The sequence below is a fragment of the Pseudophryne corroboree genome, chromosome 2, assembly GCF_028390025.1.
Source record: "Pseudophryne corroboree isolate aPseCor3 chromosome 2, aPseCor3.hap2, whole genome shotgun sequence".
NCBI classification, from domain to species: Eukaryota; Metazoa; Chordata; class Amphibia; order Anura; family Myobatrachidae; genus Pseudophryne; species Pseudophryne corroboree.
Window position 1 is genome coordinate 504,908,223 of NC_086445.1, and position 70,154 is coordinate 504,978,376.

At 41.3% G+C, this 70,154-nt stretch overlaps 1 protein-coding gene and 1 long non-coding RNA gene across 3 annotated transcripts in view; one reads left to right on the forward strand and one right to left on the reverse strand.

Moving 5' to 3' along the window:
• Positions 1-37,583: 37,583 nt before the first annotated feature.
• LOC135031602 (uncharacterized) lies at positions 37,584-60,357 on the reverse strand. Of its 2 annotated transcripts, none has more exons than XR_010227280.1 (7): positions 60,175-60,357; positions 59,328-59,517; positions 57,787-57,851; positions 56,327-56,437; positions 51,500-51,557; positions 49,008-49,151; positions 37,584-38,272 (listed from the first exon to the last, which is right to left on the reverse strand). It is a non-coding gene; the product is annotated as an uncharacterized LOC135031602 (long non-coding RNA). The 2 variants fall into 2 exon arrangements; XR_010227278.1 differs by having other exon boundaries at positions 56,327-56,442.
• An 8,075-nt stretch (positions 60,358-68,432) lies between these two features.
• TBX2 (T-box transcription factor 2) overlaps positions 68,433-70,154 on the forward strand; it is a 16,811-nt gene continuing 15,089 nt past the window's right edge. Inside the window, exon 1 of the mRNA XM_063954022.1 lies at positions 68,433-68,594. The gene's annotated coding sequence lies outside the window, so the exon portion shown is untranslated. The remainder of the gene's footprint in view (positions 68,595-70,154) is intronic.

Genomic DNA, 70,154 nt, shown 5'->3' on the forward strand with positions numbered 1-70,154 from the left:
AGGCGGTCAATTGACTGCCTCCCAGAGCACATGATGTTTGTGCAATGCACCCATTTTTTTTCTTGGTAATATGTTTTCTTTCTGCCAGGGTGGCAGCATCCCATGATTTGCTTTTATATTTTTCCTGCTGTGGGTTTCTGTTAAATGATGATGCTCTTAAGTAACTCATAAACATGAGAGATTGTATTACCACCTACTCCGCCATCTGTCAGTAATAATAGCCATCAATTGAATATGACTTCTTTTTGTAGGGGTGTCCATATTACTGTATTTTATACCAAAGTCCTCACTACAACAGTGACAACTTCCATAAGTATTATTTGTGCTAGTGACATGATATCTATCTATCTATATATATATATATATATATATATATATATATACATACACTGCTCATATATATATATATATATATATATATATATATATATACATACACTGCTCAAAAAAATAAAGGGAACACTTAAACATCACAATGTAACTCCAAGTCAATCACACTTCTGTGAAATCAAACTGTCCACTTAGGAAGCAACACTGATTGGCAATCAATTTCACATGCTGTTGTGCAAATGGAATAGACAACAGGTGGAAATTATAGGCAATTAGCAAGACACCCCCAATAAGGAGTTGTTCTGCAGGTGGTGACCACAGACCACTTCTCAGCTCCTATGCTTTCTTGCTGATATTTTGGTCACTTTTGAAAGCTGGCGGTGCTTTCACACTAGTGGTAGCATGAGACGGAGTCTACAACCCACACAAGTGGCTCAGGTAGTGCAGCTCATCCAGGATGGCACATCAATGCGAGCTGTGGCAAGAAGGTTTGCTGTGTCTGTCAGCGTAGTGTCCAGAGCATGGAGGCGCTACCAGGAGACAGGCCAGTACATCAGGAGACGTGGAGGAGGCCGTAGGAGGGCAACAACCCAGCAGCAGGACCGCTACCTCCACCTTTGTGCAAGGAGGAACAGGAGGAGCACTGCCAGAGCCCTGCAAAATGACCTCCAGCAAGCCACAAATGTGCACATGTCTACTCAAATGATCAGAAACAGACTCCATGAGGGTGGTATGAGGGCCCGACATCCACAGGTGGGGGTTGTGCTTACAGCCCAACACCGTGCAGGACGTTTGCCATTTGCCAGAGAACACCAAGATTGGCAAATTCGCCACTGGCGCCCTGTGCTCTTCACAGATGAAAGCAGGTTCTCACTGAGCACATGACAGACGTGACACAGTCTGGAGACGCCAAGGAGAACATTCTGCTGCCTGCAACATCCTCCAGCATGACCGGTTTGGCAGTGGGTCAGTAATGGTGTGGGGTGGCATTTCTTTGGGGGGCCGCACAGCCCTCCATGTGCTCGCCAGAGGTAGCCTGACTGCCATTAGGTACCGAGATGAGATCCTCAGACCCCTTGTGAGACCATATGCTGGTGCGGTTGGCCCTGGGTTCCTCCTAATGCAAGACAATGCTAGACCTCATGTGGCTGGAGTGTGTCAGCAGTTCCTGCAAGACGAAGGCATTGATGCTATGGACTGGCCCGCCCGTTCCCCAGACCTGAATCCAATTGAACACATCTGGGACATCATGTCTCGCTCCATCCACCAACGCCACGTTGCACCACAGACTGTCCAGGAGTTGGCGGATGCTTTAGTCCAGGTCTGGGAGGAGATCCCTCAGGAGACCATCCGCCACCTCATCAGGAGCATGCCAGGCATTGTAGGGAGGTCATACAGGCACGTGGATCTCACACACACTACTGAGCCTCGTTTTGACTTGTTTTAAGGACATTACATCAAAGTTGGATCAGCCTGTAGTGTGTTTTTCCACTTTAATTTTGAGTGTGACTCCAAATCCAGACCTCCATGGGTTAATAAATTTGATTTCCATTGATAATTTTTGTGTGATTTTGTTGTCAGCACATTCAACTATGTAAAGAACAAAGTATTTAATAAGAATATTTCATTCATTCAGATCTAGGATGTGTTATTTTAGTGTTCCCTTTATTTTTTTGAGCAGTGTATATATATATATATATATATATATATATAGTCGCTCATCACTTACTGTTGTCAGAATGATTAATGGTTCCAGTGCAACACACTGAAATATGACATATTTTTCTGAGACTTACCAAGTTAGTTTGCCGATACAGCTTTATTGTTACTTTGTACAAGACTTTTTCTTCTTTTTGGCAAACTTAAATAGAATTAGTCAGCATGTTATCTTTTTCAACAGATGATGTGATAGGTAAAGTTATGCAGGTCTTAGTCTTGACAGTCCTGACCACATGGAAACCTACCCACTCATTGATAGTGATACAATACAGTCCGTGTGAACGAGAACAGCCAGATATGTTCAATCATTGTTTCTTATGATTGTTTGCAGCTGAGGTGAGGAGTCTGCTGTCATAGCACAGAATTACTTTTTGATAGGTTTTATTGAGAATCTTAAAAAATGGCATATAGCATTGGGTGACATCTGACGGCAGCTTTGTACACATCTATACGATGCTTATATCCAATAAATTCCTGATTTGGGGAGTTGCAGCCCTTTTGCAAGCACTGTTTGGAACTCATGCACACTTACAGGTTTGATTTAGAGCTAGGAGCCTGTCTGTCTTCTGGGTGGAAACTTTGCAGCAGGGAAAGTCGTTTTGTACTGCAGGGGAAGCAATGTCAAATGCAAAATCTGATTTAGAGACTAGTTGTGAATGGAGCATAGACTAGCTGATCTGTAAAACGCAGTGAGCAAACAGAACTGGCCAGCACATGTCTGCAAGAGCAGGCAGTGTTTGTCCGGAATGCAAGAATCATTTTATTTTAGATGGTTTGCTCTGCTCTCTTTCAGCCCCCACCTCCACATTGCTGTTCTCCATTGCGATTCTGAAAGTTCTAGCATCGGAGTGGGGCACACAAAACCCACCCCTCCAGCCATGTTTTCTGAGGATTTCCTCATAAGTAAAGTGTAACTCTAATGTATAGATGTCTGCTGTGGTCCCTCCTTTTTCGATTACAAAATCAGTCCCATAGGTTTATTTGGGGCCTGTGAAACCGTGATACAGTATGTACCAAGATCTAAAATGCCTAGCTTTAGAGCTTGGCCTCCAATCACCAACTTTAGATGGCGTTAGCCATTGTAAATCAAAGGCTACCAGAAGGATCATTTGTCCCTCTCTCTTATAGACTGTATATGCTCGGTCTGATGACTACACATATATATTGAGAAAGGGGGTCTGAACCAGTACTTAAAGTGAAAGTTATAGTTACAACTTTAAACCTAGATTTATCAAGCCTTGGAAAGTGATAAATAGCACGGTGATAAAGTACCAACCAACCAGCTCCTAGCTGTCATTTTTCAAGCACAGCCTGTGACATGTAAGTTAGAAGCTGATTGGTTTGTACTTTATCACCGTGCAATTTATCACTCTCCAAGGCTTGATAAATCTGGGCCTAAGTTTTCTCGTCGCATGCACTGTCTCTTGTTAGAACCCATGTTCCTACAATAGATGTACAATACATAGCCCTGATAGTAATATATTATTATGTTTATCGGGTGAAAATGTGGGCAATATTACATCAGCTCCTGATGATATAGACCCATGACTCTCATTACTTCAGCGTGACCCAAATTTTTTTTCAGTTGGGGCAATTTGGAGCAACAGCATGTTCCATTTCTATTCATCTTCCTACTGTCTTTTCCTACTGCAATAGTCTTCCTTTTTTTATTTATTCTTCTCTTCTCCCAGTCTGCATATTTAAAAACATAGTATATGAAGACAGGGGCATAACAAGAACTTTGTGGGCCCCATAGAAACATCTTGAAGGAGCCCCTGTCCCGATGCTTCTTGAGAGTCACCTCTCTGCTGCAGTTAGTGCCCTAGTTCATTTTCTGAACCAGCGTAGTGCACTAGTTTACATGATATTACACTGTAGGGCTGCCAGTACACATTATGCCACACAGCATCCCTAGTTCACATTATGATATTTATGTCCAGATTTATCAAGCATTGGAGAGTGACAAATAGCACAGTGATAAAGTACCAAACAATCAGCTCCTAACTGCCATGTTAGAGGCTGTGTTTGAAAAATGATAGGAGCTGATTGGTTGGTACTTTATCACCGTGCAATTTATCACTCTACTAGGCTTGATAAATCTGGCCATAGTGCCCAGTTCATATTGTGTCACATTACAGTGCATCCTGTTCATACTGTGACACAATATAGTGCCCTACAGGTCAAATTATGCCACTCTTGCCCACTATAGTGCCTCCATTTCATATTGTGCCGCATTAAAGTGTCCCAGTTGTGTAACATTATAGTGCCCTCCACATTACAATGAGCATATCAGATTATGACACATTACAGTGCCCTCCATTTCGTATTGTGCCACATTACAGTGGCTTCCAGTGCCCCCTTACCATTATAACATCCACTAACACACCTCACACTGAAAAATATAATGTCACACAATCCAGGCTGGGTAATAGATCAGACCCAATTGCTTAGCAGCAAACCTGGGAATTTGGTATGCAACTTTCTGTCCTTAGTCCAGGCCTCACGGGATCAGTACTAAATCCCGCTGGACGGGATCCCGGTGGTTGAAATACCAACGCCGGAATCCCGACCACACAATCCCGACAGGGGTGGCGAGCGGAACGCTTCGCTCGCCACATAATTTATTCTCCCTCTATGGATGTCGTGGACACCCACGGAGGGAGAATATGTTGGGATTGTACCGGTTGGGATTCCGGCGTCAGTATTTCGACCGCCGGGATTCCGTCCGGCGGGATCTTGACCGCATCCCGGCCTCACTACGCTTCTGGGGCCCATAGCAATAACACCCTTTGCACCCACTATAGTTACACCCATGTGTGAAGGGAAGGAAAGCAGCAAACGTGAGGACAGCAGCACAAAGGACTTCGCTCTGTCAACTAGAAACATAGAAACATAGAAACATAGAATTTGTCGGCAGATAAGAACCACTTGGCCCATCTAGTCTGCCCCTTTTTTTTTTTTTATATTATTTTTATCTCTAACCTTATTTGATCCTTATTTCTTTGTAAGGATATCCTTATGTCTATCCCATGCATGTTTAAATTGCTCTACTGTCTTAGCCTCTACCACCTCTGATGGGAGGCTATTCCACTTGTCCACTACCCTTTCTGTGAAAGAATTTTTCCGCAAATTTCCCCTGAACCTCCCCCCCTCCAGTCTCAGTGCATGTCCTCGTGTCCTATTGCTTCTCTTCATTTGGAGAATGTTTCCCTCCTGGACTTTGTTAAAACCCTTGATATATTTGAAAGTTTCTATCATGTCCCCCCTTTCCCTTCTCTGCTCCAAACTATACATATTGAGATTTCTTAGTCTTTCTGGGTATGTTTTGTGATGTAGGCCATGCACCATTTTAGTTGCCCTCCTTTGTACAGTTTATAATGTATTAATATCCTTTTGAAGATATGGCCTCCAGAACTGAATACAGTATTCTAGATGAGGCCGTACCAATGACCTATACAGTGGCATTATTACTTCTTTCTTTCTGCTGCTGATTCCTCTCCCAATGCAGCCAAGCATCTGACTAGCCTTCCTCATTGCCTTGTTACATTGCTTACCTGCCTTTAAGTCACCTGAAATAGTGACTCCTAGATCCCTTTCCTCCTCAGTAGTTTCCAGTATAGTGCCATTAATACTGTATTTATGCCATTAATACTGTAACTAGCTGGCCTGTGCCAACCCCCCTCCCCCTTCATCCCCATTAGCAGCACCAAATTCCAGATACATAATAACTAATAGTCATATATTACAATACATATTCTTATTATGGGTTTGATATATTACGTCGACATTCATAATGTCATTATGTCCCATAATGCTGGCATTCACCATGCTGACCTTACGCATGACGACACTGCTGAAATTTTACGATGTCAATATTCTGGTGCTCTGAGGTGCACTCAGTGTCTATTTCGGAGGCAGTGAAGTGATTTTTTTGCCACTGCGCATGTGCACGCTCAGCGATTTACTAGCGATAGCCCATGCACAGGATTTAGTTGTAGAGTGTCAAGTAGTCAACTTGTCGGGACCATTATGTGGCCTTTCCTTAGTCTGACACTGACATTTCATTAGCAGCTGGAGAGGCCCAGGTGTCTTAGGAGGGCCGGTCAGTCTGAGACAGGTGGCTCAGAAGTCCTATGGTCTGACAAATGTGCATCTGATGTTCCCGCTTACAGTATGTATGTGAGAGGCGGATGTGAGATGCTGGCAGTGAGCGTCTGTGTGCTGAAACATTACCATATTTTCAAAAGTCACAAGCGAGCAAAATCCCAGCTGTGCATGCAAATGGGTGACCTCTGAATCTGGCCTAAATTGCTGGAGATCACACCCCAATTTGCTAGTCACATATTTACCAGGGACCTCTCTTAGCACTCAGTTACTGCTGTTATATCGGCAATCATCGACTGGCCAGAGAATGGATGCAAAGGAATCAGAATCAGACCCCAAAACATGGGGGGTCATTCCGAGTTGTTCGCTCGCAAGCCGTTTTTAGCAGCTTTGCACACGCTAAGCCTACGCCTACTGGGAGTGAATCTTAGCATAGTAAAATTGCGAACGAAAGATTCGCAATATTGCGAAAAGACATCTCTGTGCAGTTTCTGAGTAGCTCCAGACTTACTCGGCATCTGTGATCAGTTCAGTGCTTGTCGTTCCTGGTTTGACGTCACAAACACACCCAGCGTTCGCCCAGACACTCCTCCGTTTCTCCAGCCACTCCCGCGTTTTTCCCAGAAACGGTAGCGTTTTTTCCCACACGCCCATAAAACGGCCAGTTTCCGCCTAGAAACACCCACTTCCTGTCAATCACATTACGATCGCCTGAACGAAGAAATAACCGTGAGTAAAATTCCTAACTGCATAGCAAATTTATTTGGCGCAGTCGCAGTGCGAACATTGCGCATGCGCACTAAGCGGAAAATCGCTGCGATGCGATGAAATTTACCGAGCGAACAACTCGGAATGACCCCCATGGACATCTGGTATTCTTACTCATTTATAAAAAGGTGTGAATGTATAAACATGCCATTTAACTAGACATTCTAACATTATGAGGCATATTTACTATACAGCGAAAGTGTGATTTTTCCTCAGCTGTAGGGCTTCTTTTTGTTTTGCCATATTGAAATGACAATATATACATATATATAAAGCTAATAATGAATTGGGTTCCTCAAAGAGGTTGCCACTGTGATAACATGGTTATGGAGAAGTCTATATAAGAAGCATGAGAAGACAGCATCTAAAATTAATCTTTTTTCAATGGCATTTTATTTTTAATAATAAATTAAATCTGTTTTTTTATTTTTTTTTATTTAAAACCATTCATCGTGGAATTGAAAGGCCAAATGTGCACTTTCAGTTCCATTGTACATGCACGCCGTCTTGTATGTTGCACTTAGCTGCAGAGGGTGGCCCATTCTGGGTCACTATGGGCAAGGCAGCTCAGTATTGTCCAGTTGCCTGATATTTTTTCCTATGATAACTGATGTTTCATCATCACAATAAGTGCTCTCAATTGCTATATAGACAATATAGGCAGGATGTAGTAGCATCCACGTTTATTGGAGGTGCGGGGTTCCGGAAGAACTCTGACTTTTTTTGTTTGTTTTTAACTGGCAGTCATTTACAAGGCAAAACCATGCTTTTTACATGACTGCTGCTTTAAGAAAACATCTGAGTTCAGTCAGCATCCTGCACCTCCAACAAACTTGGACGCTATTACATCCCGCCTCATATGTTTATTTAAAAGCAATGGTTTTTCTCAATATCAGAAATAACCTATACAATATTACATGCATATGTGGTATGGGTTATAGCAAATAACTTTTTTTTAACATTTTTATCATTATTTTCATCGTTTGTATAAGAGGTACAAATGACTGCAACCTGATGTGTTTATTTGATTATATAAGTTACAAGCAGACAAGACTAACAGTGTTCCATTACTTAAGTTATATAACTACTTTTCCTTTTTTGTTTTTCTTTTAAGTTTACACATCCTCATACTATGCTGTGCTATTTCAATTTAGGGCTCAGGAAACCAGACAAACTATCAACTCTACAAATCTGCTATAACATGGTCAGCCTTAGGCTACAGGACCAAGTTTGCTTCAACTGACTGCCTTGGATGTTTGATGGCTGATTGTACTTTTCTTGGAAATGAGTTGTAATAGCAAACTTTGTACAGAACAGCATACTTGAAGGAAAGTTACCGACTGCAAGAATGACCTTCCTTGCTGTCTTGCAGTTTCCTGCTGGTCACATAACTTGCCCCTCTAAACTTCCATACACTTTTAAAATGTGTAATAGCAATATTGTCAATTGCAAACATGGAATACAATGATTTGTTCTTTTTCTTTGATTTTTAAGAGTATGAGCCAGTGGCTGACATTGGTGGGTTTCTCATTGGCATCTGCCTCAGTATTGCCGAGGGCTGCGCAACTTGATGATATTTTAGACACATTATCTTTAGGTCCTTGTGAGTGAATCTGTATAGCTATGAAGAGGTTTGGTAATGCCTTAGTTCAAACTTGGTAGCAGTGTACAAGTACAAATTGAAATAATAGTGGGAACCAACCACCAGAGAATCTCTCCCTATGTGTATGACAGCTTTATATGCATCATCAATATTACTGTCTAGCACAGTTTGTGATTAAATGACATAACACACAGGCAGAAGAGCTTACAGTCTCACATGATGGGAGGCATTCTTTTACATCTGACCTTAAATGACTGCTGTCACTCCAGGTTCTCTTACTTACTGGGTTCTTATTCATTTGTTCTTATACATTCAGTCTCTAACACTAGTACGTATGATCAGACAGGTCAGGTCAACATTTGCCTACTTGCAGTATCTCCAGGGGCATAGAGAACCACGTCGCGCCCCTATAATAATTGGGTGTGTGGCCTAAAAAGGGGGCGTTAAAAATGACAAACTATGGCATAGTGCCAGAGTCTGTTTTTTCAATGTGCGGACGCCATCTTTCCGAAGATATCACTGGGAAGATATCGAAGGACTTAAGAATAGGTATACTCAGGAGGATGGGGGGGGGGGGGGTCAGTGGACCCGGGCCAGGGTAATAATTAGTACCCGCGCCCCCCTTCTCAGCACCACTGGGTATTATCTTGAGTCTCCATAGCTTCTCACACTAAATCGAAATCCCAGCTGAAGACACAACTACTTAGGGATAAATTTATTAAGAGCTTTTCTCAGCGGTTTTTATTAAGAGAGCAATATTATTTATTACTATATTAAAAAGGCAGAAATATTTAATTGTTAAATGGTGTTAAAAAAGTTTTTATTGTAGTTCAACATTTCTTATTTTATTAGTTACCAGAACGTCAATATGATGGAACAATATAACAGTAATTTCAGCACTGGCGACTGTACGAGCCCGAATGGAGCAACACTTGAATTTCTCCGTTGGGCACCATCTAGTGGCCACGGGCAGGCAAAACACTTAAATTCATCCCATAGAGGAGGCGAGCAGCATTAGTCTTTTATTATATAGGATGATATGGTCTCCATTTATATAGTCATAAAATAATGTTGCCCCATCACAAGAACACTAACAGTATCTAATATTGCCCCTTTAATACAATAAGAAACAATACTGCTCACTTAATAAAATGAAACAATAATTTTCCCCATAATACATTAATAAAACAAATGTGTCACTTATAACAGAATTAATAATGTATTTTTCTTCTTAATTGAATATAATTGCCCTCATATTATTCTTCACCTCCTGATTGGTCACATACTGTAGAAGCGGTATTTATATGGAATTTGTAACCTTCTGTTCATTGTTTGAGAATGACTGTCCAGACCAAATCACTGAATAGTAATGCAGTGGTTTGGAAGACAAAACCCCCAGGCCAAATCCCTATTTAGTTAAATTAGCCCTAAAGGGGGGTACACACGGAGAGATCCATTCTTAAATTCTAAGCAGTCTGACTAGATTGTTTAAAAATTAAGCACAGATCTCTCCTTGTGTATGCCCATAGTGATAGCGATGCGTGGCCCTGAGCGTCGCTATCATTACCTCAAGATTTGGCATGCATGCATGCCAAATCTAGTAGATTGCTCACTTCACTGCTGTGTGAAGTGAGCGCCCCCCCCCACCCCGAGGTGTGATGAGCGGTCAGTGCTAGATCGCTCATCACACATCTCCTTGTGTGTACGGGGCTTTCGTCTCAATAAGGCACTTATCCTGAATTATCTCAAAAGGGAACTTGAGCCTAAATTTTCCCCAAGCTCACACCTCTCTGAAGCTTGAGCCCTCTGGGTGAGTCATTCCTCGTTTCACTCTCGCACATCATAAGCCATTTCACTCTTTTTCATTAGCACTCATGTGGGCATTACAGTTATTTTGTATCAAAAGTACCAATAGCAATAATAACATATAGAATATATAGAAACTAATACAGCAATATGTAATAAGCATCTGAATGCTTGTCGATAGTATTTATACTATTATAAATGTTGTGCTAGCTGGAACTTTAGGTGAGGACTGGTACCTTTTGTCGGAGTACTGGGGATATTAGAATAATGTGTGTATTACAGTGTGCTTATCACACAAATCATACCAGGTCATATCAGATCAAAAGAATTATGTTTTATCACTTACAATTGTGTATGATGCCTCAGAGAAGTCACAAATTCAATTGCGGTACTCAAGGCACTTTAACAGTCCAGGTTTTATAGATATCCATGTTTAAGCACAGATTACTTAATTAGTACCACAGTCAGTTTGAATCTTCCCAGGAGTGGCCAACCTACCAAAGCAATTCACAAAGAACCCAAACATCTAAAAATCTGCAGGCCTCGCATGCCTCAATTAATGTCAGCATGTATGATTCCACCATAAGGAAAGACTAGGCAAAAATATATATTGCAAGGCGAAATCCACTGCTTTCCAAGTGGAACATAAAGGCTTGTCAAACATTTGCCATAAAAACACATCGACAGGCCCCAAGTCTTTTGGGCTAATGTTCTGTTGACTGATGAGTCAAAAATTTATCTTTTTAGAAGACGTGGGTCTTGTTAGGTGTGGAATAAAGCTAACACAGCATTCCACAATAGTCAAACATGGTGTTGGTAATGTGATGCTGTGGAGATGCTTTGTTGCTTCAGGACCTGGGCATCTTACCATAATTGATGAAACCATGAACTCTGTTCTTTACCAGAAATTTTGAGGGAGAATATGTGTTCATCGGTCCATGACCTGAAGCCAGTTGCAATTGGGTTATGCAGCAAGACAAATATCCTAAGCGAAAAGGGCAAGTCCATCTCTGATTGGCTCAGAAGCAACACAATTTAGGATGTAGAGATATCTAGTGAAAGTCCTGATTTGAGTCCAGTTTAGATGCTGTGGCAGAACCTTAAACAGGCAATTCATGCTCGCAAACCCTCCAATGTGGCTGAATTAAAGGCCTAATTCAGAGTTGATCTTAGCAGCAAATTTGTTAGCAGTTGAGCAAAACCATGAGCACTGCAGGGGGGGGGGGGGGCAGATATAACATGTGCAGAGAGAGTTAGATATGGGTGGGGTGTGTTCAAACTGAAATCTAAATTGCAGTGTAAAAAACAGCAGCCAGTATTTACCCTGCACAGAAACAAAATAACCCACCCAAATCTAACTCTCTCTGCACATGTTAAATCTGCACCACCCCCCCCCCCCCGCAGTGCACATGGTTTTGCCCAACTGCTAACAAATTTGCTACTGCGATCAACTCTGGATTACCCCCTAAAGCAATTTATGATTCCTGATAAGTTTGCGGTGTGTTCTGGTAAATAATGATGTTAATGCTTGCAGTAGCTAAAACAAGGTAACATTTATTCAGGCTGACACACAGAGTGTAGTATATTAGCTGAGGCAGACATAGGTGATTTGTAGTCAGATTATGTGGGAATTAGGATTGCAGTATAGCCCAAGAGCAGGAAGCAAGGACTGAAAAGAGCAGCACCGCTAGTTGATTAGTGGTAATGCAGGCAGTATGGATTGTGACATGCAAAGAAGAGTTGGCCAAGATTCCACCACAGTAATGTTAAAGACCTTATCGATCGTTTTGGGTTGCAGTTGTTGCTGCTTAAGGTGGCACAGCCAGTTATTAGGTTTAGGGGGAAAAAAAATCATTTTTCATATACTGTAGGTGTTAGATAACTTTTTCCATCAATAAATGAAATGATCCATTAAAACAGTATTTTGTGTTTACTCAGGTTGTCTTTGTCTTATGTCCAGTTTTGTTTAAAGATCTGAAACAAATAAGTGTGACAAATATGCAAAAATAGAAGATATGAGAAAGGAGACAAATATATAGAGACAAAGTATTAAGGATTCACTTTAGCTTGATGTTTAGTATAAAGAGTTATTTGTATATCCCTGGCACCCTTTTGAATATGTATTAGAAATAAACTTAAATATATATTAATTTACAAAAATAGTGCATACTATATGGGTAATAATTTATTTTATAAAGTATATAAATAAAACATGATATAATTGGAGCTACATATCCCATAATGATGACTGCACATGCATAGTAGGCTGCCCGAGGTCCCGCAGCATTAAGTGAAGTGATCGCTATTTTGATCACTTTACTATATATATGGTAAGGATGCAGGGACATTTTAATAGAGGAGGGGACCTGCGTCCAGCCTCCATCGTGTGCCCCCTCCTCTCCGGCAGCAGGTAGACATTAGCATAATGCATAATGCCAGAGTCTACTGCGCATGAGCAGGTCTCCGGTAATATGGCACCCACGAGTTGTTCCCAGGTACGCGGTGGGCATTTTCCAAGTGATTTATGCCTGCACTGGAGGGCCGCCACCGTGGGACTCCAGAGGGGTAAGTATAATATATGGGTGCAGTGTGTGCGGTGCACCCTTTATAGGAACCCATCCTTGCATAGGCATTTCTATCAGAGCTGATTCCAGAACGGGCTGATGTTTCATCCCAATCTGCCCCTGACACCTATTTTAACGTTTTTAAACAGTTTGCCATTTAAAACCCCCCACAATTAACTGGCCATCCAAACCAGCACTCCCCCGTGATTACTGGCCACTTGGTCCAGTCCTGTTGATCTGGTGTCACAACACTGACACCGCGCAGCACCAGTCCAGCCCTCCCTTGCTTGTCTCTTGCCGCTGTGTCATCCCGGATTTCTCGGCTCTGCTATGTGCTCCATACCTGCAGGATGGGGCAATAATGACGGAGATCACATCGAGGATGAAGGAATGTCAGGTAATAGATATATATATATATATATATATATACACACACACAACAAGAGGTCCGGCTCTCCCAGTAAAGGTACGATACTGCGCCGGGTGCCTGCATACAGAAGATAGATTAGCAAACAAACAAGAGCGGCACTCCAGGCGTCTAATGATACAGAGGCAGTCACGCGATGTGTATGGGACAACGTCTCAATGCCTTTTTATTATGGCATTTTCATCAGGTCTGATGAAAATGCCAGAATAAAAAGGCATTAAAACGTTGTCCCATACACGTCGCATGAATGCCTCTGTATCATTAGACGCCTGGAGTGCCGCTCTTGTTTGTTTGATATATATGTATATATATATATGTGTGTGTATATATATATATATATATATACATAAACATGTACAGTACATGGTGGGCCCACTGCTTGGGGATCAGGTTCCAGATTGTACACTTTAATTATACATTATGCATATGTTGCCTTAAAGTGCACAGGACTGTGATATAGTTTCTACAGTGCGTTACTGTTATTACTCTGGTTCATTATCAAGCATGCACTAGCAGTTCTTACTATAAATATTTTTCAAGGGGCCCAGACTATGCACTCAGTTACGATTAATCAAGCCTCTGTGGCAGCTGGCCACACCCCCTCTGCAGACTGGCCACATCCCTAAATATGGGCCCCTACCATTGCATTCCCCCATTGGCCCTACATGCCCCAGTCCAACAATAGCTAGCTGGCTATAATTAAAGGCCAGACATTCTTCATCAATAAAGATTACCATTTTAGGATGCAGTGTCCTCTACATCTACATGAGTTCTTTAGCCGGTGTCAATGCTTTCTCAGCAATAAAGGCAAATTTTTGGTCGGTTACCGATGCTTGGTAGTGGGTGTGCAATAGGGGCATGCTTAACCTATACATTTTGCCCAATCCAGGGTCATTTATATGAATACATTTAGATATATTTTTTATATACTTTATAAAATAAATTATCGCTCTTATATTATGCAACATTTTTTGGCACTTTAACATATATTTAATTTTATACTAATACACATTCAAAAGGGTGCCAGGGACGTATACTAAGCAGTTCAATGACTGAGATGTATACAAACGTTCACCAGGAAAGTAGGTTTAAAGCTGAAAAGTTTGACTGCTTAGGTTCATGAGGCCTCGTACTTACTAAAGCTGTGAGTGCCAACATTACCCCATTGTACGTTGTCATGGAGGGTAGGCGGATAATATCAAGGAGGGTAGCCGGATAATATCATGGAGGGTAGCCAGATCAAATTAATTACGTACAGGACAGAGGGCCGAGCCCCTTTACAATTGTGTATATATACTTTGCAATAAATCACATCTCAAGACAACCTTCTATCAATGGGATTAAGAATCTTTAAGCAAGAATTTTGTATTGTAATAAAACAGTATATGTTCAGCATGTCAACATTTCGAATGTCGACACAATTATGTTGATATGGCCTGAATGTTGACAATCACAATATTGATATTGGCAGAATCTCAACACTGTGAATGTCGACAATCAATGTTGAGGTTAGTAGATAAGTCAATGGAAAAACACATTGTCGACATCCCAACTGTTAACATCCTGGCAATGTTGAAACTGTGAATGGTGACATGTAGACATTCAGACCATGTTGACAATCTGGTATCTATTATTCTGAATTTCATCATTTTGTACCACACCTATACAAATAGTCCTGATGTTCCATCACTCCTGATTCATTTAATCCCATTTAAAATTGTAACTAAGCTTACTCAAGCAGTATTCAGGATACAAGTGGAAATGGAAACATTTTAATTATTGAAGAGGGTGGTCCAAAACAGGTGGTAGAGTGGGATTTCATCCACCATGCACAATTTATAGACTTACAAAGCCGCATATTGGTAACTATAAGATACTGTTCTTCTCTAACCTAATAGCACAAGTCGACAGACTTGTCTCATATACTAATCTGTGCTGCTGTGATTATTCTGATAATCTGTTGGGGTAAAGTTGTTCTTCAAAACAGAAAACATACGTACAAGCAGGTAATAAGGAGTGATAACAGGTAAGGTACTAAGACCTAGCCAAAGATCAAATCTCCCAAATGTCCTTTTGGTGAAAACGTGCCAAGTTTGTACGACTTTCCCATGGTCCTGTTGCATGGGGTTTGGGAGATGTATTGATGCAAGCAGTGAAGGCAGCATAAAAAATTTATTTTTCTGTAAAAAAGAAATGGTCATATCCCTCCATCCCTCTGCTGAGAACTCCAGTGTCCTCCATGCCAAACATCATCAATTTGCATGGCAAGACTGCTCAACAACAACCTATTTATTCACTTAGTGCAGGCATGTCCAAACTGCGGCCCTCCAGCTGTTGAGAAACTACACATCCCAGCATGCCATGACACAGCTTTAGCATTCTCTGACAGCAAAACTGTGTCAGGGCATGCTGGGATATGTAGTTTCACAACAGCTGGAGGGCCGCAGTTTGGACATGCCTGACTTAGTGGGTCTCTCATCTACATTTAAATATATTTTCTTCACTAAGGAAGTTTTACAGTTAATAACTAAGGCAGAAATGTAATAGCCTACTAGATGCAGGCATCAGCGTGATTCCAGCGAGTATGCCCTTTTTTTTTTTTAAAGTGCCAATAATTTAAAATGCAAAACCATGTTCCCCGTAAAACATCTTCACAGTCCTAAACATAACAAAAACATAGTAACAAACGACATCAAAATGTGCATATTGGGGGTAATTCCAAGTTGATCGCAGCAGGATTTTTGTTAGCAATTGGGCAAAACCATGTGCACTGCAGGGGAGGCAGATATAACATGTGCAGAGAGAGTTAGATTTGGGTGGGGTGTGTTCAATCTGCAATCTAATTTGCAGTGTAAAAATAAAGCAGCCAATATTTACCCTGCACAGAAATAAAATAACCCACCCAAATCTAACTCTTTCTGCACATATTATATCTGTCTCCCCTGCAGTGCACATGGTTTTGCCCAATTGCTATCCAAAATCCTGCTGCGATCAACTTGGAATTACCCCCTTGTTCTAGCAGAATAAATGGAAAAATTCAGTCCAGTGCGCGTGCTATTTTTTTCGAAGACATCACTGAAAAAATAGCAATGTGAGCAGCAGTTAAATGGAGGGGAGCTACAGTGGGGCAAAAAAGTATTTGGACAACCACTGATTGTGCAAGTTGACCCACTTAAAAAGATGAGAGAGGTCTGTAATTTCCATCATAGGTACACTTTAACTGTCAGAGACAGAATCTAAAAAAAACAGGAAATCACATTGTATTGTTTTTAAACAATTTACTTGTATATTCTTGTGGAAAATAAATATTTGGACACCTACCAAGCAGCAAGATTTCTGGCTCTCACAGACCTGTTACTACTTCTTTAAGAAGCTCTTCTATCCTCCACTTGTTACCTGTATTAATGGCACCTGCTTGAACTGTTATCTGTATAAAAGACACCTGTCCACACCCTCAAACAGTCAGACTGCTACCTCTCCACCATGGCCAAGACCAGAGAGCTGTCTAAGGACACCAGGGACAAAATTGTAGAGCTGCACAAGGCTGGGATGAGCTACTCGATAATAGGCAAGCAGCTTGGTGAGAAGAGATCAACTGATGGCGCAATTATTAAAAAATGGAAGAAATACAAGATCGCTGACAATCTCCCTTGACCTGGGGCTCCATGCAAGATCTCACCTCATGAGGTATCAATGATCTTGAGAACGGTGAGGAATCAGCCCAGAACTACACGGGGGGGCCTGGTCAATGGCCTCAAGAGAGCTGGGATCACAGTCACAAAGGCTACCATTAGCAACACACTAAGTTGTCATTGATTGAAATCCTGCAGCGCCCGAAAGGTCCCCCTGCTTAAGCCAGCACATGTCCAGGCCCATCTAAAGTTTGCCAGTGACCATCTGGATGATCCAGAGGAGGATTGGGAGAATGTAATGTGGTCAGATGAGAGCAAAATCAAACTTTTTGGTATAAACTCCACTCACCGTGTTTGGAGGGAGAAGAATGATGAATGGCATCCCAAGGACACCATACCCACTGTGAAGCATGGGGGTGGAAACATTATGCTTTGGGGCTGCTTTTCTGCAAAGGGGATAGGACGACTGATCCGTATTAAGGAGAGGATGAATGGGGCCATGTATCATGAGATTTTGGGCAAAAACCTCCTTCCCTCAGTAAGAGCATTGAAGATGGAACGTGGCTGGGTCTTCCAGCATGACAATAACCCCAAACACACCGCCCGGGCAACTAAGGAGTGGCTCCGTAAGAAGCATTTCAAGGTCCTGGAGCGGCCTAACCAGTCTCCAGACCTCAACCCAATAGAAAATCTGTGGAGGAAGTTGAAAGTCAGTGTTACCCGGCGACAGCCCCAAAACATGACAGATCTAGAGAAGATCTGCATGGAAGAGTGGGCCAAAATACCTGCTACAGTGTGTGCAAACCTGGTCAAGAACTACAGGAAACGTTTGACCTCTGTAATTGCCAATCGAGGTTATATTACAAAGTATTGAGTTAAGGCCTGTACACACTGGTCGATATATCGTCCGTTCTCTTGAACGGCCGATATATCGCGGGACCGTCGGCCAGTGTGTACGGCCGATACGTCTGTGAACTCCGTCGTTCACAGACGTATCACGTCGGCCGCGCAGCACAGCCGACGGCCAATATATCTACCGATATATTGGCGCGTCGCTGTGTGTGTACGGGGCGGTCGGACGACCGCCCGTACACATGCTGCGGCGGCCGGCGGTGATTGACAGCTGAACTGGGCGGGCGTGTGTACACGCCCGCCCAGTTCATGACGTCAGTCCCCGACGGATCGGGCAGTGTGTATGCTCAACACACTGCCCAATCTGTCCATAGATATATCTGCAGATCAATTGATCTGCAGATATATCTATTAGTGTGTACCCACCTTTAAACTTTTTGATTGTCCAAATATTTATTTTCCGCAAGAATATACAAATAAATTGTTTAAAAATCATACAATGTGATTTCCTGTTTTTTTTTTCCAGATTCTGTCTCTCACAGTTGAAGTGTACCTATGATGGAAATTACAGACCTCTCTCATCTTTTTAAGTGGGTCAACTTGCACAATCAGTGGCTGTCCAAATACTTTTTTGCCCCACTGTACATGAAATAATCTGTGTGTACTGGGTGCAGGATGTGCAGCCATTATCAATACACCACTGACCTAATTATATACACAAGCTTCTTTAAGGTAGTGTCCCTTAAGATAAGACCAACCTTGCTTAATCTTCATCAATATTGTTTATACTTTTAGATTTAGTATATATATATATATATATATAATCTAAAAGTATAATATATATATATATATATATATATATATATATATATATATACCAGTCATGCATAAGGCTGACTTAACGTTCTAGCTTTGTGTACAATATATTGTGCTTGTGTTCAGCACCATGACTGTAGTTAAGACCTCGATGGTCAATATATTGAAATTCCCCAGATGGAGGGGGGAAAAACCAACACATCCATTACAGAAGATTGGTGGTTTTATGCATCTTTTAGCGTTGTATGGAAATGAAATAACCAAAACCAGAAGTTAGAGAGTGCACAAAAAAAGTGGCCGCTGAACAAAGTTACATTTATTCAAAATTAGGGGAATATTAGCTTGTCTGACTTTCTCTCCTTGTTATTTTCTGAATATATCAGTCTGACATGTTGCTGCGCTTGAAATTGATAGAGTTCTACCTCTCAGGAGCCGTCCTGTTTTTAATAGTCGGGGCATTAAAGTTTATGTTTCATTATAAGAAGTTTGTCGTTCAACAAAATTTCATCATGCATCACTGGAATAGGTGTACTGTGCTCTGTTTCATTATGTTTTATTTAAATTAATACATACATAGGTGTCATTTCTTTAACTTTGATTTAAATTGTTTTTTTCTTTCATTAGTTCTCAATCTAAAGTAGTTCTGAATAATGTCATTTTGATACATTTTACATTATTTTACTACTGTTTATTTCTTGTGTTTAAAGTTTAAACATTAGTAAAACCTTTCCTCATTCATAGGTTTTTCTGCAGACTTTCTGTATTGTATTTGTTGTTGTTATTTCATGTAACAATTACTGGTGTTGCTACGTACAGAGCAGGAAGAAGACATGAGACAGAAGATTCTGTAGGTAAACATACAATAATATAAAATGTAATGTAAATGAAATTATTATATTTTTCTAATGGTGTTGGGACCAATTAGCCAAATGTACTTTTTCTTAAACATTTGTTTTTTTTCTGACACAGACCTCTTAAGCTTGCCAAACACACCTCATGCATTCATGCACCATAATCATGAAACTACCAGGTCTTTGTCCAATTTAGACACACATAGGAAATATAATATTGTGCAGCTATAATATGGTCATTTAGTTCTCAGATAAAACATCTGCTGGGTCAGTGATTGTAGATGTGGGCAGTGGTGTCGAGAGAGGGGGGGGGGGGGAGGGTACAAATTACCCGGGCCCAGGTCTGATGGAGGGGCCCAGTGGTTGCCTGGGCCCCCTTCCCCTTGCCTGGCAGCAGCAGCTGCAGCTCTCCTCCTCAGCCCAGCACACACTGCTGTGAGCTGGGCTGCAGTGTGGCAAAGGAGGCGCTTAAAATACAATTTTTTTCAGATTTTTTTTCCAAAGGGTGCAAGGCAACGCCTCCTGTGATTAGGCCACACCCCTTCAAAAGTACCTGGGCCCTGCCAGGCTCTCTACTGCCCTGGAGGTGGGCTGTGTGGTTGGCGGAAGTTTCCCCCACCAACCGCTTTGCCACGGAAGTACTCTTGATGGCCATGTTAGTTTGTGCGTACTCTCTGTAAATTCACATTTCTGCAAAGCTCCAGTGTTCTGTTGTGTCTTTCAACAGCAGACAACTCTTCATGGCATCAGAAGTCTGGTTATGATGGCTTTGGCTCTGGGTCTTCACTTCACAGAATCTCTGGTTTTTGACGATCACAGGGCTGACATTCACGAAATAATGGTGCGTTTATTACTGGTCTGGTCTGTCAGACAAGTCTAAAAAGGTACAGGCATACACTCTGTTAAATCTTGCTGGTGCTGAGGTGGTGGACAAAGCAGATACTTTTGGCTCTAAGGAGAGTAATGTGGATCCACTTACACTTCTAAAGAAGTTTGATGAAATATGTTTGCCAGTAAAAAATACATTATGGACGGACAGCAATGCTGCAGTGCAAAGCCCAACTGAAAGTAATGTATTCCAACAAATAACTAGCTATGAAGTATGTATATATACCGCACTCACAAACAAGTTAATCAGAATTTTCGGTGATATTAACACACAACACACTCTCCTTTACCCCACAAGAAAGAGTTCAAAATAGAAGCTGGTGTATAGATAATATGTATGCTAAATAAACAGTCTGATAAAAATGTCCAGGAGTGTAATTGGGAGGCAAATGACCAACATCAACCGCAGCATTTAGTGCTCCATGTGACCTGTAGAAGTGGTCATTCCTATAAGCTTCATAAAAGCCCTGCATTTAATTAATGCTGTAATGCTTATGACAAACCTAACCACTTTGCAAATATGGTGCAGGTCTAAGGACAAGAATGAAAACAGGAAGAAACATGCAGCACGGTCCATCAGGCCATTACACAGGGACAATACCATAGATTCCACACCAGATACCACATCTGTTGCAGGCTTCCAATGTGGGAGTATATATTTGGAAAGGGTGAAATATTCACACTGTCACAGACAGAGACTGAAATGCTTTCACAATAGGCATCGACAATTGGCAAATGTATTTTAATATCAAAGACCAAATCCAAACATTTGACCACAGATTGACTGCACTCATATTGGGGAATTTAATTATGATGATCAAGTAATCAGTGGCGTCAGAAAGGGGTTGCGGCTTGCACCCAGTTGTCACCCTCAGAGGGGGTGAAACCAAAATGCCGGCTTTTCCATACTTACAGGAGCCGGGTGCTGTAGTGTGACATTCTCTTGCAACACCTGGCTCCTGTCATAGAGGAGTAGCTGACAGTGCAGGCATTAGTCTCTGGAGGCTGCCCAGCATCTTTGGTGATACTGGGCTACCCCCGGAGTGATGTCACCACAAGGCCACCCATGAGGCAACGTCCTTTCCAACTTAGGCCACACCTCATTTCCATCTGCAAGTGTGCCTCCAGCGCACGACAGGGTACAGAGTGTGCACCAGACCTGATGACGCCTTTGCAGGTAATCATTGTTGAAAGTGGGGAGCGTAATGCACAAACTCCATGTTGCTACTTCTCCAGGGAATTCCCTGTACCAAGATAGCCACCAAAGCTACTACTGTGCATGTGCAGAACCATCTTGGAGACTGTGTGAGAAGTACCACAGTGGTAAGCAGTAGTCTTCCACTTAGCTCCAGTGAGCCTGAGAATTAGCTGCTAACATAACCACTGTTCCAGCATCCTGCACTGCTGCCCATTACCTACATACACTCACCGGCAGTGTATATAACAGTGAGTAGGGTTGTACCTGCTTTATCTTCAATAAAACCATTCCGCTGGTTAAGTAATTGGGTTCGTAGTTGTAAGGCATCCACTGGTGTGTACAGAAACTATGTTATATCATCTAGCCTGTAGACACATATTTCCAACAATCAAAACCATGGAAGTGGCCACCAGGGCCATCTTAACAGCAGTGTAGGCCCCTGGGCAAAGCAATGTACTGGGCCCCTAATTATTCCTTTACTGCACAGATGGTGGGAGATGGGGCAGGAGGGAGTAAACTATAGTGGGGGCATTGGGCAGAATAAAGGGGACCCGGTACACGACTTCCAGTGTGGTAGGGGGTATTTAATATGCAGGGGAGGGGTGGACAGTGGAGTGGGCTTTATATTAATCTTTTTCCGGTGGAAGGTCTGCTTGCTTGACTGCAGATATCTCCAGTTCCTGGAAATAGATTTCTTAGCTTTCAATGGGATAAAAACTAGAGAGTCCCAGCTTTCAGGAGGCACTGGGGACCTTGGGATCAGAGTCCAGGAGCTAGAACAATCCACCGCTGAAAAAATAAAACTGCATACCAGGCGTGTGCAGCTGGAGCAGGACCAGCTGCTGGAAGGCTGATATCTGGTTCTGGGCATAGTAGAGACAAGCTGCCAGAGTCCACCAAAAAGGGAGAGTCCCAGTTTTTGAAGTATACCCTCAGAAAAACTCTATGTTAGACAGAACCCAAGATATCTGGCTGGGAAGCGCAATTAACAGGCTCGGATGGAGACCACTGCTCTGAAGTCAGATATCTCCAGTTCCCCTGGGCTAATTTTTAAAAATCTGGTACCTCTGGAAAAAGGGTACCTTCAGCTATCAGCCTAAGGCCCCTATACTTCTGCGGCCTTTGGGCAACAGCCCATGAGCCCATATGAATAGACAACCCTGGTGGCCACACTCAAATTCTCATGCCATCCTCTGCAATTTCACATAGTTTAGAGTAATGTTTAACTATAGAAATGTAAAAAATGGTGACAACAGAGTGGAAGAGCTAAGGGGGGTAAATCTAAGTTGATCACAGCAGGAATTTTGTTAGCAGTTGGGCAATACCATGTGCACTGCAGGGGAGGCAGATTTAACATGTTTTCAACGATAATGGACATGTAGAAAAATAGATAGTATAGTATTATTGTGGATATTTATTAAAAAATATTTGCTTTTAAAACAAGCACATAAAAACATATAAAGATATATCCATAGGTAAGGAACGAAATGGAGGTGTTACCAAATCGATGTACTACAGGAGCATGTAGATGTGACTAGTACAAGGTCCCAGCTAACTTGGTGCTCAGCTTGCTTGCTGTCAAAGAAAAGTCACGCTAATGTCCACTTCCACCTGGTGTCCACCTGTCATCAGCCAACGCGTATCGAGCCAAATGCTCTTCGTTAGGACAGTTTGGCTTGATACGTCCCTCAAAGAGATCCATTAATTCATCTATGGATGGCTTGCTACTGTCAATATAGATCATTAGCCACTGATTATGATACTGCAAACCACTACACACTACGTATGCTAGAATATAGCATTTCATGCTTAAACATACCTGTTGTGCTATGACATGTTTGATGATGATGATATGGGTGTAATGAAGTTTGATGTTCTGTCCACCTGGTATCTGAAAGAACTCTGTCAGGCCACACTCCATAGTGGCCTGTGCCAACATGTTTCTCAAGTTGTCCTGAATGGCTGGCCCTTATCTTCCATTGAATTGCCTAATGATTCAAGATCCTGTTTTGCCATGTGGAATGAACTTACACTATCTGATGGTTTACTCTTGTGAGGTAACATTTTATCATCCCCAACTTTCTCCAGAAATTTTATGTCTCCCAGTCCATCAAGTGCACCCTGTGTGTAAAGCTACCAAGCATAGAGCTAAGGATGCTCTTTCTTAGCTTTCCATGTCTGGTGACATTGAATGTGTTGTTGCTGCTTCTGCTTCCTGCAATGCACTATGGGTTTCTCATTTAAAGAAACACCTCTTTCTGCATGTTGTGTCTGACCTTTCCTGGTCTGTTGTTGCTGTGGACATAAATGGAGGGGGTAAGAGCATAAGGTAGGGGTTGATTCATACTTTGGCTGGTTCAGAATGGACTATACCCAACATCACCAGTTAAGCTTAAGAAGTACTTCTCAAACCAAAACAATTCCTCACAAACAATGCCACTCAGTTCATGAGCACAGAGTTTCAGACCTTCACCAAACAATGGGACATTACTCACACCACCAAAAGCCTTTGTGTCATATATTAAAAAAGATAAAGAATGTCAAGACTGGTGCAAAAGCTGCCTTCCTAAAGTGTTACCCCTTAAGATATCACCACAATTTGCAAAATACAGTAGTCAGATATAAACAGGTAGGAGCCACTCTGAAAGAGGGTGCTAATTATGAACACAAGATTTCATACAATGCGATCCTTAATTTGGAATCCATGGTTGTCTTTTTCTTTGTCTCTGTGTTTGGATGATTCTTTCCTTTATTTCTCAAAAGCATGCAAAAAAAGACAATATCAAAAATGTCTAATATGTAGTATAATCTTCAATTAAAATTCACATGAACAGCACCTGGTGTGAAATAGAAGTTAGTGGCAATTAACGCATGGATAGAAGCCCAGACCACAAGCATACACAATCCTTAGGTATAGAAAAGATGGCGTAACCCACTCATACGTTAAACTGGTGTAAAACACATATAAAGGTTTCTTTTACTCTCCAATACACTGTTTCCAAAACCTTGGCCCTCATTCCGAGTTGATCGCTCGCAAGGCGAATTTAGCAGAGTTGCTCACGCTAAGCCTACGCCTACTGGGAGTGTATCTTAGCTTCTTAAAATTGCGACCGATGTATTCGCAATATTGCGATTACAAACTACTTAGCAGTTTCAGAGTAGCTTCAGACTTACTCGGTATCTGCGATCAGTTCAGTGCTTGTCGTTCCTGGTTTGACGTCATAAACACACCCAGCGTTCGCCCAGACACTCCCCCGTTTCTCCGGCCACTCCTGCGTTTTTTCCGGAAACGGTAGCGTTTTTATCCACACGCCCCTAAAACGCCGTGTTTCCGCCCAGTAACACCCATTTCCTGTCAATCACACTACGATCGCCGGAGCGAAGAAAAAGCCGTGAGTAAAAATACTATCTTCATGGTAAAATTACTTGGCGCAGTCGCAGTGCGATTATTGCGCATGCGTACTAAGCGGAATTTCACTGCGATGCGATGAAAATTACCGAGCGAACGACTCGGAATGAGGGCCCTTATGCACTGCATGATATAAGACGGAAGGCGTGCCCCACCCACTCTATTCAGAGGTATATCATGCACATAAAGCAATCTTTTATCACCCCAGAAAATAATGACCATCCCCTCACTCACAGTATCAAACACAGTTTAAGTCCTATAATGGTTTCTTTAGGTCCTCTTCAATTTCTTGAGACTGCCTTGTGAATGTTGTACCGCATAATCATAATTAGAAGGTTAAAAAATATGTTTTTATTGGTATAATTCCTAGCAAAGGAGAAAAAAACTTTGGTAAAATTAAAAGAGAAGAGCAGACTGATTCACAATCAAAAGTTTAAAAAAAATGTAAATAGGGTACAAATATTGTGCTGATACATCCACAATGCACCCCAACAACTGATCCAGACAGTTCAAGAGTGCAAATGGGGTGTACCTCCAAAGATTACCCATGGAAAAAGTAATAGCCGCTCACTTCCATTTGTCAAAGCGTTTCAGTTCTAAACCTTTATCAAAACAAACCGAGAACTTTTTTTATGCAGCCTTTATGTAATGTTTCAGGCTTTTTTCTGAGCCAGGTCCCTAGGTGCTAGTTGAAGCTGAAGTGAGCTGAGGCTGGACAGGTATATTTGAATCTTCAACACTAGATTAACACTGGGCTGATCCCCAGGTCAGGGATTGGACTGGAGTACAGAACTGGGATCTCCAGCACATTGACCTAGAATGGTTCAAGGAGAACTCAGCCCCACCACCTGAACCCATTGATCTGGCTTACTCTACTGGGAACTCATGGACACTGTACTGTAGAAAGCACAGGACTTGATAAGCAACCACTAGAACCAGAACTTAGGACTTAGCGCTAGGGACAGGTTTGAGGTCTGTGCACTGAAGTGTTGGCACACTGGCCTGGAACCTGCACCCTTAGACAGGACTGAACTCAGTTTTAATCCTCACTACCAGATACCCAGAGAAAGGAGACCAAACACCCACTACTGCTGATGTACTAACAGGGGATCCAGAGACTAGGACTTTGGTGGTGATTCTGGTAAAGAGCATGCTGGTCTTTACATGAGAACATTTGTAACAGAAGACTTGTGAGAGTTCCAGATGAGTGAGCTGGAAGTGGAGTCCATTGGGCAAAGTATGCACACAGTACAATGCAGCAGCAGTGTAAACAGGGAGAGAACTAGCACTCAGAGAATATAGCTGGAGTGTTAGTACTAGGGCCCTCATTCCGAGTTGTTCGCTCGCAAGGCGATTTTAGCAGTATTGCACACGCTAAGCCGCCGCCTACTGGGAGTGAATCTTAGCTTCTTAAAATTGCGAACGAAAGATTCGCAATATTGCGATTACACATCTCGTAGCAGTTTCATAGTAGCTTCAGACTTACTCGGCATCTGCGATCAGTTCAATGCTTATCGTTCCTGGTTTGACGTCACAAACACACCCAGCGTTCGCCCAGACACTCCTCCGTTTCTCCAGCCACTCCTGCGTTTTTTCCGGAAACGGTAGCGTTTTTTCCCACACGCCAATAAAACGGCCTGTTTCCGCCCAGTAACACCCATTTCCTGTCAATCACATTACGATCGCCAGAACGATGAAAAAGCCGTGAGTAAAATACCTAACTGCATAGCAAATTTACTTGGCGCAGTCGCAGTGCGGAAATTGCGCATGCGCATTAAGCGGAAAATCGCTGCGATGCGAAGATTTTTACCGAGCGAACAACTCGGAATGAGGGCCTAGATACAGAACTGATGCAGCAAGATCCTAGATCCAGTACTTAGAGAGAATAGAAGGAGTGTTGGCAATTGTGGGTTTAACAGGAGAAATGAAACTTGCAGCAGAGTCCGATTAACCTTTACTAGGAAGTGAGTTCTTCTAGCAATGCTCTGAAGTCCAGAGTAGGTTTAAATATGACACTCCTGTCATTGGATGTAGAGGTCATGTGAGTGCAGCATTCAGAATTTTATTGGATAAAGCAGTCACCTGACTGAATCCAATATGGCTGCTCCAAGTAGTCCAGAACATTATAAACAGGAAATCAGGAATGCTGTAGACGACCACAATATGTGAGTGTCGGAGGGGTATGTGAGGCTAAGACTCTGATGTGTAACACTTTAATACCCACAGTCAAACAGGCTTGCTGAGAGAGTCATTTGCTCTGCTAAACACTTACTTGAAAGTGCTCCAGGGATGGTTCTGATCTATTCATGGCTGCGAATTACCGTAAGTGATAGGCTTCTCTCACCAGCACATGCAACTTCTCTAAAGGCATACTCATACTGTTATCCCTATGACTTTGTTCAAATTACAGCCAAAAGATGAAGACATATAAAGGGTATTAGCAATCTCCAGAATGTTGCTCAAAGCCAGCTATGACAAGTCAGCATACCGGTTGTTTCAACTACATCGAGTCTAGGCTGTGCACATTCAAACTTCTGTAGAAGTGCAGGACCAAGGTGCACAAGACAACAGCCCTGGGTGGAGCAGCTGGTCTGGGGGCATTAGTGCACTCACCAGCAGGGCTGCCCTGAGAAATTCTGGGCCCCGGTACAACCACTTCCTGGGCCCCCCTGCCCCCCACTGGAGGGGGTGTGACCACAGCATGCTGAGGGCATGGCCACTCCTCTTTGGGGGCATGTCTAGCACATCAGAAGCACCCTCTAACAGGAGCATGGCATGACTCCCAGCAAGGATAGTAGAGAGCCTGGCTGGGCCCTGGTACTTTTCAGAGGTCATGGCCTAATCAAAGGAGGCATGGAATTGGGCACAGATAATTTGTACCCTCTCCCCCCTCTCTCGATGCCACTGCTCAGCAGGATCACTGATCAGAATACAAACACATTCTCTGATTGTGGGGGCCAATTGCAACGTCTTTCAGGTCCAACTGTTTGCACCAATAGACTATTCAAATATAATATCAATAATTTCTATAACATTTGGAAAATATAGATTTGTTGCTTTCTTAACAGATTCACTGGAAATACATTCATAAAGTACATACTATCTAAACAACAAATACATTATTTAATGATGTAATGTTTGCATTCTCCTTTTGATATGATTATCATGCTTATGAGAAAGCCCAGCAATCCTTTCTCCCTCTCCAGCCCTGGCACGAGCAGTATCAATGTGATCTGTGGCTGTAGTGATTATGAATAACCCCTGTTTGCATGGAGCCATATGCTTGTTGCCCTTCTAAGCACTGTGAAGGAAATGTAATGTTTTTTTCTAGGAGTGTTTGGAGGAGATTAAAGGGTGACAGATGTGGGTAGGAGAGTATGGGGATCAGCAGTTCTAATTATTATTGTGTTTATCTTTGCATCTATCTCACTGATAGATGAAGGAAATGTGTACTGTCATGATTGGGATCTGTCTTTTATCAACATGAATACTTCACACTAGTATTACTTAGTAATTTCACCATTAAATATCGCCTCATCTATGGGAAGCCCAGATAGCTGTGTTTTTATTACTTCATACTCCCTGTGTTTCTTGTGCTGATATAAATCAGTGCAATATCTCCTTATAGTCTATCTAAGGGCCTCTCTGACTAAAACCATCCACACAATGTGATTGTCAAAACACAAGTAAAATGCATGTAAAGCGCGCTGTTGTTTAAAAAGGTTTAATATGCATTTGATACGTATTTACTTGTTTTTACCATGGCGTTCCATTTGGGTTTTATATATGCGGTTCTATATGAAACAGGAAGTTGATATCTAGTTAAGTTGTACCCGTCCTATTCCCTATAGAATGTAAGCATGTGAGCAGGGCCTTCCTACCTCTATGTCTGTCTGTTATTACCCAGTTTTGTTTTATAATTGTTTTCAGTTGTAAAGCGCAATGGATTTTGCTGCACTATATAAGAAACTGTTAATAAATAATAAATAAATAGTTAAACCCTAACAAATATGAAAATGCTTCTTAAACACATTCTTTATTGCTTTTATAATATAATTCCATAGTATAAAAGGAAGTTTTCAACTGCATTGATACTGTACATATCAGATGCAACAATTGAACAATCATTAAAAAATAACAGTAGTTTAAGTTAAATACATGAAAAAGCAAAAATGTGCAATGTCATTTGGTACAATGATTTTATTTTCAAAGCCATTTACATGCACTTAACTTGCCTAATTGGTGGTGTGCTGCATAGATGGTTGTCCTTCTGGAAGGTTCTCCACTCTCCACAGAGGAATGCTGAAGCTCTGACAGAGTGACCATTGGGTTCTTGGTCTCCTTCCTGACTAGGGCCCTTCTCCCTCGATCGCTCAGTTTAGACCAGGGGTCATGGAACTTTTTTACCTTTTACCCCAAAATATATTTAGATACGCCGACGTTACCCCCTTGATTTGATAGGAAGGAAATCATATAATATTGTGCATATATACTGGTTATCTCTGTTTACATGGCATTTCTGAGATACTGTATATATATATATATATATATATATATATATATATATATATATATATATATACTTATTTATTTAAAAAAAAATTATTATTATTATTTTTGGCAATTATTTTTTGGCAATGAATGGATTAATTAACACTTTCTCCCCAAAACACCAGAATGAATGTAAGAAAGATGGATGAGGGGGGAGACGACTTTTAGGAGACAGATGGTCACATCCTCAGCTCAGTAATGTTAGTGGGAGTTTCCCACTGTTGTGTGGGCCACTGTCTGATCCTGCGGAACTCTATCAGCGGTTCTGTGTGTGGGTTGGTGGGCTGCGGGCGGGAGGACAGGACAATGCAGGACAGGTGGGTATGAGGGAGCACGGTGTGACGTCAGCATGTTACACCGCAGCCAGGAACACAGCATAGGGCTTCCAGGAGCACAGCGCAGGAAGGGCAGGAGGGAGCGTGGTGTGACGTCAGCACGTCACATCACGAGCTGGACGGTGCTGGACAGGGCTGTGTCTCGACAGCGCAACCATCCATTACCCCCAGGAATTTCAATTTACCCCTGTTCACAGACCACTGGTTTAGACGGCCTGCCAGCTCTAGGAAGAGTCCTGGTGGTTCCGAACTTCTTACATTTACAGATGATGAAGGCCACTGTGCTCATTGGGACCTTCAAAGCCGCAGATATTTTTCTGTACCCTTCACCAGATTTGCGCCTTGAGACAATCCTGTCTCAGAGGTCTACAGACAATTCCTTTGACTTCATGCTTGGTTTGTGCTCAGACATGCACTGTCAAGTGTGGGACCTTATATAGACAGGTGTGTGCCTTTCCAAATCATATCTAATCAATTGAATTTACCACAGGTGGACTCCAATTAAGCTGTAGGAACATCTCAAGGATGACCAGTGGAAACAGGATGCACCTGAGCTTAATTTTGAGCTTCATGTCAAAGGCTGTGAATACTTATGTACATGTGATTTCTTAGTTTGATATTTTTAATAAATTTGCAAAAATCTCACAAAAACGTTTTTCACATTGTCATTATGGGGTATTTTGTGTAGAATTTTAAGGGAAAAATGAATTTATTCCATTTTGGAATAAGGCTGTAACATAACAAAATGTGGAAATAGTGAAGCGCTGTGAATACTTTCTGGATGCACTGTATATATGATTGTTAACTATATATTATTATTATTCTTTATTTATATAGCGCCATAAGGGATCCACAGCACCCACTTACAGAGTACATAAGCAAATAAGCAAAGCAAGAAAACAGTGACTTACAATTCAAGACAATATACAGATGGGTCCACGGTTATCTTGGCAAGTTTGATGCGCCTAGGCACACCATGGTTTATTAACATAAACCCTTCATATATTGTACTCAGCTGCAATACAATACACAGAACAATACAGCTGGGGATTAAGTCATTACAGCAAGGGATTAAGTCCGACTGCCCAGTCTCAGTTAATCCTATTAAATGCCAAGATAAACATGGACCCATCTGTAGGACAAGTACAGGGGTATATAAACATTGCTGCATCAGCAGACGACTCTGAAATAAGTATTAGGGTGCAGGAAAACCAAGGCATTTGGTGCCATCGAAGGGAGTATAGAGATGAATATTGTTTCAGGAAGAGAAGGAAATGCACATGAGGGAAGAGGGCCCTGCTCATGAAAGCTTACATTCTAAAGGGGAGGGGCAGATTGGGGGGGGGGTCAGGTGGTAACTTTGTCTGCTATTAGGATTTTTATAGATTTTTATATCACTTAAATAGGGTGTGAACGCAACTGGGATGTAAATATTCTGCCGTGTCATAGGCGTATCTGTAATTGGTGTACCACACACCCTAAACCCATATGATTATATTTACTCCTGCAGACATAAATCACTGGGAAAATGGCCACCTGGGTGACTCCTGCCATTATAGGAACCACCAGCCAATAAGCAGCCACTACAATAACAACAGCCTGCTAATTGGCTGTGTACAGCCAGGATGCCAATCACAGCTTCTACAATGATAAGAACGGCTACACTGAATCCTATTTAAACCTCAAGGATCACCTTTAAAACCTTGTGGTTTCCATCTCTAACCACAAGGTCAGCAGAGGTGAACGTTGTGGTTCACATAGGATTCAATGTAGCAGTTCCATACTCTTCAATGGGAAAACTGTGATTAACAGCCTAACCGTACACTGCCAATTAGCAGGCTGTTGCTATGGTAGTGGTTGCTGATTGGCTGGCTGCTCCTACAATAACAGGAGTCACCCGGGTGCCGCTCAGTCGCTCAGAGAATGTGTATGTGGACACACATATATACATTCTCAGTCCAGTGGCTAAGGTTTTTGTTGTTGTTTTTTGTTTTTTTTAACCCTGTGGATGCCTACTTTGGAATGAAGAGGAACAATCTACACTAGAATAGGTGAGTATATATATAATTTTTTTTACAGGTTACCGTGGATTATACTGGAAAAGAGGACCGAATGGCTACAAGGGATGTAGGTAAATATGTGTAAGTATGTATGTGAGTGTGGGTGTGCATGTATGCTTTAATAAACTTTTACTTTAACAGTGTTTAAGGTTCTGGGTTTGTTTTTTTAACCCTTTGGATGCCTACTTTGGAACGAAGAGGAGAGATGTACACTGGAATAGGTGAGTGTATATGTATATATATATATATATATATATATAATAAAAAGGTTGCACTCTCTTCTTATATAAATGTTGCTCTTTGCAGTCTGTTCCATAACAAGACAGGTATAGATAAAAATATGTAGTAAAGGGCACTCCAACTCCAATTCATTAAACAAGTCAGTTCAATTTAGTTACTCAGTCTCATTGGATAATAAAAGGACAACATCTTCCAGGCTTCCGTGTTACTTTCATCACTACCACAGGAATCACAGAAGTAAACAAATAAAGTTTCTTTTGCATCAGCATTGAATATGCATAGTATACTTAAATCTCCACATCTGTCGACCTTGTTCCTTGTAGAGACGTTCAAAGACTCATGCTCCTAGTCATCCTGCCAGTTCTGTGGTCCAGAGCCATGGTTGTAGCCATTTTAAATACTTACCTAAATGGAAAATCATTACACATCTCCTGAGGAAACCGCTGATTTGCTGTAGTGGAGAAACGCGTTGAGTACATTGCAGAAGGTTGTATGTCCGCTACTGAAAACTGAACTGATTGTGTCTAAGCCTGGGTATGCCCTACCACAAGCCGAGCCGGAACAATAAACCTCAACACCATCGGCTGCAAACCTGCATAGGAGTTGTGCAAAGCATCCAACATCAGCACACGAGTGCGGCAGCGAAATAAGCCGCAAGTACTGGGTGAAAGGTCTGACTGATGGCAGCTTCCTTCAATCATTATGGGTGAGAAACATTAAAGTACAAACAGGGGTCTGAGCATAGCGTACCTGGCTGAATGCCAATTGAAAGTCCAGGACTGTTTTTAAGCAGGATTGCTACTAAGTTGCTTGCTATTAAAACAGACAGTAATCAGATGCAAATAAGCATTATGGACATCAAAACTGCATCTATACCAGTCCAACCACTGATATTGGGATTTTATTATATTTACTTTTTTATATTGAATGTGATTTTATATATTACATTTGTTATTTTTTATTTATTCATTGAAAAAAAGCGCTCTTTCTTGTTGCTGTATAATCAAGTAACAAAGTATTATAGTTTATATATTTGACATCCAGATGGTCATATAGGAGCTGCTAAATTTGATATCTAATTAAGGGGACTATATTGGGACTTTTTTTTTTTATAAAAAGTGCACCCGACTCCTCATAATTCTATAAGAGTTATAGAAGGAGTAAATTGTTTGCTAAAATACAGGTGGACCACAGTCTTTTTTCCTCCTGTATGTTTTCATCCAGGACCGGCTCAAAGAGACTGATGCTGGTTATGCTTTTGAAGGGAGGACCCCCAAATCTAACTAATCTGTGTATGCTTTTGTCAAACTCACAAGCCAGAAACTTTTGTATTTTTGGAGAGATTTTGGTAATGTTTAGGTGCGAGATTACACCTACACTCTATTACATTGCCCGAGTTTTATGTGTGCAATAGTAAAACATCTGGGAGCGAGTTGTGCCATTGCGGGTTGCAGGATTGCAGGAAACATGCGAGTTTGCACGTTCCTGCACCCTATTACATTGTGCAGGTTCTAAAAAACTGCACGTTTATCACTAAGATCACACATTTTAAGAACTCACACTTTATTACATTTAGCTGAATGAATTAATCTGTCTCTGGTCCCAAGACACGTTACCCTGAATGACATTGCCATCCATGATGGTATACTCAGCAGATCGTGGCCTCTATCATTATTCAAGGCTGTCTCTACACAGCATTGTGGACTTTAGGCAGTGTACTAGGGCCCATACCCAACCATTCACAGGAATAAATAATAATACAAAATATATAAATTACCCTTCCTGCTGTCCCACATCCTCTCTCCACATGCTTCCATACAATGAATGACTGTCAGCACTCTGATGGATAGCTCTAACCATCCACCAGTTAGAATGCTGACAACCAAACACTGTCTGGCTGCAGGCTGTAAGGCAAGTAGAGACTAGAGAGTGCTGCCTGACTTCTCTGATAGTGTGTGATTCACAATCAGAGCAGCCAGGCAGCAATCTCTTCGTGCCTCCCAAGAAGCCGAATACCCCTGGCCTAGCCTGCCCCTGCTCAAAGGCAACTTGAACCATGGGGACCTGGGCATCTGCCAAATGAGCCTGTACATTACAGTGGCCCTGTTTTTACTGACCACTTAGAAATGATCCTTTGGAGGTGTGAAGTGACCATTTAGAGGACAGGACAGAAGTGTTTAACTGACTTTTGTTATTTTTATTTGAAAAGGTTCTTATTTGTGACCATATTACTCACAGATCGTGGAAGTTACATAACTATGTTTTATGATACACTACACCATGTTGTGATTTTCTGTGATTAGTTAAAGTTTCTAAATTACATATATTAATGTACCTAATATGAAAAATGACAATAATTGAATTAATAAAACATTGAAGCAAGCCAGAAGGCCAGTGAGGAACGGAATAATTACTCTGGGAATGTAGGAGTTTGGAAAATGACCAGGAATGTTTTATGCTTCTTATCTGCTTTGACTGTGTTTTCTACACTACAATGGAAAATAAGTTTCTAATTACAGGGAAAAGACAATAAATTATTGGACTAGTGCACTGTTCCTATAGTGGAGAGGCTTATATTTGTCAATGAAACTGTGCCTTTGCAGAGCGATCAATCCAATCAGTGTGGCAGTTTCACTTTTTAGGTGACCTTACCATGGCCTTGTAATCTTCAGATTAATAAGATGTTAAAAATCACTACTCTTATCAGTCAGTGAGGACAAAGCTAATGAAAACCACACATAAAAACCAAAAAATGTTTCAGCACCAGTGTATATAATAAGCCCCGGCTTGATGTCCCATTTGGCTGTCTCTCCTCGTTCCAATTGTGCCGCATCACCAGTAGCTGCAGAGAATTGCCAGTTGCCAGTGACTGCTCTATAATACCGCATTCAGATCGCAAATGCCGGATCCCACCCGGTAAAAGAAACGTGTCCTTACCGGGTGGGATCCGGCATTTGCTCCCCTCTGCTGGCTTTCCGACCCGGCAATATACCGGGTCGGTTGCCATAGCAGCGCGGGGGGGGGGGGGGGGTGCAGCAGCAGCAGGGGCGGGGGTGGAGGCGGCGCTGGGAGATGAGCTCATCTCCTGCGCCGCCTCTCCCTATGCTGTGAATGGGAACTGTGTCGCATCGACGCAGCTCCCATTCACACTGCACCTGACCCGGTATTCAATCCGGGTATAATCCTTCTTTTATACCGGGTTGAATTACCGGGTCAGGCGACCCGCTAATTCGCCGAAAGTGCTTTCACATCGCACACTGACCCGTGTCGACACGGCAATATGCCGCGTCGCTACCGGGTTATTTGTGCGATGGGAAAGGGGTATTACTGGTGCTGATAATACTGGGAAGCAATGTCCATAGTGTAGAAAACAAGCAAACAAATATACATAATGCAGGAGGGTACACACTGTGCGATACACTCCATGAGCGATATTGCATAGTGCGTTCCCTACCCTCCCAGGCTGCACGACATTGTGCGTACACACTGAGCGTCACTGCAAATAATATCGCTCAGTGACGTCACTCTGTGCTCGGCCAGTACATGCAGTTTTGGCCGACATAGCCAAAACTGACCTGCATGTACAGCCGGCAGAGGGGGTCATTAACAACCCCCCAGGAAGGCACATCGGCCGTCGTCAGCGGCATACACACTGTGCAATATTTTAGTCAATATCACACAGAAGGGGGAAAATGAGCAATACTGACTAAAATATCGCACAGTGTGCATGAAGCCATGAACCTTAACAAGTACATATTTATAATATATCTCTATAGCTCAATCACATTACATTTTACACATCACACTATACAACTGTACCAATTCCATTAAAATATGTATACAGAGCCTAAAACATGAAAGTCAGCATAGGTACAATATGTTGGCATTATTAATCAAGTGCTCTATTTTGCCAATAGAGGAAATAATTTTGATTTGTGATCTAGTACTTCATATTGGGGCTCTTTAAAATATGTGTTCACTGAATGAAAACAATATTATGGGGCGACTTTCATTCATTTGCATATAAAGCAATGAAGATATGTGTTTGATTAAATTATCACATAATATCTTAATGCTGGGGATAACATAATGGATACAAGGCAATCTAATAAATAATTAGATCTCCATGATATGGTTAAATTAAAACGTACAACAGTAAAGTTGATTTGGTTACTGAAAAAGATTATGAAAATTTGATTATTTATTCAGATATTGAGATATTACCACAAAATTCAGTTTTATATTAAAGTTTACTATGCTCAGTGCCAAACTGGCTATTCTGCTACTTTATTAGAAAATGTATCCAGGTTACACAAATTGTCATAGTTTTAACAAATGTTTGTAGATGTACCCCTAGGATGTCTCCATCTTGCAATAAACTTGTGAAAATCTAGAGTTAATTCTGGAAGGTGAATTTATCAATTTTGTGTGCACACACATAGTAATATGCCGCATGAATGGTGATTCCACAACAGATCTTGAAAGTAGGCTGATTTATCAATACTATCTTACACAAGATAGCACTTCGTCTATTTTGGATGTATTTTACATGGGGTTTATTGTGGGCTCTTGGGTTATGATGATTTATTCACATTAGGGGTGGCAGTTGTATAATGAATAGAGTTTAGCTCTGTAAAAAAAGTGATTCCATTACCTGAGTAATTGCCCACTGGTTGCCACATTTTGCTTCAGTGATTAGATAATTGTAATATTTAATGGAGTCATTCGACTATAATTCTAATCAACAAACAATTTCATGTTCTGATTGACTACAGATTGGTTTATCCCTGCCTACTTCAGAATGGGCTCCTAAGCAGCTAGTAGGAAATAAACTGAATAAATAAAGGTGCTTTTCCCATAATCAAACACACCATAAAAAGTATCAGACTCCTTTCATTGAATCCACAAAAATATATATGTTCATAATAAATAATGTTTGATAATAACATTTGTCAATTTTAAATTTTGAGGGAGATTTATAGCACATCCTGCTTTACCTCATTACCGAGGCAAAGCAAAAAACCACACTGACAAGACGTATTAACATCTTGTCTCCGGAACACGGGAGTATAAGCTCATGCCTCCGGTGTTCCCAGCTCGTGCTGATGCGCTGAGTTTCTCCCCAGGCCAGCTCCACTGGGCATGCACGAGATCTCGCTACTATTGTGAGATCTCACCAGCAGCTACCGCAGCCAGGTACGGCACTGTCCCTGCTGTGGAGATAGGGCAATGCCACCTGCTGCTGTCAAAATCGACAACTGCAGGTGTCGGAACGTTCAGTGCCACCGACCATTCATACATTGCCTGGCATATCTTGTAGATAGCAGCATTGATAATGACAGGTGTCACTGAGCACACTTTACCGTATTCATACATGAGGGATAAGCAGTATCCACGCAAATCATGGCGCTGATACTGCTTCTCCCCCATAACGAGCCTTCATACATCGGCATAACATACTACACCCCTATATTATTTGTATTTGCAAACTTTCTGTGTGACTCAAAGAGCTGAAACATCATTTAAAAGGTTAACAACTTGTTAAAGAATATCATTTATTTTACTTTATATTTCTTAGGGGATTTGTGTTAACACACTACTAAATCATTATGGGGCGAGTATAATACATGGACAAATACAGAAGTCTTTTTGCTGCACGTGAGCTATGATAATGTTTTTCTTGTAGGTGATAAGTCACAGAATTTCTTTTCATTTAACAACACTTTGTGGAGAAGTTAACCTAGGTAAATATCGAAAAATATATCTTGCCATATTAGACTTTACAAGAACAATAAAAAGTCTAAACCAGCACTTAAAAAAGTCTACAATGCATTGATTCTTGTGAACTGGTTTAAATCAATAGAGAAAATAAATCACATCACTCTTTTGTAAGTCCATACGCCTGAGTCTACAAACACTACCTCTAATATATATGATTGAGAGATGGTAAAAATATTTTCTGACATTAGCTTCCTAATGGCACCATGAAACATTTAAACCATGTGACTGACCTCTCTTTTTCTTAATAATTTGTCTTTGAACAGACGCTGTGTTGCAACTTTAAAAATAAACGTTTGCTATGATGACACAACATTAGTGCAGCTGCTTCAGTCATTTTCCTACTTAAGACAAAAAAAAGAAAAGAAAAAGAAAACAAAATTCAGAGGTCTTATCAAGATTTCTAAAAGAAAAACAGATGTTGCCCCATCATTATCATGGAGGTGAAATGTTTCATTCCAAAAATGCAATAAATCCTAATAAAGAAAATTAATGTGGGTTCTGCCCCCATCTACACACAGATACCTTAGATAAATCGACTGATAGATACTTCCAGTGCATATTATGATTATACATTTGAGTGGGAAAAAACACAATAGTTTCATCCCGCAAGCCTTAACGTAATTAGATATGAAACAATTTTCATTTTTGCCCACAAAGACTACTATTCAGATTACCATTCACAATTTTTGAATAACAGTAGGAGGAAAATTTATTTTACAAATCAGTGTTTGTGTACATTAAATGCCTTATTGTCCCTTTCTTTTATGTTATTCCTTATTTGTGCAGAATCAATGTTTAATATATAGGAAATATACATGAAGTCATTTGTGTTGGGCCCCTTAGATATGGCTGCCATTATGAATTTTGAAGACACGCTGTGGAATTTATCCAGAATGGTTAAAGCATTGTTACGTCATTTGCTTCTAATCCCTTAACTAGCCTGTAATGAGTACAATATGTATATTTTCTTTGGGGCTTTGGTGATTTATATGCAGGCTAAGTCTTAAACATAAACTTAAGTCATAAAACAAACTATAAACAATCTAGGTTTGATTTGACATACATAGATTGGAGTAGATTTGTTAAGATTGTGTAGCTAAACGCACTAGCTGCTTGCGAATGTATCGTGAGGCAGCTTTACAAGCACTTATATAAAGCGCAGTCTATAAGTGTGTGTACATATGGACACATCCATACAAACACTCTGAAAGTATGGAATGTCAAGTCACAAATTATTATTATTATGCTTTATTTATATGGCGCCACAAGGAATCTGCAGCACCCAATTACAGAGTAAATAAACAAGTAAGCAAAACAAGAAAACAGTGATTTACAGTTCAAGGCAATATAGGACAAGTACAGGGTATATAAACATTGCTGTATTAGCTGATGACACTGACATACTGTTCGTTTCAAGGTAGCAGAAAACTGAGGGATTTTGTACTGTTGAAGGGAGTATGGAATAAAAGAAAGTTTAAGTAAGAGAAGGAAAAGCACATCAGGGAAGAGGGCCCTGCTTGTGAAAGCTTACATTATAAAGGGGAGGGGCAGACAGACAGGGGTGACACAGATGGAGTAGACAGTGTTACTTGTATTCTGGTATTTATCATGTACATACAGTGCTGCAAGTATGGCGGTACGGTGTACCGATAAGAAAATCCCAGCCGGTACGCCACCTTGCAGACATCGGGTGTTGGAGAGAGGAGAGTGCAGCATGCGCCTCTCCTGCCTGCCCGAGTTCCCTGTCTCCAGCAGCAATGTGCACTGAGCCGGTTCGTGAGCCAATCAGAGCCCGTGGACCGGCAGCCAATCAGGAGCTGCCGCTGCCAGACCGCGAGCCCTAACTGGCTCGCGGACCAGCGCCTGTTCTAATATGCTGGAGACCGGACAGAGGGCAGGAGAGGGGCAGGAGGAGTGCGTGCTGCTCTCTCCTCTCCCCAGCAGCAGACCAGTAGCAGAAGACAGTGCCAACTCCAGGCAGCAGCAACAATGGTGAGTCGCACTGCTGGGGCATATCTGGCACTTTGGGGGCATATCTGGCACTCTGGGGGCATGTGTATCTGGCACTGTGGATGCATGTGTATCTGGCACTGTGGGTGCATATCTGGCACTGGGTGGGCATATCTGGCACTCTGGGGGCATGTGTGTTTCTGGCACTGTGGGGGCATATATGTATCTGTCACTGTGAGGGCATGTATATCTGGCACTATGGGAGCATATCTGGCACTGTGGGGGCATATGCGTATCTGACACTGTGGGGGCATGTGTATCTGGCACTGTGTGGGCATATCTGGCACTGTAGGGGCATGTGTATCTGGCATTGTGGGGGCATATCTGGCAATGTGGAGGCATGTGTATCTGGCACTGTGGGGCATATGTGTATTTGGCGCAGTGGGGGCATATGTGTATCTGACACTCTGGGACAACGTGTATCTGACACTCTGGGGCAATGTGTATCTGACACTCTGGGGCAATGTGTATCTGACACTCTGGGGCAATGTGTATCTGACACTCTGGGGCAATGTGTATCTGGCACAGTGGGGGCATATATGGCACTACTGGGGGTCATTTGTGTATCTGGCACCGTGGGGCATTTGTGCATCTGGCACCATAGGGCATTTGTGTATCTGCCACTGTATGAGCATATCTGGCATGGTGGGGGCATATGTGTATTTTTCACTATTGGTGTCATAAGTGTATCTGGCCCCCCCATATGTGTATCACGCCCCCATTTTCATTGGCCACGCCCCATGTGGCATTTGGCCACACCCATTTTTGGCGCGCGCACACAGTACCTATAAGACATTTTTTCTACTTGCACCACTGTGTACATATTACCAAAAAAGGTGACAACTGTGATTGTACAGTGCAGCATTCAGTACAGTCACAGTGTCACCTGTTTTGGTAGTATGTACATGATAAATAAATAAGATACCAGGCTTAATCATTAATGTAGTTATTTCTACCTCATACTAGATTTAATGTATTTGAGGGATTTCTTTAAACTTAGCGACTTCTAGGCAGCAGTAACGGTTACCTGTTACATACAGTGCTATAATATTTTATGAATGTAAAAATAAATTCTCTTATATTGTTAATTTATCAATACCGCTGAGTTAGGGGCAAACGCAGGATTTTAAAAGGGGAGTTTCCAGATATGATCATATATCTCACTAACACACATCTTATTGTGAAAAGCTGCCACTCAGTTATAGTTGAGGGGTGTATTAAGATTTGTGTTGCTATTACCGGTCTACAAAAAGCAGTTCACTTACCTTGATGCCTATTTCTCCCTTTATTCTAGGGGGTATATTTACTAAGGTCCCGATTTTGACCGAGATGCCGTTTTTTCTTCAAAGTGTCATCTCGGTAATTTACTAAGCAAAAATCACGGCAGTGATGAGGGCATTCGTAATATTTTGGAAGTCCTTGGAAAAAATCACGAATCAATACACCATCGGTCAAATACGCCTGCAATTTGGTAGAAATCGGTCATTTACTAAAAAGTGCAAAACACAAACACTGCCGACAATAGCCAAACACTGCCGTGCTAAAATACAAATCGTGAAAAAGTGCTAAAAAAAAACAGACCTGCTTTTTTATCCCGTGTTTGTATAGGCATGCACGGATCCATGAGATCCGTGCATGTTTATCAGTGGGAAGGGGTGGGAAATGTTATAATTTTTCAAAAAAAAAATGCGTGGGGTCCCCCCTCCTAAACCAAACCAGCCTCTGGCTCTTTGAGCCGGCCCTGGTTGCAAAAATATGGGAAAAAAATTGACAGGGGTTCCCCCATATTTAAGCAACCAGCACCGGGCTCTGCGCCTGGTCCTGGTTCCAAAAATACGGGGGACAAAAAGCGTAGGGGTCCCCCGTATTTTTGAAACCAGCACCGGGCTCCACTAGCTGGACAGATAATGCCACAGCCGGGGGTCACTTTTATACAGTGCCTTGCGGCCGTGGCATCAAATATCCAACTAGTCACCCCTGGCCGGGGTACCCTGGGGGAGTGGGGACCCCTTCAATCAAGGGGTCCCCCCCCCCAGCCACCCAAGGGCCAGGGGTGAAGCCCGAGGCTGTCCCCCCCATCCAATGGGCTGCGGATGGGGGGCTGATAGCCTTTGTGAAAAGTGTTTGATATTATTTTTAGTAGCAGTACTACAAGGCCCAGCAAGCCTCCCCCGCAAGCTGGTACTTGGAGAACCACAAGTACCAGCATGCGGCGGAAAAACGGGCCCGCTGGTACCTGTAGTACTACTACTAAAAAAATACCCCAATAAAGACATCACACACACACCTTGAAAGTATAACTTTAATACATACATGCACACCAACATACATACATACTTACCTATGTTCCCACGCAGGTCGGTCCTCTTCTCCAGTAGAATCCATGGTGTACCTGTAGAAAAAATTATACTCACATAATCCATGGTTGAAGGCTCCTCTGCTTGTAATCCTTTTGTAATCCACGTACTTGAAAAAATAAAAAAACGGATACCCGACCACGAACTGAAAGGGGACCCATGTTTTCACATGGGACCCCTTTCCCCGAATGCCAGAAACCCACTCTGACTGATGTCTAAGTGGGTTTCTTCAGCCAATCAGGGAGCGCCACGTTGTGGCACCCTCCTGATCGGCTGTGTGCTCCTGTACTGTCTGACAGGCGGCACACGGCAGTGTTACAATGTAGCGCCTATGCGCTCCATTATAACCAATGGTGGAAACTTTGTGGTCAGCGGTGAGGTCACTCTCGGTCAACCGCTGAGCTAAAAGTTCCCACCATTGGTTACAATGGAGCGCATAGGCGCTACATTGTAACACTGCCGTGTGCCGCCTGTCATACAGTACAGGAGCACACAGCCAATCAGGAGGGTGCCAAACGTGGCGCTCCCTGATTGGCTGATGGAACCTTCTTGGACTTAAGTCAGAGGGGGTTCCAGGCTTTCGGGGAAAGGGGACCCATGTGAAAACATGGGTCCCCTTTCAGTGCGAGGTCGGGTATCCATTTTTTTATTTTTACAAGTACGTGGATTACAAAAGGATTTACCGAGGAGCCTAAAACACTGGATTATGTGAGTATAATTTTTTCTACAGGTACACCATGGATTCTTCTGGAGAAGAGGACCGACCTGCGTGGGAACATAAGGTAAGTATGTGTATATGGAGGTGTGGATGGATGTATTAAAGTTATACTTTCAAGGTGTGTGTGTGTTGTCTTTATTGGGGTATTTTTTTAGTAGTAGTACTACTACAGGTACCAGTGGGCCCATTTTTCCGCCGCATGCTGGTACTTGTGGTTCTCCAAGTACCAGCTTGCGGGGGAGGCTTGCTGGGCCTTGTAGTACTGCTACTAAAAACAATATCAAACACTTTTCACAAAGGCTATCAGCCCCCCATCCGCAGCCCATTGGATGGGGGGGGACAGCCTCGGGCTTCACCCCTGGCCCTTGGGTGGCTGGGGGGGGACCCCTTGATTGAAGGGGTCCCCACTCCCCCAGGGTACCCCGGCCAGGGGTGACTAGTTGGATATTTGATGCCACGGCCGCAAGGCACTGTATAAAAGTGACCCCCGGCTGTGGTATTATCTGTCCAGCTAGTGGAGCCCGGTGCTGGTTTCAAAAATACGGGGGACCCCTACGCTTTTTATCCTCCGTATTTTTGGAACCAGGACCAGGCGCAGAGCCCGATGCTGGTTGTTTAAATATGGGGGAACCCCTGTCCATTTTTTCCCCATATTTCTGCAACCAGGATCGGCTCAAAGAGCCCGAGGCTGGTTTGCCTTAGGAGGGGGGACCCCACGCAATTTTTTTATTACATTTAAACATTTTTTTTTTTTTTTTACAAGGTGCACAATGAAGCCCAGCACGGATCTCTCAGATCCGGCCGAGATTCATTATATTAAAGTCGGCAGTGTTTTACAAGTCACTCACGTAAAACACTGCCAAAAAAACCGAATGACATCGACATCGGAAAACCCGAAAATGCAGAATACGGCAGCTTAGTAAATTAGTCGTAATCAATTCAAAAAGTTGCATATTTACACTTTCGATGTCATTCGTGATTGAATTTTGACCTCAAACGGGAAAATACGAATCTTAGTAAATTTACCCCTATATATATATATATATATATATATATACCTGTATGCCAGGACGGGCTGGGGGGAGGGGGTTGCCCAGGTGCCTGATGCAGGATGGTTTGAGCAGAGGAGCCTGCTTATTATTATAATAATTGACATATGCATCTGGTGGGGTTTTGGGAATGGTGAAGTGTACGGTGGTGGTGGTGGTGGCGGCGGTGGTGGTGGATGAGGAGAGTCACCTGAAAAATAAAAAAAGCAAATTGATGGCTGGCCCTGCTGCCCCCTCCCCTCCCTTCATAGATAGACAATGGTCATTCCTCCTCTCGTCCACCCCCTGTCCCCTTTCCCGGACTCATGCTTGTCAAGGAGCATAAGTTATTATTGAATACCAGCACATTGAGCACAAGCACCATCAAACCCCCTTTCACCCCCACTAAAGGCAGTCTGCAGACAGACAATGGTCATTCCTCCTCTCCTAACATCGCCCGTCCCCGCGGACACATACTGGTCAAGTATCATAATATTATTATTGAATACCGGCACCCGCCCGCTCCTGGCATATTCTCGCGCTCCTACACAGAAGTTCAGTGCTGTGAGGAGTGCAGCACCGCTAGCATGCACTCTAACCTCTCAGGCCGCACCACACGCCCCATTCATGCCAGAAGCCAGCCTCTCACTTGCAGTAGTGTGTAACGGAGACAGCTGCTGCAACTGCTGCAGACACGCAGGGAGGCTGAGCTCCTGGCGGACTTAAGGAACCATCCACTAGTGCGATATGGCCTGTTTTTATGCGATTGAGACGGATTGCATGAAAAGTGTCACATTGCATGTCCTTTTTGTGTGATTGCGATGCGAGGCGCGCTCCAGTGTGTCTCCCATCGCAATCGCAGATCACACGGGCTGCCCATTACATTTATCTCAATTGCACAGAAATAGGTTTAATAATGTTAGCTTGCATGAGATAAATCACATGTAAAAAATATACTCAAGTAGCAAATCGCAATCGCAGGGCTCCCGGGAAGCTGCCGGCCAGATTACAGGAAAAATGGATCCAACTCATTGCTGAGATAAAACTTTACTCTATTAAATAAACAAATACAAAAAATAAAAAAATCGGTCAGCTGCTGTGTAAGAGGGTGGTGGTGCCGCGTAGTGCCTGCTGCCGTGCAGGTGTAGGTTCACCACTTACCAGGCGCCGCACTCTCTCACCTTCAGGTACCGGAACCTTCCACGGACCTGTAAATCTTCAGTCGGACCCGGACACGGCGATCCCCTCTCGGAACTGACGACGGACGAACTGGGGAGAAAGTAAACTAACTTAAGGGGGGTAGCAACCCTTCTTCCACCGGAAAAGGGGATACCCTAGGGGGTGGCGGCGACCTTCACCGGTTGGGTGTAAGGTCATCACCGGCACAAAGCCTCAGCCACCCAATTCTCACACACTCGCACTCTCGCGCGTAGTGTGATAAAGGGGTTCTCATGTCCGTGAGCAAACCCCTACTCCGGCGCTCGGGGACAGACAAAGGAACGTACGGACACAGATGTTACTCAGCGTTGGTTCCGCACTGCGGACTTCTTCTCCACTTACAGGTCCCTGTAAGGAGGCAAACAAACAACAGCCGTTACACTAACTATAATGGCAGAGCCCTCAAACTAGCTCTGTGTGTGTGCTGCAACAAACTAGACACAAACTTAACAAACTTGGCTCTGCACGGAAACAACACACATCACAATAGCAGTGCGGGTAAAAACCACGGTGCTGTCCCTTTAATTACCCGCTTCAGAACACCAGGCCAGAGGCCTGACTTTACCCTCCGGCCTAGCGCCCGCCTAACTTGGTGCCCGCTGGGTGACCTGGGCCTAATGCCCAGGGTCACCTTATAGAGTGGGGCTCAGGCTTACAAGCCTGCCTACTCTGCGCACGTTGGGGTAGCCTAGGCCTAGCGCCCAGTACCACCCTTATTCATCGGGGGGGGCGCGTACCTATTAACTGGGCCTAATGCCCGCCTAAACTGCCAATTACCGTGGCTTGGGCCTAATGCCCAAACCACCAAATCAGGGGGTGACTGAAACTCCTAACTGCACCACAGGCCTAGTGCCTGAACTGTGCCCCTGGGCCTAATGCCCGTCCCTGGTGGTCTAGGGAGGAAGGGGGGGGGGTGAGGCCTCTCCTGGTCCTGGGGTCTCCAGCACCCTCTTCTGCCGCTGACCCGTCCCTGGCCAGCGGCGTCGCCTCCACTCCTCCGCGTCCAGCCGCTGCTGGACATCTTCTTTCAGGAGCCCGACGTCTTCTGGCCTCTTCAGCGGCCACCAGAGCTCTTCCTCCCACGTCTGCCGTCCTCTTCTTCTGACACGCTGCTTCTCCTCATCCGGCTCTTCGCCGCTCTTCAGCGCGGCCTCCTTCTTCGGCTCCCGCCCGGCGTCTTCTGTGCTCTTCTGCACGGTCTTGACCTTCGGCTCCCATCTGGTGTCTGACGTCAGATGCTGGGGGTGGGGCCTATGACGCGGCAAGCGCCGATTGGCTCGCTGCGCCCACCCATGATTGACCGCCGCTCCGTGATCCGTGATTGGCTCACGGATGGCGCCAACATTCAAACGCCTCCAGTCCGGTGCAGGGAAACGTCTGGTCCCTGCACCGGACACCCGCCGCTCCTGCACACTGACAGGCACTGGGGACAGACAAGCTCCCATGCACCCTGCAGTGCTGATGTGCCCTGGGAAACAGGGCACATCTCTACAGCTGCACGATACATTGGCGTCCAGGGGGGTTTCTAGGTACTCGGAAACCCCCCCTGCTTGCGTGTATGTGAGTGTTGCCCCAGAAAGAGACTGGTGCCTGATAATAATTCTAATTGATTCATTAATTATCTGCATACTTGTAAATGCAATTCATAAAATGACCATTGTCAGCCTCTGTGTGCTGACATCTTCCACCTGAACTAACAGGCCTCATTGAAGCCATGGGAGATCCTGCTGGTTGACCTTTGCCATAACCTGTCCAGAGTGAGGCCAAATTGGACACTGATCCTATAAGGCTAGCTCACTCAGCCTTAGGGTGACTTGCATAATGGTAGCAGAAGCTGCCTGATGGTTCTAGGCTTCTTAAAAAATGTAAATAAAATAACATCTTCTATTAAAATGACTGGTTAATCTGTTTTGTTGGGGAAGTTTCTTTGTGTTTCTTTTGACATTTCAAAACTTTCCACCTGAAATACTTGAGGACTATTCCTTCAATATTTGAGAATGTTGCGATGTACAGCAGTTATTTGTAGAATTCCATTAAAGGATATCTCCATTCACAAAATATTGTTTAAAACATTGCCGTCCACCAAATTGCAGAATTAGATTGCAAGCTCGCAAGAGCAGGGACTTCTTTCCTCATGTGCCTTTCCTTTTCTTACTTATACAATCTTATACTCCTTACTCCCCTTGATGGCACCTAACCCCGGGTTTTCTATACCTGTCCTATATTGTCTTGAACCATAAGTGCTGTTTTCTTGTTTGCTCATTTGATTATGTACTGTGTAATGGGCGCTGTGGATCCCTTGTGGTGCCATATAAATAAAGGATGATAATAATAATAATAATAATAATAATAATAATAATAACTAGGCAGGTCCTAAGTCAGGGACCCACACACACTGTTCAGGAGTACTCAGATGCATCATTAGATCCTCACCATGCTTCAGCAAACGGGGGAAGAGTTGGTGCAAGCAACGCTGGTTTGGTTTCTAACAGAGGTGTTTAATGCATTGAGGTTTTGGCTGTACAGACTCAGCACCTGAATTATACATAAATGCAGAGTTAAAAAAAAAAAAATTCCCCCTGTTGTTGTAGTTAACAGTACCTCTATAAGCAGTGTATCCTCCTGAACTGCAGCATGGACCAACACAGTTCTGCTGCTTGAGGGAACAGGGCCTTACTGCATCATGGGCCAACACAGTTCTGCTGCTTGGGGGAACAGGGCCTTACTGCATCATGGACCAACACAGTTATGCTGCTTGGGGGAACATGGCCTTACTACAGCATGGACCAACACAGTTCTGCTTCTTGGGGGAACATGGCCTTACTGCAGCATGGACCAACACAGTTCTGCTGCTTGAGGGAACAGGGCCTTACTGCAGCATGGACCAACACAGTTCTGCTGCTTGGGGGAACATGGCCTTACTGCAGCATGGACCAACACAGTTCTGCTGCTTGGGGCATGGGGCCTTACTACAGCATGGACCGTCCAACACAGTTCTGCTGCTTGAGGGAATGTGACCTTACTGCAGCATGGACCAACACAGTTCTGCTGCTTGGGGGAACAGGGCCTTACTGCAGCATGGACCAACACAGTTCTGCTGCTTGGGGAACAGGGCCTTTTGAGTAAAAATGTATTTATGACTGGTCATATCCTTGAAGCCATGATCCAAACAAGCACAGATTACCACATGAAATGTAGACAACCATACTCTTCTACGTGAATAGACAGGAGACTATAATATCAATTGCAATATGTCAATTAAAGATCTAAAGACATTGATTAATGGCTGCTTCAAAGGAAAATAAAACTTCCCAACTGCAAACAATTATGGAAAAGAAAGTAGAGATTCTGAAACTGAGCTCAAGTGAGACCTAACAGTACCAATGTAAAAATGTCTCTCTCCCACCTTCTTAGCCTTTTCGGTAAATAACACTATGGTCTCAATTTCGGTGCTGGCAGAGATCTATAATTCCTCAGCCCAAATGTTCTTTTACTGAAATATTAGACCTAGCAAATTTTGTCAAAGTACAAACTAGGCGTTTTTTTTTAATTGATGTTTGAAATATTAAACATTATCTACTGTACAAGGATTAAATGCGTAAGTGTTCCTATTTTGAAAACCAAGTCCACATAATAACCTAATAACACAAATCACATTCCATGAATTTTGTAAACATTGTGGTGTTTTTAGCAATAAATTGATGCAAGATGGATTTTATGTCTTATTTATATATCACAGTACCTTCAAGTAGAGACGTATGATATAAGCAGAGATGGATCAATTACAGCGTAAAGGGATAACTGGACCAAAAGAAATAGGAAGCTCAGTTACAGTTAGGTTTATAGCCATGCAACCATGACATTCCATTTATAGTGATGGGGAGTTCTGGGGAGAAAAATAAACACAGAAGAAAAAACACTACAACAGTCTGAAGTAAGTAGAGCTGGTGTAGGGAAAATCATATATTACTGGAAAATGTAAACCAGAGAAATGGTAATACATGCAATTACTGTGCTAATATAATAAGCACAATACATGGCAATAAAGGATAAATCACTCATTTATACCATGAGGGTGGCAAATCTACAGTAGAAAACAAGAAAATGAGGGCACATAATGGTGAAATACATACATATGTGTGTGTATAGGTGGACATTATACATCATAATGTTGGATGAAAAGTGTCTTCTATTTTCTTCATCACAACAGTGTATTTCATGGATTGGGTGACTGCATTTTATATATAATAAGCAATGGGGTTTTGGTTCATATATATATATCCTGAAACTTTGACATAATCCAGAGTGATGGTCTTTTAATTCTTTGGAGAAGTCGTTGCTGAGTGCTGCTACTGCGAAATATATATATATATATATATATATATACATACATATATACATATACACACACATATATGTATATATGTACTATATAGTACTATATATACACACACACATATATATATATATATATATATATACATACACGCCTCTCTTTCTCTCTCTCTCTCTATATATATATATATATATATATATATATAAATAAAATAAATATAATTTTGTATATTTTGACAGTGACTAAAAACTGCGATTTTTTTTCAATACAGCGTTTAATAAGATCATTTTGTTACTACTTTCTGTCTGCTCCTAAAGTAACTGAAATATCATAAAGTTATAAAACAGGAGAGATTACATGTAAATAATTGCTACTGTTCGGGGAATAATGTAAAATCTACTGCTACAGAGTTTTCTGAAGAATAGGCAAAGATAACTTTTTTTTAATCATTTTTATTAATTCAAGCAGAGTGATACAATAACAGTAGAAGACCACAGACCCGGTAAACATGTATCACCACAGTAAGACTAAGTCAAATGTGGGCAGTATAATTGTCATAAATCATCCACTAATGGTTACAAGAATAACCTATTCAACATTCAATAGCCTCAGACTCTTATTTTTGTGGTCTCCTTGCAAATGGTAGAGCTTAATAGACAGCAGGGCCAGGGGAAAACTAGTCACGTTATAATGAAGTTGTCTAATAAAGTCACATAGGATCTCTGGGGGTAGCCTGTCTAGGTAGAAGGGTGAAAGGAAAGGAAGAAGAGGATGGAATGAGGGGAGTTGGTGAATCTGTTGTAGAGACTTCACAGGTAGCAATTGTAATCAAATTGTGAACTCATATCTTGTAAGGCAGCGATGCTAACCACTGAGCTACCATTCTAACTAATTACATTATGGCTGTGGTGCTGCTTTAAACTTTTTGTGTATTTAAGGTTTTTTTTTTATGAGGGATATGCGATGTTCAAATATAACTAAATAGAAAAATATATTTAGACAAATTATATATTTTAGGGGAAATAAACCCTGGCTGCAGAAAGTTATTCTGGTGTTCATTGAGGTCTGAACTCTTGTAAAAACCAAACAAAAACACAACACATATTTATATGTTTGTTGTATTGTTTTGTTTTAAAGTGAAGGCATTAAACTGATCAGATAATTCTGTCTCGCTGTACTGCATGACACAGATGGGCGATATGGCAGCAAATAGGTGACCAAGTTGCACTGATCTGGGTCTGTGTCCTTCTTTGTTTGAAACAGGTAGTGAAGTGGTCAACACCCCTCTCCGTGACCTTCCCGTTCACATACATTGGAAAGTTACAGCAATAAGCATTGACACACCACTGCCTGTATTAAACATGGAACTGGTTGCTAAATAGAACAGTACCAGGCTATTGGTCGATTTGAGAAACTGGTAGATTTTGGAATGTCACACTTGGGTAAATAAACTCCAAATGCTATCTATGCAGTAACTGCCAATAACTACTATATAGTAAATTGAGGATAGATTTCTAGAAATAAAAACATACAAATAAGTTATCAGTATACTAGTCTTAGGATAGGCAAGGGCACAGTGCCACCTACATCTGCAGGCAGTTTGGTCATATTTTACAAATTTAGTTATACAGTACATCAAGCAGTTAGATTACACAGGATCCAATGATTGTTTTCAGCAGATACCCTCATACAGTCACTGTTCTCCTAAAAATCTAATAATTATGGTAATTGTTGGCACACAGAAAGCAAGGTCAGGTCATTCTGTCAAAATATTCCCATTCAGTTTATGGCATGCTTCAGGAAAACAGACTGGTGTGACATACACAGAGTGCCTTCTGCACGTAGCCTCCTCAGTAAGTGGATTCTCACTGGAGAGTGGCACATTTTCTTATAATTACCTGTTCTATGAGAGCACAGCCATCCTGCATTGCTTCATTTATGTACTTTGCCCACAACCTGCGGAACAGCACAAATTAGAGAATGGACATGTGTAACAATCTGCAGCTCACAATACATGTAGGAAACTCTTATTGGATCTATAACATATAAATGCTACCTATTATACAGGTTGAGTATCCCTTATCCAAAATGCTTGGGACCAGAGGTATTTTGGATATGGGATTTTTCCGTATTTTGGAATAATTGCATACCATAATGAGATATCATGGTGTTGGGACCTAAATCTAAGCACAGAATGCATGTATGTTACATATAGACCTTATACACACAGCCTGAAGGTTATTGTAGCCAATATTTTTTGTAACTTTGTGCATTAAACAAAGTGTGTGTACATTCACACAATTCATGTATGTTTCAAATACACCTTATACACACAGCCTGAAGGTCATTTAATACAATATTTTTAATAACTTTGTGTATTAAACAAAGTTTGTATACATTGAGCCATCAAAAAACAAAGGTTTCACTGTCTCACTCTCACTAAAAAATTTCCGTATTTCGGAATATTCCGTATTTCGGAATATTTGGATATGGGATACTCAACCTGTATCAGAAAATAACTTAATTTTGAGTTTTCTAGGTTTGAACAAACAATTTTACATTTCTGGCTACTTACATTTTTTCAGTAACAACGGGTGTATATATATATATATATATATATATAAAAAGCTAATGGTTCATCAAATATTCTATCCCTGGAAGACAAATATTCTGTCATACATGCCTCACAACACTGAGGTCATGGGTTCGAGTCCCACCATGGCCCAAACTGTGTGGAGTTTGTATATTCTCCCTATGCCTGCATGGGTTTCCTCTGGGTACTCCGGTTTCCACCCAAAATCAAAAAAATATACTGGTAGTTTCATTGAGTCCTAGCTAAAAAAGTAATCCTAGTGTGTATGTATAAGCGTGTACGTGTACGTAGGGAATATAGATTGTAAGCTCCACTGGAGCAAGGACTGATGTGAATGGCCGAATCTGGAAAACACTTCAAATACATGTGTGCTATATAATTAACTGGTAATAAAATAAAGCTTTAGTTGACAATATATTATTTTCAAGGTTACTATTTCTTATTTTTTCATAGCTTTTCTTAGATTCTTTATTATAAAGCATATTTTAATCAGACCATTATATGATACAAAAAAAATGGAAGAAAACCAGATATCAGACTGATCTATACATTATTATATTGATAGCATGCTCGGTTCTAGAAGTGTGACCAGACAAAATAAGAATCATTATCTGACTATAGCAGTGGTTCTCAAACTCGGTCCTCAGGACCCCACACAGTGCATGTTTTGAAGGTAACCCAGCAGGTGCACAGGTGTATTAATTACTCACTGACATATTTTAAAAGGTCCACAGGTGGAGTTTATTATGTCACTTGCGATTCTGTGAGGAGACCTGCAAAACATGCACCGTGTGGGGTCCTGAGGACCGAGTTTGAGAACCTGTGGACTATAGCAACTGTTAATCCAGTCATGCAGCCTTTACGGAGTATAGTAGTTTATAGCTAAGCCTAAGGGCCCTTTCACATGTTCATTAAAGACATTTATTTAGACTACATTTGGGTTTTTAGAAAACGTGTGAAGAACATATAAATGGGTTAACATGCATAGTTACATTCAGATGTACATTTTTAAAATCCAGACTGGTAAGAGCTGATATCCTGCTTTTACAAGGACTCAAGTTTCTACACTGCGTTACCTTGTCAGATGCACACTAGAGTATAATGTGAGAATGTTTTCTGTTATAAATCTCTGTGTACATATTTCTATACTGTACACATTTCTATAAGCGTGCAATGGTTTTATTTTTTACATTTGCAATATAAATAGTGACAAAATGCTAAATATTTTATTGCCATAGTAAATCTCTCTTAATTGTTCAATGACATTTTGGGGCTGTACAGGATAGATATATATATATATATATATACATATATATATATATATATATATATGTGTGTGTGGGTGGGTGGGGGTTTGTCTAGGGTACAAATGGAAATGGCCATTTTCTTTGGAACGTATTATTGTTATCTTTTATTTATGGTACCAAACAGGTCCACATTGCCTTACACAGCACATAAACAATAGCAGTGCAAACTAAGCAAGAATAAAATGAAAGGAGAAAGACAGTATATTGCTTTTCAAAATATATCCAAATTAAAGTTAAACAATAAAAAAGATTAATAAAACTCAATTTTTTTTTAATCCTAGGCGTCATGTACAATCTCAAATATTTCCTAAACAGTGTTCATACCTTGCAGAACTTTAAGCACTACATTTACATTTGCTATGAATCTACTCTGCATGCCTTTGATGTACATTATCAGGCATCATCAAAGTTTATTTATAAGAAATCACAGATTCCGCAGTGCCATAAAGAGTAATACAGATAAGAGATATGACATACAGGGAGACAGTTTAAGCAGAATAAAAAGTACATGGAAGCATTAAGGCAAAATGGGCACAAACCTTTAAGCTTACAATGTCTGCTGCTTGTATCACCACAGTAATAAGGAATATTTCAGGTGTCACACCAGGAATTTATTGACACGACAGCTGCACAGTTTTGAGACCTATTATCTATTTTATGAAGTAACTAGTTACCAGCCTGCCAAAATAACAGAACAACACAACAGTACTGTCAGCGCCGGCGGCTGTGCGCGCCCGAATGAACACTTGAATTGCTCTGTTGGGTGCCATCTAGTGGCACCAGCGCACAAAAACACTTGAATCCCCCACAGAGGTGAGGAGCAGCCGTAGCAATATACTATATAGGATGTAGATTAAGGGCCTAATTCAAGGTTGATTGCAAAACAATATTTTCCTCTAATGGGCAAAACCATGCGCAGAGCAGGTGGGGCAGATGTAACATGCAGAGTTAGATTTGGGTAGGTTATATTATTTCTGTGCAGGGTAAATACTGGCTGCTTTATTTTTACACTGCAATTTATATTTCAGTTTGAACACACCCCACCCAAATCTAACTCTCTCTGCACATGTTATATCTGCCCCACCTGCAATGCACATGGTTTTGCCGGGTGTAGTATGTGATGCCAGCTGTCGGGCTCCCGGCGGCCAGCATACCAGTTCCGGAATCCTGACTGCCGGCATACCGACAGCTGGGTGAGCGCAAATGAGCCCCTTGCGGGCTCACTACGGACACGGTGGCGTGCTACGTGCGCCACGCTATCTATTCTCCCTCCAGGGGGGTCGTGGACCCCCAAGAGGGAGAAAAGCTGTCGGTATGCCAACGGTCGGGATTCCGGCACCGGTATGCTGGTCGTCGGGAGCCCGGCCGCTGGCAAACGGAAGACCACCTGGTTTTGCCCATTAGAGGAAAATGTTGTTTTGGAATCAACCTTGAATTAGGCCCTAAATGGAGTAATTTGTGATGTGCTCTCATATTTGTATATTTTCAGGAAAATGATATCTTCTACTTACAGGGCTGATTCAGAGATATACTGAGTTTGTACAGCAGCATCAGATCCCTCTGTGTGAACAGCGGCCATTTGAGTAATGCTGGGCACCACCTATACCCAGCCATTCACCCAATATTGGCTGATCAGCCAGATGACTGTATAGGTGTGTATGCAGAAGCGTTAGCTGATATACAGCTTAAAAAGTTCCTGCACTGTTCGGACTTAGAGTTTACATCTTATGTGCTGTTTAATATTTTAGATGCCCAACCTCCTGATCCCATAGTAGACCTAACACACTGACATATTTCTCGCTCACTGTGTACAGGGTCACAGGGGGTCAAGATGGGTACACACTACTTGGCTCATCGGGAGTGTTTAACCCAATCAGCCGAGTGATCGCAGAGGCAACACACCCCTGTTTTGTAAAACAGTCTCAGTTGCTGCCCCCTACCCACCCCAAAGGGCCACATCATGCTTATACAGAGTACTACAAGCTTTGGAGATATACGCAAACCATCAGTGTATTTATCTCTGAATAAGGCCCATAGATGTTTCTCTTTATTATTGCAATTAGCAGAGAAAACCATAAATTACACAGCAGAAAACAATACTAGTTACTGTGCAGTCATACAGTTTTAAACCAGCATCATATATGATCTTACTATCCCTTATGTGTCCCCAATTAATTTTTAGATTTGTGCAATAGATCATCTCATAGATGGCATCTCATACTTTACTTATTTTGACCTTGGCCTGGCTGTGTATATTAATTACCAATTTATGATTTTAACAGTATGTAAAAAATATGTTCTTCCTTTCACACATTCAATGACTACTGTCAATGGCGTGACACAAAATATGAACAGCCTCAGTGTTTCCCTGCTTTCATATATAAATTCAAATATTCTGGGAGGAGAAAGTAAAAAGTAAAAGTTCCAAACAATGGGCACAATCTCAGTGGTAGTTGCAGCAACTTAAAGAAAACCCATTAATTACCTAGTGCTCTCCCAAAATCTTTTGTTCCCAGATGGGAGAGCAGAAAAATACAATATAGATGAGGCAGACAGTCAGGAAGGGATGCAATTAGTATACCAGCACTGGGGATGTCGACAGTCATGTGACCGACGCCGGAATCCCGTAAAATGTGTGTGGAGAGTTTCCTTCATTTTATGTCTGGTGCATTTCGAGGATCCAGTCATAATGAAATAAGATCCTCAATGCATGCTTTACATATTCTTGCCTGTCTATCTTTTCTTTACTTTAAATTGACCCCCTCAGTCATCTACACAAAACCATAGTGAATGAAAGAAAGAATGCCAGATTTACTTTTACCTACCATGTTATTCACTGGTGATATCACAGTCATGTAATTGGGGAATGCCTTCACTTGTGTCAGAGGTCAGATGTGTGCAGGAGAGGTTCCCAAAATGTTAGCTGACATATAATACTGATCTTATTGTAGATGATATGTCCACATGAAATGAGAGAGCAGAAAACAAAAAGAGGGAGATTAAACAATAATTAAAGTCATATAGATTTTTTTTTCAAAATATATAAAACATATAACAATGCTAACAGATCAAAGTAATGTGACTATTTTTTCCCATAACATAAAATAGTCATATTTGACCGGAAAAAAAATAAATGTTTTTGAAGCCTACAATGTATAGTAAGTTATTTCTGGTGAAATGTACACATTGTAAAAATATATTGCTTTGGGTAAAAACTGGTGGATATTCTACCAATCATGAAAGGATTATGCGATCGCAGTTCCTTTTAATTATTTTTGTGCATAAATGATATTTCAGCCTGAGAGATTCCTCACTGTACCTTATTGTGCTGTTGTCAATCTTTTAATCTTTTTCAGTGTCTTCACTAACCCCTATATATATGTCATTAACAAAGCCATTGGCTGATAATCTTTCTCCTGGTTCCTAAAGTAGGATAATGCAGCACTGTCGATATATTGTGTAACCCAGTTGACATACAGTATGTATGTATCAGTGCTAATAGTTAAAATGCAATCCATTATGCTTTGTGAAATTCTCTACAATGTTAGTTCGTGGTCATTCTCTGTATTTTTTCTCAGTAACATATATTTTTCTGTATTCTTTTCCCACTAGTGAAATAAACTGTGAGGTGTAAAATCTGGAGAGCATTGAGCTCAGAGAGAGCCAATCAGACAGGAGTTTCCTATAAAAAGTTAAGGGGTGCTAGTTCTGAAGGCAATCATTGTTAGAAAATCTTTCAAACCTTGTCAAAGCCACAAGCTGATCGCTGGGTTCCTCTCGTTAGGTAAACCATTTGTTTTAAAAGCAAATGTGAGTTGTGAGCAAACCTGAGCATCCCTTAGCTGTGCCTCTTACTTTGTAATGTCCCCACATGGGAAAGCCTGGGAGAAAGAAGAGGCTGGCTTTGAGCAGAGGACACCTGTAATCCTTAGCCCTGGAATGTGTGTGATGATTGCTTTGAGAACATTTACATTCCAAGTTTAGGACAACGCAGAATGCATGATTCACAACCCATTGACACAATAAGCACACGAGGAAAGGAGTGCTGGGGATTTATAAACCCTTCTGCATATTATCATAAATTATGGTGGAGGCCCCGCCCAGAATCTCAGCTGAAGCAGATACATTTCCTAGATTATACACCGCTCCCTTCTAACTAAAGAAAGGTTAGCACTCAGCGAAGGGCATTAGCATGATCGATTTCTTTGTAGCAGATAAAGATAATTGCCAAATTTAAAATAGTTTCGTACAATTTAATAATTTCATTATAATGTCAATGTTTTACCTGGCATTGCATTTGTGATTTTCAATTATCTAATTAGCGCTGAAAACTATAGTGCCAGACAGTTACTAAAAAAGAAGAGGAAAAAAATACTATCAAAAATATATAAAAATGTGGAAGCACCACAACATAGCCTATATATCAGAGGTATAGCAATGCTGAGCATGTACAATAAATATATTAGGAGCTGCAGAAGCTGTATTAAGAACAGTAGTATGTGTAGCAAACGTGTAGTGGCTGACCTATAGGCAGTGTATTTATCAAGTTCATTAGATGTCTTCGTTTTTGTTGTATGTTTAAAATGAAGTGGTAATTGTATAGCTTTTTTAAGTAAAGCAAATAACTTTAAACAAAGTTCCAAACAGATTGACGAATTTATACTAGAGTATATATACAGTATAACAATATATAAATGTAAGCATATTAGGCACCGATCAAGATGATATACTTGTACACGTCCTATATCGTCTTCATATGTTATTTCAAAGCATGATGTAACTGTATAATGCCTATATTTTATTGCTATTTTTATGAATGAACATTTACAGCGTTGCACGAAATGTACATCTTTCATCACATACTGGTCCTCTGAGAATTGTTACAGTGTATCCAGCTTGTTTGCAGTTTCCAGTTGATACATGTGCCAATGTCTGGCGACATTAGATATCACCGCCTATCACGTGACCATAATTATACATGCATTAGAGCCCGTATTATACGATGTCTATTTTTAATATATCTAAACGAAAGTTATGTTCCTAAGTGATCAGTTAGTCTGTGAAGCAGTATATAAAAGTATATCATAAAAAATATAATTTAGAATTGTCTCCCGTGTGTGTGTGTGTGTATATGTATGTATGTATGTATGTATGTATATATATATATATATATATATATATATATATAAAATGATATAATGTACTGTACGACTAATTTAGGAGCTGATAGTCACTTATACAAATGTAAGCATTTTTATAAGATAGAAAAAAAACTAGAACTTAGTTATAAAAATGCCTCCAAATACAGTTTCTTTGCCAACAGCAGTTAATACATTCTTGCATATAGTGCCAGAGTGGTTCGGGCTATGGCGTTACTAATAGATATTACATCACCCCCACACCTGACCTAATAACACCTGGCACCAGCGTTACATCAGCAGAGGCGCAAATCCTCCAGTTACTATAGTAGCCATTTGTAGTTTCGTATATGTCTATTTCTGTTGTTTGGATCAGTGAATCTCTGGTTAGGAAAGACAGATCTATGTATCTCCGGTTGTTGTGGAACTACAAGTTTCAGCATTTTGTGTCTTGTCATTTCAGAACAGCTGGACAGCCAGGGGTTGCTAATTATCGATCTGGAGAGAAACATTGCAGTGACACATCTGGGGAGCAGAATTTGTTGCTCTAGTCATCGTGCAAGAGTTACAGGTGGCAATGATGTAGCAGGTCCTACACCTGGGACATCCTCTCCTGTGTCTCCATGTGTTTGACAGACAGCTGCACACTGTTATTATGGCAATGAATTGTATAAAACAGACACATTACCGTCAGCACTTTCTTTGCGACCAGTGGCCCGAATCTGGCTAATAGAAGCCATCAGCGATGTGCACCTGTCCCCCAGCTGCAGGAAGCTGCTCCCAGTGGCCGGGGGCTACAGGCTCCTCTGCCATCAGTGAGGAAATTGCAGGTTCTCCGGGTGATGCATGCGGGACAGGTAGTGGTCACGAAGGAGGTACTGGTGGGAGAAGGAAACACAAATGATCACTGTGAGCTGCCCTCACCTCTGTGTACCTCTGGCCACCTTACTTAGGGAAACCATAGTCCCTACATGTGACACAAATACACATCATTGCAAGTACTGCTGATACTTTTACCTATTTCAACTCGTGTGAAATAAGCTTTATAGTGGATATTCTTCCTTACCTGACTGCTTCCCGGGTTACCTTGATTGAATGGTTAGGATAACGGCATAAAGGGAAAAACCCATTTCTCTTTTAGATACGGGAATTATGTTCAGTGAAGTTCCATCTGTGTCTCATTTCCCCCACTGATCGAATGAGATACATAGCCTATGTTTACATGCTAATGGTTCCCGGGCACAAATAATAATAATAATAATAATAATAATAATAATAATAATAATCGGACGATGGTTTCTATCTCTCTAGATAAATGTTTCCCCCGTTAAGCAGCAACATGCAAGTTGTGGTTATGCTGTGAGTTGTAGTTCTCATGGAGTTGGAAAGTCGCATATTGCTGTGCTTACAGTGGAATTTAGGAGTAGATGGATAACATAGACAGCCGGTAATCAAAAAGGAAGGAAATGGAAAGTGATTTAAAATAAACCTGAAGGTGACCTCTCGGCGAAACCTTACACCTGTATCTGTTTTACCTGATTGTTTTTTCTAGTTAAATCAGATTGGCAGCTTCCCCATCTGGAAGTGCTTTCATCTCGTGTTTTTTCCCGGACTGCTGGGAGACAAAGAGTTAAATTCATCAACTTCATATTTTACTGATTATAAAGAAACTCTGCAAAGGAAAAAAGCAAGAGAATAATCCTGGCTATTTGTTACTTCTTCTAGGGATCTATCAGTCTCTTATTATTGCTCTGTGATGACCACGGACCTGGCAGGATAGTTACAGGGGACTGAACATATGACCTAGTAAGCAGCATTATTATTCCCTAATCAGTGTTGCCCTGGGTCAGGAATAAGCAGTGTATTTGTGCTGTGTAATACTATCAAACGCAATCGGGAGGGACACGAAATCCGCCATGGCACGATACTGAAGCACAAAGGTGGCAGAGAAGTCTCTACTTCTGTCCTATCTATATAAAAGCCTCTGTGTTTGCTCATTGTGATCCCTAGGCGCCCTGCAACCCATCCTCACCACCTTAAACAAACAGGAATGATAGTTACACCTGACCTCAACCCCCCTGTGTGACAATGCTCCATATGCAAGACGTAACAGGACTGCTTGTATTTCCAAATTTGTAATCCCCGCTAAGAGACAGTGACAACGTTATATTTTTAATTAAATATTAGCTTTACTTAATCCCCTTTATTTAAAGAATGATGTTGCAGTAAATACAAAGCTTGCTTTAATGCACTTAGAATCTCCCACAGGATTGTAAATACAAATCTTCCAAACCTTGCAAAACTGATCAGAAGTAAGTAGTACATGTTTGTGTGTGGCCCTGTGTTTGATAAAGATTTCCTTCCACATAGATGCAACGAACCACATTAATAAGAGAGAAAAGACACAGCTCACATGCAGACAGTGCAGACAGGCAGCTAACTTTTATGTCAGGCAATGGGACATGTACAGTAACAGTTTACACTTGAAACTCTTAACAACTCCTAGCTGTCTAGTGTGTACAATTAAGCATGGGCGAGTTTCTTCTGTGTAACGATCATTTGGTTCAAATATGTAGTTTTAACCTAAATAAATCCATTTTTAAACTATTATTCTCCGGTCTGGGTCTGTTGCAGAAAACACATTACGCTTTATCTGCATTATGTGGAATTAGATGGTATGAATAATGGCTTTCATTAGAAATGGGTCCTTTCTAATGTACATATTGTAGTTAATAGCTTCTCTATTGGACTTTGTGCTGGCATAAAAAAAAAAGATCTGCTCTCAGAAAGTTGATTGTCCAGTCTGAATTATTGTTCTGCATTACGGTTTATAATAAATAGCTTATCGGGATGGAAGGAGTTACAGTATGTCTTTACTGGATGCCCGGGGGAGGTGAATTGATGGCCCACAACTCCATCATCAGACTGGACATGCACAAATAGCAGAACACACAGAAAAGGGGTTAATTTAGTCCCAACTCAGTGAAGACTTTGTAATTGAAAATCAATCAACCTGCTGGACTGTTGAGAACAAGGTCAGAGCTCAATGATCAAAGAAGAGAAGGGAGAGTTGGGAAAGAGTGGGGGTAATGTGTATTCAGAGGAGTGTGGAAAATAACGATTTTATACTGCCTGCTAGATGTGGTGCCAGAAAAAATAATACCACAAAATACATTTCTATTTTAAGACAGCTCTGATCATTTAGAAGATATCGGGGATCTCGATCATTTTGTATTATATATTATGATGCCGGCCTGCAGTTGATATATTAACCCTTGTGAAAGTCACATGCTAGTGAGATGGAGAATTTGGATTTACCTGTCAGGTCTACTACGGATGTAAGAGTCGTTAACTCACTTCTCATAGTAGACATTACAATGCTTATATCCTCCTTTTCCCTGTCATTTCTAGTGTAACTTGATGTACAAGTCGCTACCCATCAGTCTATCTATGAGTCCATCTAGCTGTGCTGAGCACTAGCTCTGGTGACGCCACCTTCGATAGCGCCCTAGGTTTATTGACAGGCTGCCATTGTTTCCTGTAAGGGCAGGGCTGGTCCTTGTCTGATGAGCTGCCAATTTCCTGTCATTTACATTGAGTATTCAATTGAATGGTTATTTCTCCTGTCTGATTGGAAATTGCTATACTTCTCCTTATCGATGCCATATGGAAATAGTGCAGACGATTCTAGCTAGAAGGGACTAGCAGTAATGGATTGACCTTTGCAAAGATTCATTCTCATGTCATATCATAAATACATGTTTTTTTTTTTGCAACATATATCCAATCGTATTTATTTATAGGTATCTGAGGGAATCCGTGGGAAATTTCTTGAAGAATTCTGACATTCAGCTGTTAGATACCTATCTACCTACCTACCCCCCCCCCCCCCCCTCAACACACACAAAACACCTGTTTTCGATAGATAGATAGATAGATAGATAGATAGATAGATAGATAGATAGATAGATAGATAGATAGACTATATGAAATGTCAATGATCGTTTAGGAAATCTGTTTAAACCTGTGAAACTCTGGAAATCTTTGTACCTCTGTATATGTATTGTTATTTTACAAGTACACTTATGAAACATTTTATTTTATCTTAAGAGTAACTTGTAAACTGCCTAAAATAATTGTGAAAAGTTGTCACAAATCAGGAGGGAGAAATAACAGAGTATCCCCGCACAATAGCTGTAACTTGCGTCTTCAGGGTAACGAGCTCATAATGATAGCGATGACATGCCTCATTTCTAGCTTGCTTTGTTATAAGGCCGGTTATTGTAAAAAAGAAAACCCGAATTTTAATTATTATTTCAGAAGTGCAGATTGCAAATGACGGAATATTTTATTGTGATTTATTAAGAGTCTCAGGAATAATTGTATTAGATGTTTGGTGTCTAGACTGTTATGATAGTTTTCTTTTCTTTCTTTTTTTTCCGCCTCCCTCTGCGGTTGTCTTTCTATTTTAAGTACTACTAAACAGAGATTGGTTTTACTATATGCAAAGTTGCCCAAGCATAAACCTCACGTTTTAGGACTATTAGAGTGGACGTATTCCTGAAAGCAAGCTTTAATATGCTTTGTGGAAGAGTGGCCAGGATGAGTGGCCTGAACGTCTTTACGCGTTGTCTCATTGTCGTTTGCTAGCGCCCCCCTCTGACTAGATAAGCAGAAAGCTAATACACAGGATACAAGTAAAGAGGATCTCCTCCTATTAACTGATGCTCCCTGCCTGCTGCAGATTGTAGTTGGCTTTAGAGGGTACTGTTACTACATCAAATAAATCCATGCAGAAATCTGATGGGGTGACATGCTATAACTAGATATAACATATTTAAATACAAAGAATGTAACTGTTGCTATACAATTATTTTTAATTCAAGGCAAATGGAACTATGCTAGTGTAATAAATGTATCGAATCTAAATGTACACCTAGGATGTACACACAATGGACCTGGACACATTATTATTATTATTATTATTATTTAAACCCATTTAAAGAAATGGTGTATTATATATTGTAAGAAATATCATATTATTCTGTACTGTTTATATTAGTACTCATTTAAACCCATTTAAAAAAATGGTGTATTATATATTTTGAGAAATATCATATTATTCTGTACTATTTATATTAGTACTCAATCTGCTGGTAATAATTGAAGGAGGCTATTGCTAATAATAATAATAATAATAATAATAATAATAATAGTAAATATATGGTTATTGTAATCCTGTATCAACACTGATTCGTTTGTGGATTTATCTAAATAGTGTCCCTAATTCAATAAAAACACCTTGAATTATGAATTGTTTCAATGACAGTGGAAAAAATAAATAAATAAATAAATAAATAAATAAATAAGATGCTTCCCTTTCAAGAAACAGTTTTCTTTGCCGCTTTCTGATCCTTATTGCAGAGTAACTCAATTTGAGACTTTTTCATGATAAGTGCAAATGTCATGAGAGGTTTCAGTACATATGTGATGTTCTGATAGGGAAATTTGGATGGCTGATGACTGGGCATACTGATTAGTATTATCTATATGTCAGCAATCTTCCATGGATAAACTGTATACCAGCCAAAATTCAAAATCATTCTGAAAACGTTCTAGAATAAAATTCATAAGGGTATTAATAAGCAGATATTCCTCTATGTGGTAATATGCTCTAGCGTATATAGATAGGAATGGAACGCCCACTCACAAAATAAAATAATAATACAAAAAATCTGAAAACAACAAACACAAGTCGTGGCTGAGTCCACGGATACTGGTGAGTAATCACATGCAGGAAGTGATCTATCTATCTATCTATCTATCTATCTATCTATCTATCTATCTATCTATCTATCTATCTATCTATCTATCATCTATCCACAGTACACAGACAGAAATATACTGTAGTTTGTGTGTATGAATGTATATTGTGATTTATAACACACACACACACACACACACACACACACACACACACACACACACACACACACACACACACACACACACACACACACGCGAGAAATATGCTAATATGATTGCATTCACCAAGTCATGCATAGGGGTACAGTAGGAAATGTTCCACAGGAGTTGACACCTGCTGCCCACTTCCTCACAAAACTTCTTTTTCCCTATGTCCTGGGAGCGCACAAAGAACTGTTGTGTGCTGCTGTTTCTGCCCTACAACAAAACAGCACATATAGGTAACACACGGCAGACACACAAACTAAATGTCACCTGTTGCTTCTCCTTCTAATCGTCACATTTAGGTATTTCTTAGCTATTCCACACACACACACAAGTCTCCACAGGAGAGACAGAAATACGTTTCAGTCTTGTTAGATAGTAAACTGCAGCCTGCTTACCTTGTTATCAGCTGCTAGATGCTATATCTACATACAGCACAAGCAGAGATAACAGCTGATAAGTGCCGGCAAGGCTCCCTTTTCCTCACATATCTTAACCACTTAAGTGCAGGGTGGGCCAGCAAAGAGTTCACTAATTGTTATGGAAAATGTTTTGTATATATGTCTGCCAGTCCTCTTTGGATTGTAAGCCCTCAGAAGCAGGGCCCTCTTCCCTCATGTGCTTTTCCTTCCCTCACTTATAACATCATCTGCTCCCCTCTGGCTACTACAGCACCAAACCTTTGGGTTCTGCTGTTCTGCTGCTTATTTGAGTGTTTTGACTGCTGATGCAGCAATGTTTGTAAATCTGTCGGTGTCCTGTAATGTTCGGCACTGTAAGTCACTTTTTTCTTATTTCTTTCATACTGTTTCTGTTTATCTCCCTTGTAAGGTGTTGCAGACCCATTGTTGCACCTTAAATAAAGGATAATGATAATAATAATAATAATAATAATAATAATAATAATAATAATAATAATAATAAGTGTGTGTCCACTTAAAATTATTAAATAATAGTTAATATGCCTCAAAATTAGATCTGCCAGCTTCACTACGTATCTATTAAAAATAAATGACATTCTTCCTAAATAAAGGTATTATGATATATCCTATCATAAGCTGGGAAGCACAATGCAAGAATTGCTTGCTTGGCCACAATGATATCATTCAGTCTGATGGCAAGTAGGCCATATGTTTTGGTTTTGCAAAGATGGATGCAGTCTGATCAAATCCAGCCTGGTTCTGCAGTATTTGCAAGAAGCTGGCTGTATTCACCCAGATCTTACATTATTAAAATGCCAATAAGGATTTAGTCATCTAGGATCCCAAATTACTTGTACAAACCAAGACTTGGGAATTGATCTAAAAGGCAACATGATCCCCAAAAGTACTCCTTACAAAAAAACAGGAACTCTGCATTTACTTAACCTATTTTTCTTCCTTTCAATGTTTGTATTTGCTAATCGTGGCTTTATTGGTAAATTTGATACAAGGGGATTATGCAAATACGTTTATTTAAACAAGCAGGGAACATTTGTGACCCTGCCAGTGAGGGCTGAAAGTGTTTGGGTCTGTTATTTCTGAGATTTCCATTCATTTCCTATAGAGTCTATGGAGCCAGGTCCCAAGCTTGGAGAGGGAGGAGAATGTATGTGAGGGTTGGTTCCTTGTGAGAATTGTTATTTTTCATCAATCACTTGCAATTTGTCTAAGTGAACAGGACAGGACACCAGCAGCCCTGCTGACTGAGGTCACAGTGACAACACAGCAATGGAGAAGAGCAAATTGCGTTTGCTCACAAACTCACAGATCCCAATGACTGCCTGTGCATGCAAGGGGAGAGAAGGAGGCTCCGGGTGACATGGGGAAATATGAAGGACTTTGACAGGTCTTAAACGGCCTGGCGCCAAGGTCTAAGTCTACAGTCTAAAAATAGTAAACTGATGATGAGAAGAGATGGGTAAAGATGAAAGAAAAAAATTAGAGAAAGAGGACAACGGATGGACAACTCTTTTTAAATTGCAGTGAAGTTTGGATGTTTTTCTTAATGTTCTTTTTATTGGCAGTGCAGTGTCCATGTCAACCAATAAGCTTACAATGCAAGACTTTAGGGCATAGTTTAGACTTCAAAGTGAGTGAAAGGAAAGGGTAAAGTATTTCTAAGGCTGCAGCATTAACTATTATCTGAGTGATATTATCATGCTGTTAAATTATCATATATATATCCTATATTGAAAATGTGTTATATTAATTCACCTCTGCCAACCCCATGTAAATTACTGCTATAGCCCATATAGTGTAGGTTGGTCCTGTTTGATTTTACAAATTCCCTCCATATTTGAAGTGTATGTTCTCACAGCAAGTTACCATAGCATTTTGATTATTACAATCTCCCTATTGCAGTGCGGGTGCCAGCAGTTACATAATGCATAAGTCCTTGGAACTTCACAGTATCATTCTGACTTTCACACATACTGATGTGGACGATTATAAATGACAATTAGGAATAAATGTAGTAATGATTTTGTAACATAGGTCCAAAAAAATAAACCAATGACTCTATTATCATATATGCACTTTCAGCATTTGCTTGGTCAGCCAAGATACATTACTTTCAATTTGTCCTGGTAGAACAAGAAGTACTAAAATCGTAAGTATAGGCAAAACGCTAACTAAAAGCATCCACTGTATATTGTAATATAATGTAACGATTTGTTAGCATTTTGCTGCAAATGATGATGACACATTTTAATAACAATTCAGCCTAAAATTTAAATAATTTAATTTCAATAATCAATAAATAAATAAATATATAAAAATACTTTAACCACAATAGATGCCACGATATGGTGTCAAGCAGAAAAGCACACAGGTTAATATTACACTTACATATAATAAACAGTGCACTTTAAATGATATCTATGTCGGCTATTAAACGTTTTATTATGCTTATGGCCTGCTACATACATTCCCATCAGCAACACGTAGCACCGACTGCATTTAAATGGAGAAGTGTTATATGTATAATATACATATATGGGTGCCATTGTGTCACATTGTAGAATATTTATTATTACAGTATAATAACACATTTCTGTATACCGTGCCTATTTCGCATACTCAGGAGCTACCTTCTAAGTAGTAGAATTCTGTGTATTTTGTGTTGCGAGAACCGAGAGCACAGATTTGGATAATGACCTCCAGGATGTCCTACACTAGTGTGTGACTAGGACCCGGCCAGGTAATTCCTCAGCATCTGCAACTACTATATATTACACGTGTATAGAGGTTTGGTGCAAGTGTCTGGTGCCGGCCAGGGAAGGGTAAGGGCAGGCCCGGGAGGAGACATAGGATGACACCTTGTCTGGGAGAGCTGATGCCTATCTCTCTCCTGACACTCTCCCCATATGTTGTCCCTAAATGTCTGAGAGTGCCAGACACAGTCCCTGTCTTATCTGCCTCCGACGTGACGGGAGGGCAGATTTACATGATCAAATCATTCATTTACAGGAGAAAAGGAGAGGACAGAAGTAGTGCTCAATCACAGCGCCCGTGTGCTGTCATGTTAGCTAGATTATGCTATCCCTGGATGTTACAGGGCAGATGGCCGCTAGCACCCAGCCCTCGGAGATTTCACTCCACTGAGCGCACACACATCTAGCCCTATCTAACACACTCACACTCACATATGGCATTAACCCCTGCATGCTGCTGACACACATAAACCTGCAGAGCTAGCAATCTAATGCTGTCCAGCAATGCACCAGCAAAGGTTAATATTAATGTCCTTTTTATTGCATCAGCTGTCCCTTCAGTTACTGCTTTGGGTGTCATGTAAAGGCGACTAATATATATATTATTATTCCAGCACTACAAGTACACTGCTGCACTAGCTGCTTGGGACTGGTGCTCTGCACACCATAGTGTGCTCAGGGCAGATCACACAGGGCAGGGCTGTGATCACTGCAGAGAGAGGCTGACAGACGTCCCCCTGACCTGGAGCAGGGAGTGCAGCGTTTGGAGGGTGCTGTTTGAAGATTTTTTGGGTAAATATGAAGTGACAAGAGACGGTTCTTAATGTAAGACGTCAGCAGACTGGCGCCAAGCGGCTCTTTAACAAACTGAGCCCCAGTTAATCAGAACAGACCTATAAATGGACCTCTTAAAGGGACAAGACACCACTACGTGTTGAACATGGCAAATTACAGCTGAAAGAACACGCAGACATGAAATAAAATGAAACAAGTAAATGTGTGTGTGTGTGTGTGTGTGTGTGTGTGTGTGTGTGTGTGTGTGTGTGTGTGTGTGTGTGTGTAGAAATCCATTTATCACTCTGATCACACAAATATACATTATGAACATAATTAACTTATTTTTATTAATGAACCCCCATGTGGTCCCTGTGCATATAGCAGTACACACAAGGCTTCCTTTGTTGCGCTAAATAGGAACTTGTAATTATTTCCCCTAAAGTGTGTCACTCAGCCTTCTGCTAAGACACCTTTGTGCTGTGAACTTGCACGGAACTCTTCCCAGGCTTCAGGGGAGAAGAAACCTCTTGTTGCCGGGGAAGCTGGAAGCGGTGTCCTTTTCACCCTCATCTGGAAAATAGACACTCTCCAGACATATGCTGTGAGTGATGGGGTCTTCTATTACAAGCATATATAGGAAAAGGAATATTCTTCCGTGGCACTGTATTACGTATGTGTAAATTGTAGAATTCAATAGACGTGTAGTAACAGCTTTGTCTTTTGCAAAATATATATCTATACATATGTGACACAGCTTTAATAGCCATCACTCACCCAAGATTTGGCTTATTATTCTGGAAATCCATTCACTTGTGCCTGCTTCCCATCCGAAGAATGCTGCTCTCCTATCTCAACTGTGCAAATGACCTCGGGGCTTACATTTAAAGCGGCGATGCCCCAAAGCGTACAAAACAGTCCTCTCGCAATTCCCCCTATACACAGCAGAGAGGTGTACCCTGGACCAAACAGAATAAGGGGAGAGAAAAAAAAAACCTCTCATACAACAATAACACTGCCAGCTAGTTTTCTGGATTCAGATTTCTACCACTATGTGCCAGTCAGTTGAGTTTTCATACAAGCAAACATACGTTGTACTTTGTGTACGGTGGGCCCCACCTCTATCCAGTGTCTATGCATCCTGCACCTAAAGTAATAGAGAGCTCAGCTCTGTGTCACTGCAGTCCCCAGGGTAAAGCTTGTACAGTACATGCACTGGGGGGAGAGCTATCGTCCTGACCTTGTTCTGTATGGTACATATATATATATATATATATATATATATATATACATACACACACGTCTATGTATCATACATATGCATAATACATATATTTACTCTTTTTGCACACTACATTTAATATCTACCCGCAGGCATACACATTTTTATATACACCATCTGTGTCCATGAGGTTGTGTATGTTTGTATACAATGTGCAAACTACATGTGTGTGTGTGTGTGTGTGTGTGTGTATATATATATATATATATATATATATATATATATATATAAATTTTTTTTGGTTTTTCTTTTCCTACACGAGGCCTAGAAAGTGTAAAGTGTATGGGTTTGGACCT